This window comes from Pinus tabuliformis, chromosome Q (genome assembly GCF_031772625.1).
Source record: "Pinus tabuliformis cultivar Carrire ecotype Pingquan chromosome Q, CPIR1, whole genome shotgun sequence".
Taxonomy (NCBI): Eukaryota; Viridiplantae; Streptophyta; class Pinopsida; order Pinales; family Pinaceae; genus Pinus; species Pinus tabuliformis.
In genome coordinates this window covers 836,633,027-836,705,115 of record NC_142296.1, presented here as the reverse complement: position 1 = coordinate 836,705,115, position 72,089 = coordinate 836,633,027, and positions in this window count along the sequence as shown.

Below are 72,089 nucleotides of genomic sequence, written 5' to 3'. Positions count from 1 at the left end.
TACCCTATAATGCTTGTGACCAACTGTGATATTAACAATGTGCAGCCTAGCAAATGGACTTCGATGACAAGGATTTTGTGCGGTTGACCCATAACCATGATGTTGGTTGTTGATGAAGTAGCAGGTGCCTACATAGCCTGAAGTGGGAGGGCACGTCTCCAAATAACCCAAGCCGAATGCTGCTATGCTAAAAATAATGAATGTGAAGCAGGTGCTTACTAAAGTGGGGTGGGAGGGCACGTCTCCAACGGGAACCCACTTCGAATGCTGCTCCAGAATTAAAATGGACATAAATCGGTCAATATAACTCAGAATATTTATTATAACCTATTTTTGGAAGCAGAAGGACCATTTTTCATCTTCTCATGTGTTGGAAATCCTTTTTTGGACACTCTAGAATCTCATATTCGCGCTGCAATTTTCCGCAGTCACAAAAGTTCTGAAAAAAATAGTTGATTTTAAATCAACGATATCTCCCACATCCAAACTCCGATTCGACCCATTTTTTTTTTAAATTCGGTGATTTTTCAAGAGGAGCTTAGATCTACAATAATTTTTTTAAATTTTACACAAAATCTTTAAGAAATGATAGGAGAGTCGTCGTCCACCAGTTGTCGTTAGAAAAAAATTCTACAACATAGCTGATTTTAAATTAGCGATATCTCCCTCATCTAGACTCCGATTCGACCAATTTTTTTATTTTAATTTATTTTTTATTTTTATTTTTGGTATTTGTTCACAAGGAATCCAGATCTGGTATTTTTTTTTGTAAATATTGCACCAAATGTTTCAAATCTGATCTGAAAACTCACCGCCCAAAAAAAATTCCTGCAAAAAAATGAAAAAAAGAAAAATTCTTCCTGCTTGGCCCAAGAAAGTGCTTTGTGGAGGTTGCAGCACGTGCCTGAAGTTTGTTGAATATTGTTGCAAAAATTTGAACCTGAAATATGCATGAAACCCTCATTCCCATGGAATCATAACTTGCTCCGATACCACTAATCCAGATCTTAGGGGGAGACCCCCAAGATCTAAAAAAAATTGAAATGGATCTTGGGGGAGAGGCCCCCAAGATCTGAAAAATTGAAATGCCAGAACAAAAAGAGGAGAATTCCCAATAAATCAAACCACAAAGAAATTTTTTATTAAAACAGATAATAACTGTAAGGACTACATTGTGGTGGACAAACTGTCCTTTTACAAAATGTGACTTGTTACTTATAATATTTTTCAGTTACAATACCACGGGTCAATTCCATGGGTGAATGAATACCATGGGTGAATGTCACAATACCACGATTCAATTCCATGGGTGAATGAATACCATGGGTGGATGTCACAATACCACGAGTCAATTCCATGGGTGAATAAATACCATGGGTGGATGTCACAATACCATGGGCAAATACCATGGGTGGATGTCACTTACAATACCATGGGTGGATGCCACTTACAATACCATGGGTAAATTCCATGGGTGGATGAATAACATGAGTGGATGAATACCATGGGTTGATGCCATTTTCCTTTCAGATCACTCTCCTAGCCTATAAATACATCTTCTCCCATTCCCAAATGGTTGGTCTATGTCTATTTGCACCCTTATGCTAAGCTTGTGCCTAGAGGCTATTCATTAGACTTGGAGAAGGAGTGCTTGGAGAGTTCTTGGCTTGGACTTGGACTACCACTCAAGGAGAGCCTTTCATCTAGGCTTTGGTTGTAAACTTCCCCTTATTCCTAATAATATACAACTTCTGGTTCATCTTCCCAAAATATATATGTTCATGTATTATTTGGCTTGACATTTCTTGATAAGTTAAGTAGGTTGTTATTGGATTTTCTATTGGTTTTGGCATGCTTTATTGTCTCTTGATCACTTGTTCCGGTACATAAACGCTGAGAGAAGCAGGAACAAGTTCGTGACACAAGCGGTTCGAGGCCCTCAACAAAGGAAATCATAATAGCATCAGAACGAGGTAGGCCATCTCTTACGTTCTACTTTTCAATTATAACCTAGGAAGATGTCTAGTTGATTGTCACTTCGATTGCTAGACCCACTCGTTGGGCTAGAGGGATCGTCTCTGACTGAAGAGAGGATTAACCTTGTCAACTAAATGGCTACTCCGTTAGGGAGCCTATTATCCTTTCCTTCCCCTTCTCCACCTTGTCTTTTGATGAGTTTGTTCAACCATTCATTCTTAGACTTCATTGCTTGTCTATGATCAGTCTCACTTTCTAGTAGATGATTGGGTGTTGTTGATTTGAGATGTTCTTGAAGATTTTTTGTTTCTTCTTTGCTTTTCTCGCCCATCGCATTTTTAGCCCTGACAGTCGCGATGATATCGCGGGTTTGTTGAATATAGTAGTGATGATCACTTCTTTTCTCTTAACATGTGCAATGATTATAGAAGTTAAATAAATTTAGGGTTTGTCGTCTTGTTTTCAGTTATTTTTGCCTTCTCCCAGTGATTTACCAGTGTGATCTTCATTGAATCTTTTATTGTCTGATTGCAATCGCCTTTTAACTTGATTTGAGTATGCTTGAATTTTGATTAGCCTTTTAGGTTTTCTAGGTCTTCTAGGTCATCCTTCATCCGCTTGTTGGTCTTCTCATTAGAGATCAATTACCTGTGTTAAAGAGTCTTTTGTTTGTTCAAACATCCTTTGTAGATCACTTTTGGTTCTTGTGTCTTAAGTTGTTTCATTAATATAGATATTGTGAAATTTTCTTAAGTTCTATTTGATTGTCTCATTTGAATCGAAAGGGAGTGTTTGCTTTGAGTTTTGTGTTTCGAAAAGTGAAAGTGAAAGTGTTTATCTTTTCATAGTTTTCGAAGCATTTTGGGTTGCATTCAAATCATTAATGTGAAAGAGATTTTCATATTTGTTGGCTTTCTTGCATTCTCTTTTACTTTTGCACTAGATTACGTTGATTGCATTTAAGTGGAAAAGAGAAAAATCATCATTATATCTTAAGGTAGTTTTGCTTTAAGGTTTGATTTGGAATTGCATTTTCTTATCATATGAAAGATTAGATTTCATATTTTGCATTTAGTGTTTGAATATTGTCATGGATGCACTTTTTCATTTGGTTTGATGCATGATTTGAGTGATCTTCTTCCCTACATAGATAGCTTTCATCGAATTGAAGGATTTCATTTCATCATCTAGTTGCATTTTAGGAGCAGGTAACATCGTTAAGGCCTTGAAATCGACACACAATTTCCAAGATCATCCTTAAAATCTATCAATTAATATAAGAAGCATTTGAAACATTAACGTTCATACTTAGTGGTCTAGGCTAGAGACGTGTTCCGGCGTCTATAAAACTTAGCAGATGTCATTTGCTTCGACATTAGACAACACTAGCATGGACTTGTGCTCCCCGTACCATCGCGTATATAAAGGGAGACCCCATAGGTTGCAAACCTTTATCCATAGGAAGCCGAGTTTGCCACCCTATAAACATGATACACCGAACACAACATTTGGGGTGATTGCCTACACGTATGTCAAGTCCATGGTAAATTTATGTGTTGAGGTGTATATTGCAGTTCACGGTTACTTGGTACTCCTTTTACCTAGATTCACCTGAGTAGTCATTTCAATCTTTTCTGACTCTTTAAATTTGAAAATATCATCGAGCAACTTGTCCTTTCAAGCTCGCTAAACCATCGAAAGCGACTAGAGTCACCTTTTTGTCCTTTTCTCGACTCTTAAAAGATGAAAAGGCAAAATTTTTGTTTCTAAAAATAACTTCCCACGATAAACATTTCGACCCAAGCAATTGCTTCTTGGACCAACATTGAGTAATTCCTTGTTAATTTCAAGATTGTTAAAATCCCTAAACGAATCTCCTTTCCTTTTTTTCTTTTGAGAGGAAGTCATCGTGGTTGAACCATTGAGTTCATCTCATAGTTCCCCTTCATTGTCTGATATTGAAGGGTCCTCCCAAGGAGTTCATCCGGAGCTTCCTCAGTCACTTGAAGATCAAGGTTTTGAACTTGGGATTATTCCAAGTATCCAACCTTTGTCTTCTCGTCCACCTCCATCAGATTCGTGGTCACCTCAAGAATCTAATCCGAATACCTTTGATAATCCTATTCAGATCCTTGAGAATCCGCAGAGGCTTGTTTTCTATTCGTCGAATATGTTATTCGATTTTGTTGTGATATCTCCTCAACGTCCTTACAGTCCTTACGATCGACTTGGTATTCCTTTGTAGTTATCTCCTCGTACATCTTGGGTTCCTCGTCTCCAGTTGTTTCCATACATGGAGTCAGAAGGTGAAATCCCACCTCTTCTCCGGGTTATTCAGAAGTTTCCCCTACCCATATTCCCCATGTCGATGATGAGCAAGGATATGAATTTCCTCCAGAAGGATTTCCTTATGCAGGAAGAGTCTCGTCTCTCACCTTTCCTGAAAATAGTGAACCCATGTTTCCACATGGTTATACCACCTTAGCTCAGTTAGTTTTGGGTACTCCTAGTGCCTCGTCATTGTATCAAAATCCCATTTGGTCTTCAAATGCTATGTCTACGTCCCATCAATTCATTCCAAACGTGACCTCTCAAACTTATGTACAAACTGTTGTCACCTCAATTCCTGTTCAACCTACAATTCCATCACAACCTGTTTCATCGTTTCAACCGACCCTTCTGGTAGAACTGACTATTTCAGTTCAGGTTTTGGTTAGTTCTTCTACCCCCCCATCAAGTGGACAAAATGTTCCACCACGTCGAGCGCAATATCTGAATACTCCTCTTGTGTCAGGCGAAACCAATTTGAGTGGATTACAAACTCACATGGTTGGAGTTAATCAACCTTATTATGGTAGTATTCCTAACCCTGTTGGTCCATCCGGATCAGGTAACATCCAATATCAGCAACCTTATATGGCTCAAATTCCACTCCAACAGGCTTATGTCCCATATGGTTCACAAGCCTTGGTTAATCTGTCTTACATTCCTCAAGCAGGAGCTTATGTCCAGCCTGGTCAATCCACTATTCTTGGTGGATATGGTCAGATTCAATTCGGGAATTATCAATACCCTCAGGGTATATCCCAAGGAACTGTCTAACTACCCTTGCAGCAACAAGGACAACCTTTGCAGCAGCAGGGGAAACCTTTGCAGCAGCAAGGGAAACCTTCACAGCAACAAGGGAAATATTTGTAGCAGCAAGGGAAAGCATTGCAGCAGAAAGAGAAATTGTTACAGTAGCATTGGCAACGTTTGCTGCAGTCGCAGGAGCCTTTGCAGCCACAAACTCAATTTGTTCAGTAGTCTGCTCAACCTTTGTCCTCGCAAGGCCAGCCTTTGCAGCAACAAGGTCAGCCTTGGCAGCAGTAAGCTTTATATGTGTATCAACAAGGTCAGCCTTTGCAAGCCCAAGGTCAACCCCTGCAGCAGCAGGGGCAATATCCTTTTGTCCAAGGTCAACGGGTTCAACAACCTTACAACCCATATCTTGTGTACAATGCTTATCAGTGGCCTATGGTAGGTCAGTATCAAACCTACCCTGGACCAAATCCACCTTATGGTCAAGGTAACCCTCAGTGGGGACAAAATTAGGTCTCGTATGGAAAAATTCCTCCACTATGGGGGACAATCCCTTACCAGCAAGGATGGAATCCGCAGTTTGGGTCTCCTCAAAGGCCCTATATGTTGTTTAACATGCAATTGCCTTTCTTTGCTACCTTGGAGCTACTCGATGTCTCGAGGCTGACGAATGATCCCTGTCTTCATTCACCTTACTAGCCTCCAATTCCAACTAAACTTCCAAGCGATTGTCCCAAATTCAAGGGAAAATATAAGGAGGACCCGCAAGCCCATGTGATGACATATCACCTATGGTGCTCCTCCAATTCGTATGTTGACGATTCGATCCATCTTCGCCTCTTTCAGAGAACCCTCATAGGTGCTGCCGCAAAATGGTATATCTAGTTACCTCGAGGTACCTATGTTGACTTCAACTCTCTGGCTAAGGCCTTCCTCACCCACTTCCAATTGTCGGTTCGATATGAAACTGGTACTCATTTGTTCACATCCCTTAAGCAAGACACCATGACCCACATCTCCGATCATATCCATGATTGGAGACGTCGGTGTTGCCTCATTAAATTCGAAATTGCTGTTGAGTTATTGGCTGAATAGTTCACAAAATCATTCGTTAACAGTATTGCTAAGGATATAGCTATGGGTGGATGTGTTACTGAAGAGCAAGCTCTCGCCCATGACCAGTATCTAGACTTAGCCTATTCGTAATCTGGCACGTTATATAAGATGTTTCTTGATGCTTTGATGCCATCTTCAGATCTAACAACATCAAAGTCTCATGATGTACCACCTGTGGATGGTGTGATTGGTTCTGTGTCTCAGACTTCCACGAAAGCTTCTTCAAAGCAGAAATCTGTCTCGAACACGGGTTCCAATAATCCCTTGAATAATTCATCGAGTCCTAGTAAAACCTCTGAGGTGCATGTTGTTCAGTATACCGCAGTAGATAAGGCCTCTAAAGGTAAGAAAAATGGCAAAGGTAAAGCCAAATCCGATGCCCCAAAACAGGACCCTCCTAAATCATCTGCTAATGATGCTTCTAAAAGAAAGCTGAAATATCCTTGCCTCATCTGTGAGGAGGATCATTACACCAAGGATTGTCCCCGACACTCTAAAGTTAATTGCTTGTTGAAAGGGTCTCTAACTGTCTTAAAAGAACCTTTTTCGTCTTAGCAGATGTAGTTGTTAGACCAACCGCAATCCTCTGCTTCCTGAGGTTCCCAAGTTTTCATGATGCAAGGTTCATCACCGATCTCGATTGCTACTCACACAAAACACTATCAAACCACACATAAGAAGATGGTAGAGAAAGAAGTCACTAATATTCCTTCTACTTCTACTCCATCTAGTTCTGGTCCACTCCATCTTGAGCACTCTAATAGTGAGTTCGTAATCCAACCACCTCCCAAAGGTGTTCTCCGGAAATCATCTTTTAATCTAAATTCTAGAGTTGCGCAACATTATAATATTGTTGAGGATTTATCTCAGGCACCTTCGGCGATGTCTGCCTTGGAGGTTCTCCAATCTTGTCCAACGCAGCAGAAGTCACTGTTGTCTACTATAGGTTTCATTGATCCTTCTGATTCGAATATGATTAGCTTCGATATTGAAAACCATGTGCCTCGTCTTCCTTATCAGATTGCTTTTCTGATATAGGCTCTTATCAAAGGAAAGACAATCCATCGGACTGTTATTGATGAAGATGCTTCCACCTGCATCATGTTTATTTCGTGTTGGAAAGCCATTGGCTCTCCTTCTCTTAACCAGTCTTTGAACACCTTGGAAACCTTTGACGTCAGAGGCTCACGTCCATATGGTATTCTCACGAACTTGTCGATTACATTGGAAGGAAAGACTGTTGAATTAGAAGTAGAAGTTGTAGATGCAAATTGCAACTACAACCTTCTTCTCGAGTGAAGATGGACCCAAACTATGTTTTGTGTGGTTTCTTCTTTGTTCCAGGTGCTTCATTTTCCTCATGAACGAAAAATTGTTACTATCGATCAACTATCTTTCTTCTCTTCTGGTTAATCGAACGGAAGTGTCCCTTACGTGGGAAATTTTGAAATTCCTTATGAGACTGTCGGGGCAGGTCCCTTTAAAGACTCTGCTTTAATGGGTACTTTTACCCTCCCACCTTCGCATGTTAATTCAATCAATATGATCTCGGTCTCTACGAATCCTTGGATTATCCCTACCCCATATTAGATTGATTCATTTGGCGATTCCATGCTTTTAAGTCCATTGGAGCAAAATTACCAAGAAATTGTCTTGGCTTCCATTGCCGCTTCAGAAAGTCATATTGTTTTTAGTATGAACCTGGACACTTATGTGCCATATACTTGGCTTGGTTCTTGGGATTCTCTGGATCCTTTGAATGAGACATTCCCCACAAAGGAGAGTATCATTGAGGTCATGTCTCTGGACGAAACTCCATGGAACGGTCTACATCATCGTTCTTCATTTCTTTCCAGCCTCGATGAGATTCCTTCGTATCTTGAAGCGTTTGTTTCTCATTTTCCCATGCCTCCACTTCAAACACCTATCCTGGTGCATGAAGTCTCGTCAGAGGGTAATATAGGGAACATCACTGCAACCCTAACTATTGACACTTCGATTCACCCTGAAATCGTTGAGATTTTTCAACTAGGGGAACCTTTTCCTCTTCACGACATTAAGTTTTTATTGCCTCCTCCCACGATATTTTTTCCTCGAGTCTCTACCATTTTCCCATTACCGCAATGGAGTTTTCATCTTATGACTCATAACCCTCACTTTCCCGAGGGGCATGGGGGCATAGCCTTTTATGAGTTTTACTCTATTATTTAGCCGAGTCGATGCTTACACATCATGTCAACGGTGAAACTCCAATTCTATTAAATGTTGATAAATTACTCGTGTCTGGAAATGGACTCCATCTGAAGAAGTATTATGCGTGAAATTCGTGTAATGACTTATGTACATTAGTGTGTTAATTTATTAGTGTGTGTTTCTGAGTTTTGTGTGTTTGTTTTCTTTGCAGACATGTGTTTTTCTACTTACCCTGTGTTCCACTCGGTTTGCATATGTCGTCGAGCCATTACATTGGTTTTGCTGATGGTGCTTGTTGTAGCACACAGAACCTGTCTTCCACAACATGGGTACTCTATGACCCTAATGGCAAGCTGATTAACCTACAAGATATATGCCTTGGTCGGTCAACCAATAATATTGTCGAATACGATGCAGTTATTAAACTCTTGTCAGAAGCAGTTGCTCTTGGCATTAGGGATTTAGTTGTCAAGTTTGATTCACAGCTCATTGTGTTACAGTTAAGTAATCATTACTCAGTGAGAAATATACAAATATTGCGTCGTGTTAGATTTCTGGAAAGAAATTTTGATTTTATCACGTATCAACATATTCCACATAATTTAAATACATTGATAGATACATTAGAAAATTTTGTTCAAGATAGGCATTTGCATCATTTATAAAACTGATCATATTATGGACACATAAGTAGGAAATAAAACATGCAATATATATATATATATATCGTGTCTGTTAGAGTGTTTACATCAAGATATCAAAAAATAGAGTATTCTGGGACACTTGGCTTTCAAAGCCTACAAAATGTGTAAAAGAGCTAGATAGACTATCAGCCTGCATGGTGCTCATGATAGCACGATATCACTATGATCACTCAGCCTAATAGTCAATGCAGTCTCGCAGAGACTCCCACTATGTGTCTCTCCCAACGCAGTGGAACATCATCAATAAGGCATATTGTGGAACTCCTCAAGCTATCGCCTCCAGATTATGCTCCATCTCCACTAAGGGGTCTACCCCTTATTCATAGTATGTGCCCACTATCTAATGTCTAACTCGCCGTCCTATTGGTGACATGCGCAGTGGTCTCTATAATCCCACATCTGCACATTTATCACAAGTTGAGTTTCAGTTTACACTTTTACAAACAATCATAAAACTTGAAAAATCTAAAAAACAAGTTTTTACCTGCATCGGTCCATTGTTCTCCTGGTGGCAGAGGTAGATCTGGATCGCACCTGAAATCCGTGCCAGCATAAGCATAGTCGTATACCACGAGTAGTTGGCGTACTATCCAAGCGAAAAAATGTGGTGGGTAATGCATATGCTGACCCGTTCCTCCTCGAGGCATGAGTTGACTCCATCGCATGAGTCACAGATCTTGGGGGGTAGGATCTGGTATGTCTGCCCACTGATACCAAAATAAGGGCACTCGTGCTAAAAAGAAGGTCACCAATATCAAATCGAACCTGAATTGCTTCAGGTGTCCATGCTTCCCCTTGGTCAGTTGTCGTTTCATATTTTCCAAAAGGCCTCCACACTAGTTGAATATGGTGGGGGTCAAACATGTGATAGCATACTAGAATTGGGATTTCGAAGCCTCGTGTAAGGCTTGTGTTCCAGATACACGCGTCATAGTGAATAAGATCGTTCTCAAGACGAGGTTGCTGGTGATTGTCGCTATCTTCACCTTCCCTCCATTGGTCATTTCGGCACCGGGACAATGCCTCTGGACTAGAGTCCTTGTACTTTCACCTCCTTGGCGAGATCCAAAGAGTTGGATCGCTTCCCCTTGTCGAAACAATCCCATGATGAGGTAGATATCCATCTCCTCTTCTATTTCCTGGCATTTTATGATGAATATCTCTCGATTTACATACAGACTGATCAAATAAGGTAGCAATTCCATCTGAGCCCTTAACCCTATAGTCCTGAAGAACTTTAGCAGCTCGCAATTCCTCAGAGCGTTTATGCATTTAGGATCCTAATCTGCTTGGTGGTCTTCGGCCTCATGACCTCTTTCTTTCCATTCCAATACCATGATCTCCTGCAAAACATCATTTAACACCAATCAATGCCTTTTTCATGGATTAAATCATAATTTTTTGCTTCAAAAGAGATTCCAAAAAATCCACCACGGTGCCATCGTGCCTATTTTTACAAACAGAGCGATGGAATCACACGAGCCTTTGGGCTCGAGCACGATCATCACGGATCCGATGACCATACCCACAATGGTTGTCGACACCCTAAAAATTAAAAATCCTCCCTTATGGCATAAAAATTACCGTTTAAAATGTATAAAAAAGTGATAAAATGCAAGAGCAGGGATGGCCCTCTTACCTGTTGTAGAAGGTTCGCGAAATCGCACTCTGGATCTTTCGTAACATCCACTTGAAAATCTAGAGAATTAGGGCACAAATGCACTTTCAGAGCTTACTGTGGTAAAATGGTAAAAAATAAATTTACTTTTGGCTATTATAAGTTTTGAAAGTCATTTTTGTCAATATTTTCGTAATGTTCTAATGTTTTTCTCGATATCAGTGATGGGTGTGTTTCTTTGCGCAGTTATAGGTTCCTTCAACTGAACGGTGATCGTTGTTAACTGATTCTTACGAGTTTTAATTTATCTCTTTTTCGGACCATTAAATAAACAAAAAAGGAACCCCCCTTCGAGTCATCTTTGAGCTCTTTTTTAACTCTCAAAAACTGAAAAGATTTTCGAGTACTTGCCGTTTTGAACTCGTTAAAGTAAATGAATCGACGTCACCTCGGTATATGTTTACCCCTTTTTCGGGCTTAGATTGATTATTTACGAAAAGGTACATCTTGATCGACATGGTCAAGAGGTTCCCTCAGATATTGTTTTCTACCTTTTCGGATTCGAGGGACAAAATACGAAAAGGAACATGGTGGAGTTTTCTTTTTCGTCTCTTTTTAAAACTCTCTAAATATGAAAAAGGCACTGAGTTATTCTTACGTCAGACTCGTTAAAACTTTACGACGAAAGACTCGTCACTATGATGGGACTGAGCTTCTCCTTCCTAGGGTCGTAAAACTTACTAGGATGGATTAATTCGAAGAATGAACTTACATGACAATCATATGTTATCCCCTTCAAGCTTGTGATAAAAAAAATTGGGGTACTCGCTAGAAATAAAGGGGAAAATTGAAACTGAAACATCCTTTGTGTAGGCAGCATGTCGCTCTTGAACATGGAACTCTTCTAATCTTGTGTCAGGTTTGGGATATCCTCACTCAGTAACTTGTCCTCTCAGGTTTGGGTGTTCCATTTTTCCTCTCATTTGACTATTCCATTTTTTCATCATGACCTTTAGTCCTATGTCGAGTCAGATGCTGCCACACTTCAGAGTCATGTCGCCAATGTTCAAGAGAAGTCCAATCTACAGTTATTTACCTATACACTGTTTGAGTCATTCTTACAGACTTTAAAAATATTTCCACTTTATTCCTTGTTTCATGTCGATGATGGGGGGATCCATCATTACCCTCCTTTGATGAGTTGCTTCCTGTCGACTTCAGCTCATTATCTAGGAATATGACTTAGAAACTCCCTTTCAGCACCTTAGAGCTGGCATGCCCTAATGGTCGGTTCTTCGCATCTGACGATAGGTCTTCATCATTGGCTTTCGATCGAATGATTCCACGAGTGCTCGACTTCAGCCTCATTATCACATTCACGGATTGTACTATTGAACCTTTAGAGCCATTTTCATTATTGGTGGTTTCTCTCGTACCTGTTAACGGCCCACGTAATTGACCGATAATCAGGTGGTTTTCTTTCATGTTCGACTTCAACACATTTATTCACATGTTAGGATTCGTACGTTGATTGGGTCGGGATGGATTGCAAGGCCTTGAGTCTTGTTTGTTATGACTTAGGATGCGTGGAGTTCTATGTCATTCATGATTTTACACATGTTTCTACTATATGGATGGTTGTGACCATACCGTGGGACTTTATATTTATGATGATCCTTGTTTTCTGGATGGATGCGCCCATACCATGGATATTTTTGTATAGTCTTCATCATCTGGACGGTTGCGTCCACGTCGTGGATTCATGTCTTGATCTTAGATATGTATATGTATATGCGTCCTTGATTTGCGGGTCTCCTGACAGTGCATGTCCTCGTCCTTTCAAGAGCTCGTAAAGCATCTCAATCATCACTCCTCATTCTGCCTTCATGCTTTAGGGGGCATCTGTTACACATTGTTTTTTCACGCCTCCTGTACTTCCCTGTGACATACCCCGAAGTGCCCGAAACATGAGCATTATACAGTATACTCATCTATGTATACAACTCACATCCCTCCTAAAACTTTGTTTGGAAAATGTCTTGAGCTTTCCCTGAAGAAATAACTATGAAAACCCTAAAATGAGGGTCATCGCTCTTATGAGGCTTAAAACAATGATGGTCGCATGTTGCATTGTGTTTGACCAGTGATGGCATCGCTCTGTTCCCTTGCATACTCGCGATGATCCCAAAAAGGTAATTTTCCCAAAGAGGATGAGAAGCTTCGTGATCTAGAAGCTTCCAGAGCGGCGAGCTGGAGGTTGTTTCGAATAGATGAGGTCGAATCCTCTCATCTTGGCCTCTTTTTCTTATCCCTATGAGCTACCTCCTTGATATGAGGGCCTAATCCTATCTTTGGAGAAGTCCTAACTCCCTCTCCCAGCCTATAAATTCATCTTCTCCCATTCCCAAATGGTTGGTCTATGTCTATTTTCACCCTTATGCTAAGCTTGTGCCTAGAGGTTATTCATTAGACTTGGAGGAGTGCTTGGAGAGTTCTTGGCTTGGACTTGGATTACCACTCAAGGAGAGCCTTTCAACATCAAGGCTTTGGTTGTAAGATTCCCTTTATTTCCTAATAATATACAACTGCTGGTTCATCTTCCCAAAATATATATGTTCATGTATTATTTAGCTTGAAATTCCTTGATCAGTTACCTAGGTTGTTATTGGATTTGCTATTGGTTTTGGCATGATTTGTTGTCTCTTGATCACTTGTGTAGGTACATAAATGATGAGAGAAGTAGGAACAAGTCTATGACACAAGCGGTTCAAAGCCCTCAACAAAGGAAATTGGAATAGCATCAAAACGAGGTAGGCCATCTCTTTCGTTCTAATTTTCAATTATAACCTAGGAAGATGTCTAGTTGATTGTCACTTCGGTTGCTAGACTCGCTCATTGGGCTAGAGGGATCGTCTCTATTCACAGAGAGGATTAACCTTGTCAAAAACACCTATGAAGGGAGTTTAAAATTTTGAAACCCAAAATTTGAGCCACATGAAGTTGGACAACAATTGGGGTGTTGTAGAAAAAGACTTGAGATTTATCTTTTTTTATATCCATAACTGAAGCAGTAAAGAACAATTTTAGAATTTTATTGTATTCTCAAGCTAGTTTAACTGTTGGAGATCCCATTCCCATTGTGTCATCCATACATTGTTGGTGGGTGAGTGGGAGACAAGTCCTAAAGAGTTGAAGACCTTTGATCATATTCTTTGATGTCGCTACTTTGAAAGAGCGACCCATTCCCTCAAACCAATATAAAAAGAAATTGAGATAATAGACTATTAGATCCCGCGAGTAGAAAAGGAAGGTGGATTTGGTGATCCATGAACCAAAATAGAGAATCGAGCTGAAGAAATGAGATTATAAATCCATTCTATCTAGTCACTGGAGGATCCAAAATCTTTGAGGACATTACATAGAAAGTGCCAGTTCAATTTGTCATATGCTTTGGAAAGAGCCAATTTTAGCAACATCCTAGCTTCTTGGTGATTTTTAGAAAGTTAACAGCTTCAGGGAAACCATGATACCATCAAGTATTTGTCGACCTTCTACAAATCTTGTTTGGTACAGGGAAATAATATTTGGTAGATAAGGCTTGAGTTTATTGGCTATAATCTTCATTATTATTTTGTCAAAAACATTACAGAAAGAAATAGGTTTGTATCCATAAGGATCTTCCATATTTTTGTTTTTAGGCACCAATGTTAGAAAAGTGGCATCGAAATCTTTACGAATGGTTTGAGACTGTTAGGATTCCTCAACAGCTTGCCAAACTTCACTCCTAATAATTGGAAAACATGTTTGAAAGAATTGAATAGTGAAACTGTTTGGACCAAGAGCTTTATTGCTTGGCATTACTTTAGTTGTGGCTTCTACTTCTTTAAAAGATATAGTTCTGAGTAAGGCTTCATTATGTTAAAAAATAATCATTTTTTGAATATACTTCAGTATATGTTGGATCACCCTTTCTATGTCAAGCGAGGGATCAAAGAAGATATTTTGAAATAAACAAGAGAGCACCTTTGAAATCTCCTTATGGGTCTCCAATTTTTCCCCTTCTGAATTATTTAGAGGAAATATCTTATTGTGGTGTTGATGTTCAAGCATTTAGTTGTGGAAAAAGGTTGTATTTTTTTCTCCCTCTTTGAGCCATTGAATTCAATATTTTGTTTCCAAAGGATCTCTTTCTTTTGTTGTTCCTCTAGCTCATTAAGAGTTGTCACCTCTTCTTTGATTAATTCCTCGGATCTTCCAAATAGGATAGCATCTTGTTGAATTTCTTCCATATTTTGTTCAAGTCTACATTTTTCCTCTAGAATGTTGCCAAATTTATCCTTATTCCAACCTTTGAGCCTCCATTTCACATGCTTGAGCTTATTATGGAGCATAAACATAGTCAATCCTTCCTATCTTCCTCGCTCTCCCTATTGCTGCGAAAGTTCATTTGGAAATATGGGTGGCGTAACCAAAACCTTTCAAAAAAAATGGTTTGTTCCATGGTCTGGATTTCAAATCTATGTTGACACATACGTTAGTGATTGATCCATGATTAGGGAGGATAGGTGCCTAATATCCTAGCAGATGGTATCTTATGAAATTAAAAAGTGATTGGGTTTTGAAGCTACTTGTTGCAAACCTCCACATCTATTGTTCCATGTATAGATTATATTTTTTGTATTTATATCAATGAGCTGCAAGGATTCAATTGTTTCCTATAATACGGCAAGGTTTGCATTCAAATGTTTGATCCCTCCACACTTCTAATCTAGTGTTTTAATGAGATTAAAATCACTACCAATAATTCATGGATAAGGGGAAAGGATTTTGCGTGTGCTAACAATAGAATGGAGGAATGTTATTTTATCTTTAGGGATGGTAGGGTTGTACACATTAGATAGTTAACAAGAGTCCCTAGAGCCAAGGAGCTGGAAATGTATGGTGAGGATATGAAAGGAAACAAACATATTAAGAATTTTAATGTCTCAGTCATTCCAAATGACGAAAAGAGCTCCAGATAAACTTTGCACTTCTATCACAACTATTTGGAAATTTCGCCCCCATTTAATTGTTATTTTTTTTTAGGGCCTCAGTGGATATTTTTGTTTCTCGAATCATCATAGTTGGGGGTTTTTCCTAAAATAACTTTTCTTTGAGGAGCTTCTATTTTCCTTTTCATTTGAGGCCCCACATATTCCATAAGATTATTTTCATGATTGGGGTTTGTTAGGGGCACAAAAACCTTTTGTGATTACCCTGATTCACCCCGAGTTAACCAATGTGCCTACTAATTCATCTAAGAGTTGAAAATTACTCTTTCTTTCTCATTTCTTTTCATCTTAGTGGGGTATAGTTGATTCTTTTAATGAATGAGTTTGGACACCAAGCAACCCATTGTTTGTTTCTCTTGATCTTGATTCATACACTGCATGGTGATACTTAAGATAAGTGTCGCCCAGAAGTTGAACTTGATGTTCAAGGGAAAATGGATCTTCTCCTTTTTAGGCCTTGGATAATTTTGGCAAGTTGAGAGAATCCAAATCCATGTTTATAGCTTGTTATGGGGTTTGATCCAACTCTTCCAACACGACAAAGAGAATGACAGGTGGAAAGGGAAGATGGGTAAGAGACTTGTGAGGAGGCATGGCAGAAGAGGAGGGGTTAACAGGTGGAGGAGACAGGGAAACATTCGAGGAAAGGGGGGCGGGGGGGGTTTAGAGGATGAGGGAGGACCCAAAAGATATTTCATTTTGATTTCAAGGGGTTGCTCGATTGAAGGGGGATCAGAGGGTTCAAGTGAAGCGAGCAACTCATAACTATTAGACTTGACACCTTTATCCTCTGAATATTTTCGATGCATGGGGAGAGTTTTAGGGTTTGTACATTTACTTTCAACTACGGTGAAGCCATCATTATCCTAAGCCAAAGAAGGGGTTGGATTTTCCTTTGAGGCTAACAAAGTATAGTTGTGGTATAAATACTATCTTCATGGCACCTCCAACAAAAAAGGGAATATGCTCGTAATCAGGAGTTTGTTTCCATAATTCATGTTGGTAACATATATCTATAGAATTTGGGAGAGGTTCAGAAATATTCATTTAAATGAAGATACGGGCACAAGATATATACCTTGCTTGCTTAGTCGCTTCATAAGCTTTTACAAAGTGGCCAAGGGCATTCTCGATTCCAGTGATGGTTTCTTCATCCCAAAACTCCCATGGAAAAGAGTACATCCAAATCCAAACTGGTGTTACTGTGAAATCCTCCTTGTTTGGCACAAAATGTTCTGTCCAAAAACACAAATAAAACCCAGTTGAATTAAAAAAAATAACACCCAACTAAATTAAAAGCTCAAGTGCAGTCCTCTAAGATAAATAAACCAATAGTAAACAAACCCTTAGCCCCCAATTTGACTTTAATTTGACCTTTAGGATTCCATATATTTTGCACCCATTGGGATAAGTCTTCTTTTCAAGGCCAACTGCCCAAAAATTTCCCAATGAGCACATTATCCCACATATACTATATATACTCTCCAATACTATCTGAGCAGACCTCATATTTGGGGTGTATTATTACTTTTGGCAAGCAACTCATGGCCTCGGTTTGTTGGACTCAGAAGCATTATGTTGAAAGTTATGTTGTTCTCCATTAGGGTTTGGACCAAATGAGTTGGGAATGGAAGTTAAAGGTTGGTGTAGATTTTTTCCTCCTGAAATAATCCTATTGTAGGATAAAGTGAGGAAATAATCTTATTGTAGGATAGAGTGATGCTCCCTCCATTGGCATTAACCACAACAACTATGGTTTGAAAATGGTTGATGGTTTAAAGATGGAACCAAAAACTTCAGAGCTCAAATTTTAATTTCACATAAATAATTTATTAATTATAAAAATAAAAATATTGATATAATTTGAAATAAAGGAGAAAAATACGTATATTAATTGATAAACAGTGAATGAATATATTAATTAATAAAATTCTAAATTAATTTGAGAATTTCAAATAAGATAAGAATCACAACCTTTTATGTTTCGTAAATAAAAAAATGTTTTTAAAACATAATTTAATCATTGCTAAACAAAATATAGGAAAATAATTATTTGTGGAGGATAAACTAACTAGTTTGTATGGGGTTTAATTTTCACTGATTACTCGTTAAACTCTCATGAAAAAATTTGAGAATAAAAACCACCGTTGAAGAATTAAATTGTCGCAAAAGACCTCTAAGTAACGCTAGTTCATAACTAAACAAATAAAAGTAACTCCCGAACCGAACTAAGTTCATTTAAGTTAACTTGGTAAAAGTTATGAGCACTTCATATAAAATGGTGATCACTATTTGCATATGACGAGGGCAGTATTTAATCACTGGGCAACTTCATTGCATGTGCCGTGAGATGATGAGACACAACGTGGTGGAGCGTGGGAGCACTAAACGCTCACAGATAATGCATGGGCGAAATCTGTTGGTAGCTATTTGTCTGTCTGTAATGCGTGGCAGGGGCCGAAATCTATGGGCATTTATATGCTTTACTTATTAATTCTATAAAAATATTCGTTTGGGATGCTGCTATTTGTCTGGAGAAGCTCGTGTAGTTAATTCCTTAATAATATTTATTATGATGTAACTCATTCTTTAATAATATTTATAAAATAAATTATTATTTTAATATATTATATTAATATTTTTATAAAGGTATATAGTTTTTAATAAATTAGTTTGATTGGTAAGTGATTTATATTAAAACAAGTATTATACAGTAGTTAGTATATATATTGCTTTTAAGTATAGCTTGATTAATATGGGTATTACTAAAATGGCCCACAAACATATGAATTTGAGGGTCTAGTTTAGATCTACTTCATATGTTTTCTTATTTTTACATTAGACATAGGTATAACATCAAGTAAAGCTATGATAAACTTATATCTAATCTAAAAGTAATGTTTAATCTAAATCTAGTAACCTTTTCCATTTTTAAAAATACATTAAAACTTTTTTGTTTATGAATTAACATAATAACTTAATATATATATATAGCTTAGTCTAATTTATAAAAGAAAATGCATTTTTCACGACTATTTTTTTGGTTAGTTTTAATCAAATCCGAGGAGGATTTTTAAAAACTTGAGTTTAAATCATTTAATCTGCATAATTCCAGTGCCACGTTTTTTAGGGTGTTGAATCCATTATGCATTCAAAAGTGTATTTTAAATAACAAAAAATCTAAAAATTGTATTTCCTGTGAAAAAAATTGTTTCGTAAGTTAGACTACTCCTATATAAAATTGTGATTTGTTACATATAATTAATTTATAAATATAATTTGTTATAAAATATATTACAAAATATAATTTTTTAAAATATATTTTTAAAATTTAAATTTTAAAAATATACCTCATTTTAATAAAAAATAATTAATTTTCATAAACTTGGGAAGCTATGAGTTATATTGGACAACTTAAATGTGGTGGAGATTTCACTAAAATTTATTAAATTTAATATGAATTTTAAAATTTTAATAAAAAATTACTAATTTTCATTCAACTTCTGAAGCTATGAGTTATATTGGACAAGAGCAAGGTAAACTTAAACGTGGTGGAGACTTTATAATAAAATATGTATCTTAGATGTGGATGTTGGTGTACTCTTTCCACCCAACGCACTGTTATGCTACTATAGTCCACTGCATTTGAAGGGTGTGTATGGTTTATTGGCCTTTAATAAGCTCCATTGTTGTGTTGTACATCATCGGAATGAGCAATGGAAAATCTCACATAATTTGATACGAGAAAATTATTAAAATAACCCTTTATATGTACATTGTACTGAGCTCTTTGGTTTGTACATTGTAGAGGAAATGTGATAGGATAGGAGGAACATACTTCATAAATATTTTGAAATATAGTTACTTTTAATTTATTTGAAGGTAAAAAAAAAATATTATGAAAATATTTTTTACCAATTTAAAAAATAAAATTTTAGCATCAAATAAAATATTATGAAAATACTCTGCTTGGAGTAGCTCCATTGGCAATGATCGTGGAAATGAAGTCTCACCAAACCGTAAATCTTGGGTTCAAATCTTGTGTTATCCCTATTCAAATCTTGTGTTATCCCCTCGATCGGGGTGAGAAGTTGGACATGATAAAGATGTAGTCCTAACAAGCTTACAAAAAAAAATATTATGAAAATAATGTAAAATAAACCTATAGTGGGAAAAAATCTAATAATGCGGAAATGTGATAGGACACAAGCACAGAGAGGAACACACTTCATAAATAAATGAGTGAATAAGATTGTCACATGGCATGTGTGGCTAGAGAATATGAAGAAATACCAGGAATTGGGAGAAAAAGGACGGCTTGGATGGGTTGTTGGTTTGTTTTGCAGGTTTTATTGTCAATCAGTAATCTTACGTCAAAGTATTGTTTTATGTCCTTTCATTAGACATTAGAGAATTGTGTTAATTTATTTATTTAATGATGGAGTACATTGAAATCCTCTTCTCATTATTATAAAATAAGGTGTGCAAGATTTTAACCAATAGAATTCCAGATAGATAAATTTAAATATTATTTAACAATATTAAATTTCAATTGATAATGTTAAATTTTGGATAAGTTTTAAAAAAATTTGGTCCAAAGGAAACTAATAGCTAGTAAATGCAAAACCGAACTGCATACCACAAGTATAATAAAGAAAATATATTTTTTGAATTTTTAATTAGTAAATCATTAAAATTAAGATTTAATATATATATATATATATAATCATTTTTTTAAATGTTAAATGTCAACTCCATATTAAACATTGAAATTTCCAACATACTTTAACTTAGAAATAACTTATTAATGGAATAACAAGTCTTTAGTTGTCTTTCTCCCTTTGATGTTATTTTTTTTTCAAAGAAACGTGTATCAGAGTTTATTAAAAAGAAAACAAGGATTTGGCCCATAACCATTACATTTCTTCAAAATTACCAATACTCCTTGCAGGTTTAAGTTTGAGCACAGAGGCTTAATCCAATCCCTCAAGTGATTACCCCATGATACAAAAATTTTAGTCTCGTTTATTGGAAATGTAACTAGGTTCAATCTTCATACTTATCATTGTACTTAATTATCAATATGTATTTCATGGAAAAACAAAAAAAACAAAAATAAATTATTATTATTATTATTTTATTTTCTAGTCAAAGCATGTTCTTCATGCTTCTAGGATTTATTGAGTCAAGAAATTTGTCATGAGTCAAAGTCCCATTTGGACTTGTTATATGAAAAAATATATATATTTATTTTTGAGTCAAAAGAGTCAAAAGTGTCACCACAAGACCAAGTCAACCCACCTTGGTAACAAGTCATCCTGGGCTGTGTTGTAGCGACTGCAACAGCCTCCAAAATTTTAGCTTGCACTCAATTTTCGGAGCCTTCCTTGGTTTTTCTTTGATGGTTGCAAACACTCGACCTCATCCCATGAGCTCCTACAGAGTCTTTTTCACCCTTTTGCTTGTTTGTCCAACTGTCGTCTTTTGGCATGTTGATTAGTTTACCATGCTTATGGTCTTTTTCTGGTGATTTTGAAGGTTTGTCTTTGTGTGTCTGAGTTTCCATAGCTATGTAAACAATAGTCACACTCATACACAAAGTTGTAATCATTGTCGCGCAAGTGTCGTCACGGTTGTCTAAAGGTCTATCCCAAGTGTTGCACTTGTCGCTTTTAGCTCTAGACAATCTCAGAGAGGACAATGCGTTGTCTTGTTGTCCCGGTGGCCAATGTTTTCATGTTTTCGAAGTATGCTAAGTGTGTGATCACGATATTGATTCCTCACAGGTACACTTGCTTCCCACACTTAGCCATTTTCCATAAAATTATTCCAACCGGACAACCCCCATCTCACCAGACCCCAGTTGGGTTGCATTGCGCAGTCTCAGCCCTAAGTGATGTTGCTCTAATGTCTGGAACTATGCAGTGCTTGAGGTTGTCCTCCAGAACAATTGCATTGTGCAATCCCAGAAGTGAGCAGCATGCCTTCTTTCCCAAAATTGCGCAAAAACTGCCTCAGAGCCCGACCTGAACTACGCACTTTGCGAGATCAATCATCAAGCCTCCTCCTTGCCAACTGGAACTCCGCAATGCGCAGATATATGATCCTTCTTTGCCTCCCAGAACTTCGCAAAGATGTCTTCCCTAAGTCGGGACTCGCTGCTCCCAGAAACTGTGCAAAACTGTCCCCTTTAGTCCTTTTGTTGTTGTGTCTTGTCTTCCCTCAGAAAAATACACAGAGGTGCCTCGCAGGTTCCACCTTGCAACTGCCACTGATGAACTCAACTGTGCAATCCTGCCTCCTAGTGGCCACTGCGCATTTTTTCCTGACAGTGAAGATTGTGTCCTAGAGTTCCTCATCCAAGCTTGAGTTGCGCTCTGCGCAGTATCAGTGACCAGTCTCCCTCCCTATCACCTAGAACTACGCAATGTGCATTTACTAGGCCCTCTTCCCAACCTATCATCTGTCCCGGGCCCGGACCATGGAAAAAATTCATCATCTTAGACTAGGAGGTTTTTGATTTGATGTCATCCCATCACGAGTGAATTGCAAGAACAGGGACACTAATATATCATGGCGAGACGAAGAATGGGATGAAGAAGGAGCGCACATGATAGAATACTCACTTTCATCTGAATGGATGAAAGAAGCTCATAAAATAGAAAGCGAAAGGAACACATTCATGTAACCATCTTACAAGACCAATACCATTGAAGACCCCGCAGCATCAAGCCATGTGGACGAGAAGAAAAAGCACATCCAAGAACACATCCATCACTCAGTAGCTTGACATTGCCACCACAGCCATCAAGTCCACATCATTAGTGTCATGTCAAGTTGTGTCATGAGTTGTCAAGGCCACCTCACTACTATGGGCCATATATGTTGTAACTGAATGTAATGTAAAGTGAAATTCCAACAGATACACACATGAAGATGAAGAGTCATGTCAGTTGAAAAGTCATAGGAAGTTGAATGGTCATGAGGGTAGTCCAAGAGTCACAAGGATCAAGCATCACCCTTGGCTATATATACCCCTCCCATTGTATGAGCAAGGACTTTTCACCTTGGCTCCTCCCACAAGAATTGAGATTTTTCATTCAATTCTTTGAGGAGCGAGGAGTGGCTCCAATGTCCCACTACTAGGGCTAGTGATGTATGGTGTACATATGTGTCTTGGAACTTTTGCTTAATACACAAGCCTGTTAAGGCCAACGCATTTTCATGCATGTTTTTTAGATGTTTGTAAGATTATTCTTTCAGAATTTGTAATTCATGTTTATTTCACATGTACTGAGATAGTTGAACTATTTCGATTGTTTTAGTAATTATCTTGTTGGGAATGTGTTGTATTCGTTATCACTATTGTGTCATCCTTGCGGACTACTCTGCGGGATACTAGACAGACCTTCCTTGTTTAACGGTTATAACAATTGTCACATCCGATGTGGACTATTCCGCTGGATGTTGGACCAAACTTTCTGGTTCGCGTGTGTCTCTTCTTAGGTGGTACCATTACCTCTCACTTAGATGCTCACTTTATTCTCCCCTTTTGTAGTAAGAGAACCTAGACACAGTTATATTACGCACTCACCAGACAAACTCACCTCGCTTTTTGAAGACACCAGTGTAACACTCTCATATCCTAAACAACGAGAGCTAAGGAAAATATCTAAGTAAATGGCAATTGGGCCATCATACTGGATGGGACTCCTACACCAAACGATGTGAGGTCTAATTGGGACTTCATACCGTGGACATCCACCGAATGTTGGCGGGTCCATCACCATCAACAGACTCCAAATACCACATATTCGACCTCCTGAATGTGTATATATAGAGGGAAACTCGACCAATTTGGAGATTATTCATTCACTCATCATATACATCGATTTTTGTGCCAATACAAGAAGGAAAAACCAACAAAGTCAAAGGAGAGAGAAGGATGACAAAGGAGAGAGAATATGGAGAATTTTTTTTGAGGTATTACAGGCCCAAACTTTCAGGGGATGAGATTTCAAGAACCAAAAAAGTAGGAGTCGAAATTTCAAGAGATGACCAAATTTGATATTTTTGACCAACATTGACTTTGTTGAATTTGACTTGATGAAGAATAATTGAAAGAGGGTTGATTTGGCTCTATTTTACAGTTTTTGTCTTGGTCTTGGGTGATCCACGGGATCAAAAATATGCTCAAAATTAAAGTGCTCAAATTTCTCCAGAAATCGGCACGAAAACGTAGATCTCGTCATTTTGATTCCAACAATTCTCGAATTATCTCAATCTGACACGGTATGAGGAATTTATCATGTTCTAAATTTCTTGGCAAACAACTAAAAAGTCTTAACTTGCAAGGTTCACTGGACAGTGTATATTTTCCACATGGAATTTTGTACGATGATATCATCAATTGACTAGGTGTACGGACCAGACAAGTGACCCCTTAACGAGTCGACGCATGGCATCCAATGATTGGATAGTGCTAAGCCAATATGGTTTTGACAATTGGGCTAATGGTTGGGTGACATGTGGCTTGGGCCACGTGTCACCCCAAATTGGATAAAAATTGGTTGGGGCCGACCGACTAGTGTCTGTGAGAATCGAACACAGGACCTTCGACAAACAAACTCGCCGCTCCACCGTTGAACCACAGGCATGACTTGATTAAAATAGGCGATGGAATTTATTGAAAGTTTACAATTAGAGCAATTGGGCGGAGGGTCGGGCCGGCAGGTGCGCCCGATCGACCCAGCCTGAGGACATATTGTATATGTTGTGATTGTCACGGAGGAACCAGGGCTATCGTGAAGTGATAGAGGGATAAGGGATTGGCGTTGGAGTTTACCATGTGACTGACGGGGTAGGGACCGAGGGCTAGGGCGTGTGTCATACCGCCCACACCCACAGCCATGTAGCACCGAGGAGCCAGGGGCGAGGAGCTCGAAGGGGGGATCGACCTACAATAGAATATTATTTAAATTTTAAATGGTAAAACCAAAACTTGTGCCACCAAACACGAATTGAACCTGCGACCTCGTTCATTGTCCAATTTTGTAGAGTAGTTTTACAAGCATAATGGTGAAGGAGACCTAACTTGGCCATTTTCAAACTTTTTGAGCCCAAGGAAAGCCTCCACAGGGGTTTTTGGGTATTATGGATGCAACGGCAATGTCATTTTCGCAATTTGAGCATTAAATGTTGATGTAATTTCACATTTGAGCATATAATATAGAGGGCCACCGTCAGAAGTTGGACCCAGAGATGTAACCCAGGAGGGGTAAACTCCGTCATCAAATTGTTGTGTTGTGATGCTTCTTATTGTCCATTTTTAAATGTTAAAATATGAAAATATTAACTTAGTTTGTGTGCTTTTTCAATCAAGATCCATTGCCCACAAGACATAAACTAGCTTGCAAAAATTTATATGAAATCTTCAATTTTAATTCCATATCAGTTTGGTATCAGAGTTATGGTTTTTGTGAAAGTTTGACAGATTTTGCAATTGTTTTTCTTGAATGATTACAAGGTCTAAATTGAAAAGAGTAGAAGGAGTTCATGAAGAACCAAACCCTCAAATTGGTTCAAGGAGGCCACAAAATCCACAAGTCATGGCACATGAAGAAGGACAAGAACTTATGTCTAAGGATGAGAGAATTTTTAGAAAGGCTTTATATGATATGTCTGAGATGGTGAAAGTTTTGTGCAATGACAGGACAAGAAGGTTGCAAGGAGAAAGTTCTAATCAACCAAAAGGTAATTGTGGTGACGGGAGCAAGCCTTCAACTCCACCTCCTCCTTCCCCTCCATCTACACCTCCATCCTCACCTCCTTCGTCTCATAAACCTACTCCTCCTCCATCTCCAAAAGGACATGCTAAGTCTCCTTTGATTAAGCTTGATGTCAAGTTTGAATTACCTATGTACAATGGGGAAGTAAATGCTAGAAAGTTGGATACTTGTGTTCTCCAATGTGATATTCCCACTTAGCAACGTTGTTAAGTGAAATATCAATTTTGACCATTTTTGTCAATTTTTGGGTTGCAACTTAGGAAAAGTGGGTTGTGGGGTCCCACTTGCAATTTTGAGGTGGAAGAAGGCTCTAACATAAGGGGAAAAGGAAAATTTAATTGCTAGTGGATGGTGGGGGCCACCCCAAAGAGAAATACGCTCCCTTGGCTAATACGCTCTCATGGAGCGAAGAGAGATGGGAAAATCGATGGATGGGACCCACATGGAGAATTGGAGGCCCAAGACTAAAATAGGAGATGCATTCATCATTTGGGATCTTTAATCATTTGGCATTCACACTTGACTAGCACGCTTGAGCTGAGAGCCAAGTTTGCATGTGTTGTTGAGAACATGATATTTTCATGCGAGAATATCACCCTACCTTCAGTGGACTTCGAGTGCTAACCCATGGAGGTGATTTGCACTACATTTGATTTGATCTAGGAGCTTGTCTAGAAAATTCGTGGAGCTGGTTCAACAAGATGGGTGTAGAAAGGGGAATACGCAGCATTTGGAGGAGTTGGTTATGGAGTCGGGAATTTGTTGGGCTTTAAGGGGAAGCCTAGGGCCATCATTTGTAGGAGATTTGGAGTGTTTTCTGGGCTACATTTTATGTGACACTAGTGTGCCAATTAGCCACCATCAGAGACTACGTGGGCCTGTGCAATGGTGCCTTCGTACCACACATGGGAGCTCAGGAGAAGGTGTAATTGGGGCTGATACTTGTGGGGTAATTTCGGAGGGAAATTTTTCTGAATTGCAGCCAATTTTGGGGCCATCAATAGTGTTATTTTCTGGAGGGTCGATATACCCAGCAATTGGAGGAGAGCATGGAAATTAGGTCAAATTTTGGAGGTCAGCATTTGGCCAAACCCTTTCTGGGTTTTGGTGGGCTATTTGTGGGGAGACGAGGGTTAATTTCCCAAAATTTTCTGAGCACCAGAGGAGGACCTAGCAGCCATTTCTTGCAGCTAGCAGTGTAGTTTCTAGGGCCAGTGCAAAGAATTTGTGGGGGAATTTTCCTTATGGTTAAGCAACTGATTTCATCACCTAGCCTTGTTAGCTTGCCTTGGGAAAGCCCAGGTGCATACATTCTGATCTCATATTGTACCTCCTATTTATCATAGTAAAATGGCTCAATTTTGCACAGATTTTGGTGTCTTTCTGGGTGTTTAATATTGTGTGCAAATTTTGTGTGTGTTTTGTTATGCATAATTTTTTATCATTGTTAATTTTCCTTAGGGATATTACAGTGGTATCAGAGATCATAGAATTGGCTCAGCCTGTGGGAGCATCTGTCAAGATATGACACCAGAGGACAGAAAGAACATCACGTATAGGAGGCAAAGGTATAGAAGTAGAGAGAGGCAACTATAGATTACTCATGATATAGATACCATTGCATCGGAGGTTGAGGGACCAACTACGGGGGAAAACCCAAATGATAGAGTGAGTAAATAAGAGGAGTTTGCCCAACATCTCTTAAAGGATATCCATGACTTATCTAGGGGTATTAATGAGTTGAGGCGGCTGAACAAAAGTAACAACAAGCAAAAGGGTGTTCAGGGATATGTACACTTGGGTGAGGGCTCGGGTACCTCGCACCACCAGGAAGAAAAGCCACCCAATGCACCTCATGTTTCTAACACACCACCTAGGTCAACCATTCCTACATTTCTAGCATCAGGTGTCGAAGGGCCGCAAGGGCAGGAGGACATGCCCATTAGAGACTATTTTGTGGAATACCAATCCTATGGGTTTGATTTAAGAGTTGTTGTCACCTTCAAAGACTTATGCCAACTGAAAGGAAACAATAGGAGCAAGGGGCGGAATGGAGGAGGTTATACACAAGTTTATTCCTTCCGACCTTTGATGGCTCACCTAAGATCTCAGTCAAGGCATGGGTTGAGAAGTTGGATGTATATTTCCAACTTAACCGGATGGTGAAGGTGGAGGCAATCAAGATTTCCACGTTACACTTAGAGGTAGAAGCCCATGATTGGTGGTTCCATGGATTGACCATGATGGGCCATGCAGGGGTCACATCCTATGAGGATTTAACACAGAGGGTTCTTGAGCGCTTTGAGAGGAGAGACCCAGAGGAGCTCTTCGGGGAATTGACGTGGCTCGTCAAGCAGACCGAGTAGTGTAGAGGAATACATCTCTAAGTTTCTGAGAGTATTAGTGATGGTACCAGATCTATTAGAGACCAGGAGGGTGTTCCTATTTTTGGAAGGGCTAGCGGATACAATTAGAGGCTTGGTGAGTTCCACAGGCCTACCACTTTGCAGGACGCAGTCGGTAGAGCATGGGACTTACAAGATGCTCTGGCCAGGGCTAGAGCGCAAATACCCACTAGGTTTGTATTTCAGCAGAGGGGAAGAGTGTTATAAAATATATATTACAAAGCAATGGAACACATAGAATATTGCATAAATATAAACACAGAAAACACATAATAACAAGAGAGACACATATATACGTGGTTCACCCAATTTGGGCTACGTCCGCAGAGAAACAACTAGTTCTTCCTTTTGTATTATCCAGCAAAATGAAGAGATACAACCTACAACAAATCCGATGTAATTATCTCTTTGATCTCACACAATCTCCTCTCTCTTTCTTGCTCAGAATACAGATCTACACAGTCACAAATCAATTCCCTCATATATAGCGAGGGGTTGCCTTTTAGGGCAAAAAACTTTAAATTAAATATAACTTCTATCGTCAGATTTCTGCCTAATGAACGATCCAGATTGACTACGAAATTACAACATTTTACAAGGAAATTTTACATCTATTTTTAGCTTCAGGGGCGCTGCCCCCGATCCCCCGCCAAGGGGGCGCTCCAAATAATCATCGTCGCCCCCCCCTGGCGACGCACATTTATGGGCGGAATTGCTGCCACATTATGAACTGGGCTCCAATGTGGTGATACCTCTGAATAAAGAATATAATCATGCTCCACACCAAATAAAGAGACACCAGACCCCCACCACAGTGAGACATTCAAGGGCCTGGGCAGTTCGATGATGAGGCTAGGAGGGACCTCCGACAAAGGAAGTTGTGCTTTACTTGCCAGGAGCCATCGGCACCGGGACATCAATGTACCAAGGGCAAGGCCCACTTCATAGAGGTGTTTTATGATAGTGATCCAGAGATAGGTGTTTGAGATGGTGTTCCACCTATGGTTGGACGAGGAGGTGGAGGCCCACCACCTCCAACACGGGGAGTTCCTTTCTTACCAGCATCAGGGGTCATCGCTTCACTTCGGGGAGTGCCAAAGTACCTCACTTTGAGGATAAGGGGCATGGTGCAGGGGCAACATGTTTTAGTGCTAGCAGATAGTGGGGCCACCCACAATTTCATAGATTCCTAGATGGTGAAGAGGAGGGGCATACGCACAGAGTCTTTTGAGTGGTTCTCGGTCCTGGTAACTGTAACACCCTCCTCCCACATCTACCCACGAAACCATCCAGCCAAGGTAAACATGCAATCAGAGGCCACTATGATATGATTTGACCTCCTAATAATCATTAAGGAAGTGTAATCGATGGAAAAACACCATACAAACATCCAACATCATCAACAGAACTCTCAGAAGACAAGTCAGCCACTCAGACAGCCTATCCCTAGGTCCCACTATTGTTTTAGGTCTCTTGGGCCATATTCACTCTCATGCTATGGGCAAGGGAGCAACAAACAACCTAAAGTTTCTCTCACAGGCCTCCCTACGAGTGATTGTGGACCAAAATTGTCAGTGTTGGGGCAACGACCTTGGGATTTAAGCCAATTTTTTAGGCTCAAAACCCAGGACATTACCCAGAACTGATCCATCTCTTCAAATCAGTAAAGTAACATGGCAATGAAATTTCTAAAGCAAATACTTGTTTAATACCTCGACTCGATCCTTACTATCCATGACAGGCATTTCGTCAAACATATCATCGACATGTAATCTACAGGAGTAAATAATAGAGTTAAGTGTAGGGATCCCATACTTATCTGAGAATCACTATGAACCATTGTTCCCTCATGTAATTTGTTTCATTATCATCTATTAGGTCATATGCACACTATCCATTCACACACAAGTAAAAGCATGTTGAGAGCCATACATAGATGTTGTCATAAAATGTGTATATAACCAGCATAACAGGAACAAAAATACAATAAACATATCAGCCATGAAATCCATAAATACCTCAGTACCTTTACACATGGAAATCAAGGGAAAGGATTTCTCATTAATGAATGCAATGAACCAATTGGAGATGGGACTACCACGTTCCACCCAACCGTAGAATGGTGGAGCCAAATCTCTCTTCATCCATTCACCCCCGTGCCATATTCCAAACATGAATGCGGGATCTCATAGAATACATCAATCAAAACTCATCCAAGGCTTCCAGAGGCCATCCACTTCAACCCATCAAACAGTGATTCCACCTTATGGACGGACATCACCAAAGCCATCATCAGATTTTCTCCATCTAAGCCTTCCAGGGCTTCCAGAGCATTTGTCCAACCAAAGCTTCCAGAACTAGTAACTCAACCCACAACTTATACAGCGCTTCCAAAGTATTTTTCTAACCAAGGCTTCCTAGATTATTAACTCAACCCACCAAGGGCTTCCAAAGCATTTGTCCAACCAAGGCTTCCAAGACTAGTAACTCAACCCAAGTTGTTACAGAGCTTCCAAAGCATTCGTTCAACCAGGGCTTCCAGGACTAATAACTCAACCCAAGCTAAGAAAACATAAGAACCATCCAAAAACAACCAATGAAAGTAAAACCACAATCACCATTTCTATCCAGGAAATGGCAAGACTAGGCAATCCACTATAGATCCGGGTAATCTTGCATGGCAATGAAAATCACAACCAAGAAACCACATGCATATGCCATGGATCCCAAAACTAGTGAAGAAATCATACATGCAACTCAGTACCTGCAAGAAAATCTGATGTAGTTGTTGATGCCGATGCCTTCTTGCGCTTCCATGTTCTTCCTTTGCCTTCTTGCTCCAACAATCCAAGTATGCCACACCCTCCAAGAGTGCTCCAATAAAACTTTAAGTATCCAAGAGTATGAGAGAGAGAGAAAAAAAAATGAGAGAGCTCCAATACGGAACTGACAAAAGGTTACCAACTGATCCTCATAAGCCTTTTTATGGATGAGGCCTCTATTTTCCTCATTTTCCATTATTTTCCTTCATTTTCCTCCTCACATACAACTTGTGACCTTTCACCTCCTTTTTCTCCTAATTTCCATTATTTTCATAAATAAATGTGCCAAAATGCCTTTTAATGCATTAGCCATTGCCTTTGCCAATTTCCTTAGCCATAAACAACCAAATTAACGCCCCCTAGGGTGTCTTGCCCAGCATTTAGCTTGGAATAAGTGTCTCATGGGACACGGTCCTCGATGTTCAATCACACATATACCTAAGAAGCCTACTAAAAGAAGACATACTACTCATGGATATTTATAACACAACTCGATGCAGTATTTACAATGAAATATTTGCTCAAGACAAAACATCATGACAACATGACAGCATACTGCATAGTGGAGCTTTATAACACATCTCATTGCGATATTTACAATGATCATCATGTTGAGTGCCAACTCATATAACATCATAACATCATGATAATATAACCACATGATATCATAATAACATGACATCCATATCGCATAGTTGAGCTTTATAACACAGCTTGTTACGGTATTACATCCATAAACATGTGTACATATAACCACATCATCAAAATATATATACCAAAACATATGCCAAATCATATATCAAAACATATACTAACATCATATCTAAGCATCAAAACATCATAAAGCATATATCGGTCACCAGAAAGCATATACTAAACCAACATAAGCAAATATTAAACCACCATGAAGCATATACCAAGCCATCATAAGAAAATACTAAACCACCATAAGCAAATACCAACCACCATAAGAAAATACCAAACCACCATGTCTAGTTGATTTGCCTCAATCGAAAAACAAGGAAGGATACATAGCTCGCATTTGATCTGTCATCTCCCATGTAGCTTCATCGAGTTCAAAGTGATTCCATTGCACTTTAACTTGCTCGATTGCTTGGTTCCGGAGCATGAACACCTGTTTCTGCAATATACATTGAGGCTTCAACTGGAATTCTCCATGTGGTTCCACCTGCAATACAGACCAATCAATCACAACATCAGCATCTTTAACATACTTCTTAAGCAATGAGACATGGAAAACATCATGGAATTTCACTATCAGAGGAAGTGCAAGTCGATAGGCTACTTGCTCAATCCTCTCAGTGATACTGAAGGTTCCACAAAACTGTGGTGCTAGCTTCGCACATGAGCCAATCCATAAGGAGCTCTTCTTCGGTTTGATGTGCAAGTACAACTATTCCCCAACCTGGAACTCCTTGAACAACATATTTGGTCCAATCAATACTATGCTAACTGGATCACTCCAACTAATGGGAGTATTACAACTCTACCCATACAATGCCTCAAAGGGACTCATCCTTGATGACTCCTAATAACCGCTGTTATATGAAAACTCGACCAAAGGGATATACTCTTCCCACTTCTGCTACTGATGCACCACATACATCCTCAACGTGTCCTCTAATATCATGTTGACCTTGTCTATATGTCCATATATCTATGGATGATAAGTTGTGATAAAGGCAAACTCTATGCCCAAAACTGCAAATAATTCCTTCCAAAACTTGGAAGTGAACTTTGTATCCCTGTCTAACACAATATTCTTCTTGACACCATGTAGTCTCACCACATCTCTGATGAATACATGTGCCACATCACTAGCTGAGAATGTAGACTTCATCGGAATGAAGTGTGCAACCTTTATTAACCTGTCCACAATGACCATGATGGAAGCATGCTTCTTCACTGCCTTCGACAACCATGTGATGAATTCCATGTAAATGACCTCCCATTTCCACTCCGGAATCACGATCGATTGTAGCAGTCCACCTGGATGTTTTCACTTTGCCTTCTCTCCCTGATAATCGAAACATCTAGCCACAAACTCTGCTACAACCCTCTTCAATTTTTGCCAATAGTGAGATCTCTTCACTGCAGTCAGTGTCTTCTGGTAACTTGGGTGACCTGAATACGGTTTCACATGAAACTCCCTCAAGGTCCCCTTCTTGAGATCACTACCATCCAACACATATATCCTGTCTCAGAACCTGACCAATCCATCTATCATAAGATAATAATCCAAGCCCTGTGCACCTACACCTGTACTTGTACTGTACTTGTTCCATCACATGTACCTGTACCTATACTCTGCTGCAACCTGTGCACAATCTCCATATATTTGACATCCTATTGTCCCGCCCGCAAGATCCTGTCGTGTAAATCTGTCCCATAAGAGCTCATAGCTTCCAAGTGATGTACATGTATTCGTCTACTGAGCCTGCCACCCTGTTTTCTTTACCTTTGATGTAGCTGATCTCGAAGTCAAACTCGTTGATCATGGCCAACCATATAGCCTGCCTCGCATTCAGATTCATCTAGTTAAACAAATGCCTCAACCCAATGTGATCACTCATAAGCACAAACCTCCTACCAAGAAAATAGTGCCTCCGTCTCCTTGGTGCATGTATAATCGCTGCCAACTCGAGATCATGCATTGGGTAGTTCTGCTCATGATCGTTTAGTTTTTGGGACTCATAACATACCACCTGTCCATCCTGCATAAGGACTCCACCAAGTCCTCTCCTACAAGCATATGTACATACTACGAACTCTTTGTATGGATCTACAATATGTCTTAGAAATTGTTTAAGCTACTCAAAGCTAGCCTCACACTCTTTAGCCCATTTGAACTTCTTACCTTTCCTCTGCAATGATGTGATGGGGTAAGAAATTTGCGAGAAGTTCATGATGAACCTCCTATAGTATCATGTTGATTAGTCTTAGCATTACAACAAGAATGTTGTAACTCTCAAGGCTACCGACTTTAATTATCAACCTGGGGTTCGTACAAACTTAAGAGGTATCGGTACTATATGTGCAACATACAATGTCTCCTTCCTTTCTTGTCATGATGTAATGGAGTGCATGTATTGAAATCAAATCTTAAACTAATTGCAGAAAATAAAATGCTCGAAATGGAAACCTTAACCTATTGCAAGAAATAAAGTACAAGGAAAGAAACCTATTCTAATTGCATAAAGATCACGAACTAAATGTAAAAGAAACCTAGCTAAACCCTATTTATCACATGTGATTATTTAAACTAACTGAGCATGGAGTCTGATCTAAAGAGTATTAACTATTATGTGCATGTGTGAATATAAAAGAACTATTTTTTAAATCTTTTTTGTTTTATAAATGCAAATGCTAATATTTCCTTGTTCTTTGGTAGGGGAGACAGGTATGGAGGAAGAGGGTTACAATGGTCTTGATGGCATGGAGGTCAAGTAGGGGCCTAATCCTAGCTTCAGTGATGATTTTTCTCAATTCGGGCTCAAAATAGGCTGCTACATGATTTCCTACAGGATGTACTAGTTCTCCTACAGGATCCCCTGTTTTACTATAGGAACAGGTTGAAAGCTTAGGAAGTGGTCTAGAAGGTGGAATGAATCTTTGGAAAGGTGGATAATGGAAGAATAAGGCATGGAGGTGGTGGACACTACCCAGAACTCAAGCAAGGGCTTCAAGATGGTTGGATTTGCTCAATGGAAATGACAATTTTTGCTTATAAAACAAGAATTTAGATTGAGATTTTAGTGGATTTTGGCGACATGAGTGGATGAGGCTTGGATGAGACGAACTAGATGAGGTCTCCTTGAAATGTAGAATCTCATGCACAAACACAAATTATTGTCTGTATCTATACACAAATTCATCTATGCATAGGGAAGATTTATTAAATGGAAGAAAACAGAACTGATACCAGTGTTAGATTCTCATTTGCAGAAGTTGATACCAGTTGTGGTTACATGCTTAGGTTCATGATTGCTTAGTTTTCATAGCTACTTCACATGATTTCATTGCAAATAAACTGTTGTCATTTTCTTTGCTGTTATTTAGGACAGATTAGGTTAAAGTAGCTAGGTCCTTGATTTTCCGAGTCTTTGTTTTTTCAGTTTGAGAAATAACTTGCAGAGCACCTGTGATACCTCCTCATCTATCCTTACCCCCTGCTTCGTCCTCTAACTCGGATTCTTGCCTTACATTTGCCACATTCTCTTGCTTTGCCCTAATTTCTACATTTTTGTGCATTATTGCTCCCTCCATCCTCGAACGAATCCAATCGCTCCTTAGCCTCATTAACCAGGTCCTAGACCCCTTAACTTCCTTCTCCAACCTCAATTTCCACTTCCCCGCCATTTTTCCTCCATCAACCCTCCAAAATCCTCTTTTCGGAACATCCTGTAGAAATTACAGAACATCCTGTAGAACCCCTGCATACTTCCTGTAGAAGCTCACGAAAGCGGTTTCTTGAGATCTGATCACTGTGAAACTCTCTGGAACGGTGCTAGGGACCCCTTATACCCTCTTCTAACCTTCCCAACCTCCTGCAAGCATTTCCTTTCGCCAATGCACCTCTGCACAGTAAAAAACAGTTAAAGCACATGCACAATAATTCTGCCAACTTACTCAAAAATACAAAAAGATGTTTCTTTTCAGATTTCACTTCAGAAGTAGCTTAGTCACATGCATTTTACCTTTCTAAGAGTAAATGGCATTCCTTTCTGTAGCTTTCGTCATTTTTCTTGCACCAGTAGGGTTAGTCGGTAAAACTAGGGTTTGCATTTCCTTTCCGCTTTCAGTTTCTTTTTGCAAGTAGATTAGCCTCCTTTGAGTTAGCTTTCATCCATCAGTTAAAAAGCTTCTTCTAAGAGCTCATAGAAGTTGGCTTAAGCTCCTAGCGGACTTGTACCAGCTGCTCAAGTGACAGCCGCAGCAAGAGCTAGTACTTGTGCATATAGCATCGTCGCTTCCAAGTTTGTTACGAACTACTGGGTTGATAAAATTAAAGAAGGGAGTTCCAGGAGTCGCAGCATTATTGCTGCAATACTGGGGCCCACCATCTTTTTGGCGCCGTTGCTGGGGAAGCATCAGAGTATTGGTGATTGTTGCTTTTCTTATATTTTCCACTACAACCTTCTGCGAAGTAGTTTATTTCATTTCATTTCCGCAATTTCAATTCTGCAAGCGTAGATTAGCATTTCGTTCCTGCAATTTCATTTGAGAAAAATAGATTAGTCCTGTCCTGCTTTCATTTCAATTCCGCATTTTCATTTCAGCAAGATAGTTTGTTGTAGTTCAATCTATTTTAGATTTGTAGGTACAAGCAGAAAAAGCAAAAATCAACCAAAAAGATTTCCTTTCATGCCTTGTAAGTTGTAGGAGTAGAGATAATTCAGAAAAATGATTGCACAACACCCCCACTGCTTCACACAGCCAACCTTCTCTCTTCTTCGATGGTTGTGATTAAAGAACCCTTAGGTGGACAACAACACATATTTGAAGAACCTCAAGGGAAGAAGAAGAAGAAAACATTCCTCTGGAGCAAATGGCTACAAGCAGAAATGTTGGGAGCAGTACCTTATCCAAAAACAAATTTTCAAATCAGATGGAAGATTTCAAGAGCGAGATGAGGCAGTTTCTTGCCATGCAACTGGATACCTCGCAGATCCAAAGGAAGCAAGAGGAAGCGAAGAGGGCTTTGGACATCTTTTGTCCTAGGTGCACTAGAAAGCATCCTAGGAACGAATGTCTAATGCACTCCCTAGAAGTGTGTTTCGTCTGTGAAGAATACCATCCTACGAATTAGTGCCCTTCCTTGCCTGGACTTAAAGCTGCATATCAGAGAGCCAAAGGAGCCACTAAATCACTCTATTATATGAACCAAAGGAGGCTACATGGACCCATACCCTACCAATAGGGAATGCAAGGGACATCCCAGACCTATTACGACCCCTATCAAGCCACTTCCATGCATTCTTGGGGTCCCCCTACTCATCCTTCCTGGTCCACACCCCCTCCTTGGTCGTATCCTCCTCAATACCATGCTTCTCCAGTTGCCCATTCGTTTCACTCTTATGCTCAGCCACAGCCTCTGTGGAATGCACCTCATCAGGGGTGGAGGCCCCAGTACAACTCTCCTCCCACTCCTTTGCCTCTACCACCTGCCCAACCACAACCCATCCACATCCATCTCAAATATACACCCCCACTCAACTACCCATACCGCCATTTACAAACCCGCACATTGGAATAGCTCAACCCAATTGCAAAGCTGAGGCACAACATTTCCAAATGACTCCTCTTGAGCTCAAAGATCTTCACCATAGCTCAGGAAGAGTATTGCAAAAAAGAAATTATTTTGAAAGCATTGAAGGACCACATCCAGCAAAAGAAGATTCAAAAGAGGAGATCAAAGAACCATGGGCTGCACTTGATGAAGAGAAGACATCAGAATCAGAGATCGAGAGAGTTCCCTCATGGTTACCATCAAATCCTCCATGTAGTCAAGAGAAAAATCAGCAAAAAGAGGAAGATGTGAAGGTCATGATAGAAGAAGATATGGAGAATGATCCAGATCAGCAAAAGGACCAAGGATATCAGAGCTATATTGAGATATGGTTCCAGACGGTCACTAAGTTGCAGCAGTACTCTCTTCCTCAACTATGTTTGATCCTTTCAAAGCCAGATCATTTGGTCTCTGAAATCCGAACAGTTGTCAAAGCATGCATTTCAAGCCTCCACATCATCTTGTCTCTAATCTGGATGTGCACATGGCTCCATTGGAAGTATTCTTATACTTAAAAATGATTTTGTTTTTCAAGTAAGGTAGGGTAGAGAAAAAAAAAATGAAAATAAGAGAAAAATAAAAATCTAAGGTGAAAACCTTCTCTGAGGCGCCTCAGATTGGCTCTTTGATTGAAAACCTCCATGAGGCGGTCAATGGGTTGGAAAAAAAGAGAAAAGAAAAAAGAATAAGACTCTTGGGTGAAAACCTCCCTTGGAGGCGCCTAGGGCAAGCAATTAGAGTGAAAACCTCCATGAGGCGCCCTAGTTGTTTCCAAAAAAAAAAAGAGAAAAAGGAAGAAGAAAAAGTAAACCTAATTTCCATGTAATAATTGCAGGTTGCAGCAAGGACATTCCAGGTAAGGAGGATCGCTTAAAAAAAAGACAAGGAAGTTTTGTGCCTTCTAAAGGAAGTTCTGTGTCTTTTACAGGAAGCCTACAAACAAGCCAAAATTGATCTCCGAAGAGGACCAGAAGGCTAGGAATATGTCCATGAGGCCTGCAAGCATCCATGTTTCCATCCCTCACCCTTCTCAATCATTTTTTCCATCTCATTGTGCTTCTTTCCTAAAAACTGCGTGTTCTACAGGAAGTTCCTGTATAAATTATATGATTTCTACAGGAAGTTAGAAATGGATTTCAAAAAGGCAGTTTGGCGAACATGATAGCTTCCTCGCAGGTTCATCAGTCCTTCTACAATCCTTAAACCTCTCTCCCATCAATTCCATGCCTGCTTCACAGCCCAAGCTCATTTTTTTCTTACCATGCAAAAAACTGCAGAATGCTTGGAAGCGAAAATACATAGTGCTGAAATTTGGTTTTTCCCTCACGTGAAAACCGTGCATCCATTCACAAAACTGTTTTACGAGGAGTTTTATAGGGATGATGGCAACATGCCCGAGCAATTTCAGCCAATTCCGGTGCACGGTTCCCAAGAAATCAGCCCCTATCACCTTCAGCCATTTTTGCATTTTCCCAATATCCGTGCATCCGTTTCAAAACCTGTTTCATGTGGAGATGCATATGGGTGATAGTAACCTACCCAAGCAGTTTCAGCCGATTCCGATGCACGGTTTCCGAGAAATTGACCTCTGTAATCTTCAGCCATTTTCAGTTTTTCTCGAAATCTGTGCATCCATTGACCGCAATTTTGCTATGGGAGGTGCATAATGATGATAGGAACATGCTCAGAAAGTTTCAGATCGATCCAGTCTATCGTTTGGGAGCTATGGAGAAAACAAGTTGTTGTCCTGTGAAAATTCAGCGTCAACAGCATGAGGGTGCAAATCTGAACGTTGAAGCCAGCTCCTACAGCGTGGATCCGGCCAGAGGATACCTGCACAAGAAAAATAACCACACATCAGACAACAAAAAGCTTATAGCATAAAGGATCCAGGCATGCAGCAAGGGAATGTGAGCATGCAGCAGCAAAAAAGGACCCAGCAGCACGTCGACTTACAGGTATGTGTCTAAACCAGTTCCTCTATTTGCATCAATATGATTTGAAAGTGCATAAATGAATGAAATGGTGGGATTAAGCCGACAGTGCCTTGTCCAGTTCTCTAGCGCTCAACCAGAAATCATGCAGCATACGTGTATAGACAACTCACGTGAAATTAAAAAAACAGGTAGTGTTGGCCGTTTGAACTCCAGTGCAACTGATGTCAAGTGATTAACAAGAAGAGAACATAAAGTTCATAATAGCACTGCAGTCTGCATGTGGCCACGTACACCTGGCCATCTCACTCCCTCACCATGAATCACGCAGCAATTAAAAAATGCTCCGCTGAAACTCACACCATCTGTTGTTCATTTGCACTTGCAACATCCTCAACTGAAGTATGCGTCCTCTGCTTCCAAAAAATGATTAACTAGTCATCCTCCACCGGTTTTTCTATCTGTCTTCAAGATTTTGTTGCGCATCGGGCTCGCTCAGAGGCGCAGTAGCATTCTACAAGAACCGGGGGGGGTCTTCTACAGGAAGTACAGCACAGCTTTTTGAAGCAAGGAAGCCTGGACTTTTCCACGTCAAATTTGGAATTCCGAGAGAGGTAGGCTCAAAAACACTCTTCCATGCATGGTATGTTTCAAAAGGTTGGTGAAATTGAACTTTCTTGAATTGAAGGGTCAGAGATAAGTCTGCCTGTGAATCGAAAATAGCAGTTTGCCTGTGCGTTGCACAGAATTTCTCAGTCAATTCTACGTCAAAATTATCCCCCACGGTTCCTGTTAAAAAAAAAAATTCCCTGTAGAGAAGATAAAGCACCGTGAGGGCTAACCTGTGTATGGAGAATGTGAATTTTACATGGTTGTATGTATGCTGGGGATGAAAATTGAGCTCTGCACTCTGTCTGTGGAAACCTAATTCTTCCTTTTATACACGGATAGCTGAGTTTTGGGCAGCAAAAGCATTAGAACCAGGGAATTGATGCAAAGTTAAAATATAAACACCTGAGAGATCCTGTCTTGAAGTTCAAAGTAGGGCACAACCAAGGCAACCACACAGAAATTAAAAGGAAAGACACATCCAGCCAAGTAGACCGAAACAATTGGAACAGTTTCTACAGGAAGCATGAAAACAATCGACACATGACTTTCTACAGGAAGCATGGAAACATAACAGCAAAAGGAGAAATCACCTGAGATTTTGGCCAGGGAGGCAGCATCTGTGCTAGCTGCTTTAAGCACATCTCCAAAGCAAAAAGGGAAGCGAAAAAGGGAGCCTTCCATGTATTTTAAGGAAAGAAGGAGCATGCGGATAAAAATTGGCAGACTCCAGCCACAGTCAAAAGAGCCAATTACGATTGTGGACACCCAAGCTAAACAAAAGGAAAGGTCTCATTCAAAGATAACCATCACCTATGAATGAGGAAGCCAAAAACCTTCACTTGGAGAGAGAGAATTCAGATGATGGACTCAAAGACAACTCTACAGGAAGCTGAGACAGTGCTACAGGAAGCTGAGAATTCTCTACAGGAAACTCAGGCTAAGCTAAGAGAGACCGAGAAATTGGAGGAAAATGCGGCCAAACAATCACAGGAAGAAGGAAATACAAGGAAACATCTGATGAACAACAAAGAGAGGACAAGTTGCAAGCTTAGGTTGAGGTGCTAATAAAACTGCTACAAGAAAAGGAGCACAGGCAGTGGGAAGAAGTAGAGAAAAAAGCATGGTTTCCTGACCGAGAAGAAGACATCACTTCAGAAGCTTGGCATGACAGGGAGGCCACCAGGGCCATCAAAGATGAAGAGATAGATTATTTGCTCAGAGGATGAGCAACACTTTCAGTAGGGGGGTGATGATGAGCCCCAAAAATGGATAATTATATGGGCTCATTCAGCCTCCTAATTCGACTTAATCCACCATTCTCATTAGTTTATTGCATGTTTTTTATTATATTTATGCTAATAGAGTGAATTGGGTTAGTCATTATGCCAACAAGTCTAATGGGTGCTTTGTGCAGTTTTTTGGTCAATTTTGAGACAAAATCAAAGGTTTTAATGAGCACTTGGCAGCCAAATTCCGGAAGAACAAGGGAGAGGATTTTTAGGAAGGTGTCCCCTTCATTTATGGGCCCTTACCTTGAATTATCCACCATCAACTCGGAGTTCAAGGGCCACCAAATTGATTATCACAAGGGCAGCCAAGCAAGGGCTAGTAAAGTTGTTGTTAACTACAAGTTTTGGCAGCCGAGCTCCTAAAGTTTAGGAGGGCTATTGGGGCCCCCAATTTGTATAAATAAGAGGGCTTAGGGCCTCATTTGGGTTGGCAGAAGTTAGCTAGTTGGCAGTTTGATTTTAATTAGTCATTTTTTAAGCAGTAGGTTAGCTCTGCATTTCAGCACATTTTCGAGCTTTTCATTGTGGACAATTTTTGGAATGTAATTATTCTTTTGATCAATAAAGATGAATCCAGTTTTGCACCAACTCTAATCTCTTAGGAGGCTGTAGCTCTTGGGTTTGGGCCCAACCCAAGTGCCCAGTACTTCCTTTGTTTACTTTTATGTGTTTTTGCTGCATTCTTAGAATAAAATCTGCGATTTAGATTTAAATCTTGTTTTGTTGTTTAGGTTGCTTTTGATGATTAAAAATGATTTTAATGTTCAAATTGATTTGATAGGTTAATAACAGAGAAGATCTTCAGAAAAAGGCTATCAAGCACCTCTGATCTCACCTCTCCCTCGGTGGGACCATGAGCTGGGACCAAGGTGTCCTTGCTGCCACCGAAAACACTGTTTTTGCTTCATCATGCAATTATTAGTGTTAGATTCTCATTTGCAGAAGTTGATACCAGTTGTGATTACATGCTCACGTTCATTATTTCTTAGTTTTCATAGCTACTTCACATGATTTCATTGCAAATAAACTGATGTCATTTTCTTTGCTGTTATTTAGGACAGATTAGGTTAAAGTAGTTAGGCCCTTGATTTTCCGAGTCTTTGTTTGTTCAATTTGAGAAATAAATTGCAGAGCACCTGTGATACCTCCTCATCTATCCTTACCCCCATCCATGCAACCTGCTTCGTCCTCTAACTCGGATTCTTGCCTTACATTTGCCACATTCTCTCGCTTTGCCCTAATTTCTACATTCATGTGCATCATTGCTCCCTCCATCCTAGAACGAATCCAATCACTCCTTAGCCTCATTCACCAGGTCCTAGACCCCTTAACATCCTTCTCCAACCTCCATTTCCACTTTCCCACCGTTTTTCCTCCATCAACCCTCCAAAATCCTCTTTTCGGAACATCCTATAGAAATTACAGAACATCCTGTAGAACCCCTGTAGACTTCCTGTAGAAGCTCACAAAAGTGGTTTCTTGAGATCCGATCACTGTGAAACTCTCTAGAATGGTGCTAGGGACCCCTTAGGCCCTCTTCTAACCTTCCCAACCTCCTGCAATCATTTCCTTTCGCCAATGCACCTCTGCACAGTAAAAAACAGTTAAAGCACATGCACAATAATTCTACCAACTTACTCAAAAATACAAAAAGATGTTTCTTTTCAGATTTCACTTCAGAAGTAGCTTAGTCACATGCATTTTACCTTTCTAAGAGTCAATGGCATTCCTTTCTGTAGCTTTCGTCATTTTTCTTGCACCAGTAGGGTTAGTCGGTAAAACTAGGGTTTGCATTTCCTTTCCGCTTTCAGTTTCTTTATGCAAGTAGATTAGCCGTCTTTGAGTAAGCTTTCATCCATCAGTTAAAAAGCTTCTTCTAAGAGCTCATAGATGTTGTCTTAAGCTCCTAGCGGACTTGTTCCAGCTGATCAAGTGACAGCCGCGGAAAGAGCTAGTGCTTGTGCATATAGCACCGTCGCTTCCAAGTTTGTTACGAACTACCGGGTTGATAAAATTAAAGAAGGGAGTTCCAGGAGTTGTAGAATTATTGTTGCAATACTGGGGCCCACTAATCATCAAACTTTAAAGTGCTAGATCCAGACACAGAGTTACTAATGGCCATTACCAAACCATTCCAACTTTCTGGTAATGAGCACAAGGTTCAAAGTTTACCCCTATAGAACATAACTAACTTGTAACAATATTAAAATCATTTAAATGATCTGCAACAGATCCACCTTCCGACATCTTCATATTAAATAATCGTTTCATAAGAAATACCTTGTTTGAGGCCGAGGGTTTTTCATATAGTTTCTCCAATGCCTTAATCAAACCCTCTGTTGTTGTTTCCTTCGAAATGTTGAAGGCGACCGACGCTGCGAGGCACAACCGTATTGTTCTGAGTGCCTTTCTATCGAGAAGGTTCCATTCTTCATCTGTCATAGCCGTCGAATTCCTTGTTTTTCCGCTCAATGGTAGGTACAGATATTTCTGATATAGATAATCTTCCATTTGCATCTTCCATAGCGAGAAGTTTTGGCCGTTAAATTTATCGACCCTAAACTTACCATCTTCTTCCATTGCTCCCACTCAAACGAGGAACCCTTCTTCCGTGCAAGTTTATCAGCCAAATAGACCTTCAGCTCTTATACTAGTTGTTAGAAAATTATATATTACGGAGCAAAGGAACACATAAAATATTGCAGAAATATAAACACAGAAAACGCACAAAACAAGAGAGACACAGATATACGTGGTTCACCCAGTTTGGGCTACGTCCACCCCAAACAGCCAGTCCTTCCTTTCTATTATCCAGCAAAATGAAGAGACAACCTACCGCAGATCCGTTGTAATATCCTCTGTTTTCTCTCACAGTCTCACCTCTATGTTTCTCGCTCAGAGAATACACATCTATTACACAGCCTCAAATAGAATGTGGTGGGCTCCAGTATTGTAGCAATAATGCTACAACTCCTGGGGCTTCCTATCTCTAATTTTATCAACCCGGTAGTTCGTACAAACTTGGAAGTGACGGTGCTGTATGCACAAGTACTAGCTCTTGTCACAGCTGGCACTTGGTCAGCTGGCACAAGTCCGCTAGGGCTCAAACCAACTTCTATATGTTCTCAGAAGAAGCTTTCTAAATGATGGACGAAGGCTATCTCAAGGAAATTAATCTATTTTGCAAAAATGAACTGAAAGCCAACCAAAACATGGAAACCCTAGTAAACCCTAATCTGACTAGTTTAACCTCTATGATGCAATAGTGAGAGTGCAAATGTCTAAAAAAGATGCCATTACTTCTAATGATGTGAAATGCATGAACTCAAACTACTTCCATTAAAAAGAACATAGTTTTTGTATTTTTGCTTAAGTGGATGGAGTGATTATGATTTTGTCTCTTATTAGGGTTTGGCTGTGCAGAGGTGGTGCGAAGGGAGAGAAAGCTTGGGAAAGGTCAGGAGGGCTAGGAGAGGTCCCAGAGGGTCCCTAGCATCAGTCCACAGAAGTCTACAACGTTCAGGTGCTCGGCAACCAAGTCTGCAGACTTCTACAGGATGTCTGCAGGGGATCCTACAGGAAACTCAGGGATTCTACAGGAAATCTGCTAACTTCTACAGGATGTTCTACCGTGGGAGTTTTGGGTGATGGTGAAGTGATGGAGTGGTATGGGTGGATAGGTAAGGTGGAGATGGAGCTTGTGATGGCTCAGGGACAGAGGAATAAGAGGAAGAGAGAGTGCACGGAGTTGGTTGGTGAATAGAAGGATGGCAGCAACGAAAGGTCAAAAAGATGAAGCTACGTGGCAATGGAAGAGTTGGAAGGTAAACAAGCTGAACAGAGGTCAAGTAGGTGGCTTGAGGCGAGGTTAATAATAAGAAGAAGAAAGTGGAATGATACTGAGCAGTGTAAATAAAACAAATTGCTTATGTCTTGCACCAAAAACGAGAATCCATTAACCTGTGCTACCTGTGCTATTAAACCAATGAACAACAATGTAAATCATGAAGAAAAGTCGTGCATGGAGGTAGAATGAAGAAGTATGGCTCTAGAGCAAAATGCATGGAAGGATCCACGATTAAAACGACTGTGTTGCAGCTTGCATAAAAGTGGAAAAAGACTGCGTTTTTTTGGTGGTTGGTTTAGACTGCACCCCAATCCCTAAACAGAGATGGCAGTGAAGGCACTAACAACCTTTTCTTGGAGCTCCAGTGAATTACAAACCTCCTATTCTAATCTAAGCAACTGAAAGTGATTTAACCATAAGCTAATCCTACTCAATCTCATTAAAGAAATCAAATCAGCAGACTGTGTTCTTGAAATGCATATCAAACAAGGAAACAAAGTGCTGGAAAGAAAGGCAAATAACACTACAAGAAGAGGAGATCTATTGCTCTCAGGTTGGGCCCTAACCTGAGAGCTATAGCTCCCTTAAAAGCTCAGAATTAGATCCAAATCTGCTTGCCTTTATTCATAATCAAAAGTCTAATGTCATGCCAAAACTGGCTTACAAAAACAAACACCGAACTGTGCTCAGAAATTACAATATCAGTCCAAAAGTTCAAAAAAAACTTCTAGCAAAGGCTACGGCCTCCATATTTATACACAATGAAGATCAAGCTGCTTCCTCCATTCGTGGAGCTTGGCTGTCCAACTGGAAGTCAAACTGCTGTAAACTACTGATCCTGTAGAACATGTTGGCTGCCTTTAAGCTCGGTGGGGAGAGCTGTTGGAGCTCGGAGTTAAGGTGAAAATCACGAGGAAGGTCATCAAGACTGTGGACAACCTCCCTATGAACCCGCAATGTCACCTTTGTTGTCTCCTTGTCTCCATTTACGTGGTCTTTTGCTCTCTTTAATGCCAAAAACCTGAAATCATCATGTATTAGCCACATAGATATAATGCCTGCCCTTCTTCCTACAAACAACACGAATATACTAAGAAATGAATGCATAAGTGATAAAAGATGAATGGTTGAGCAAGGTAAGTAGGCCAATATGAGCCCAAATTGTACCAAAAATTGGGGCTCATCATCACCCCCCAGCTAAAATATTTGCTCATCCTTGAGCAACCTTGCTCCAGCTCCTTGTCCTTGGCCGAGAACTAGGGCCCGGAGCATGCTCTTCCTTTCCTGTTCTTGGTGGCCCTGCCTCTTCTGCCCCTGGCGGTGACGAGGGTGGCGCTTCCTCCCCCTTTCCTGTTTCCTTGAGCCGGGCTTCGGAAGCCGATTGGCCTATCCTTCGTGTCCAGGAAGTTATTTTTGGGCTTCCCCTCTCGGGGGTGGCCGATGTTTTAGAGGGGGATCTTTCACTGGGTGAAGTAGGGACACCCCCTAAAATGGTTTGGCTGCTGGGTGGAGGCTGCGGCTTGCCCGTGTTTATTCTCTTACTTCTCCTGGCTTCAAAAGGTAGAGGGATCTCCCTCTCTCTCTTCTCCTTTGGCTTTGGAGGTGTACTGAGGGCGGCCAGCGCAGCTGCTGCCTCCTTTTCGAGAATGCCAGCCTTCTCTTTCTTGCGTTTTGCTTTCTCAGGGCTCCCTGTAGAGGGCCCCTTCTTTTCTGATTTCGGGCTTCCTGTAGAAGACCCTGCTTTACCCACTTCCGGGCCTTCTGTAGAAGACCCTTTCTTTACCAATTTTGGGCTTCCTGTAGAAGACCCTGTTTTAGCCACTCTCAGGCTTCCTGTAGAAGCCCTGTTTTGGTAATTTTCGGGCTTCCTATAGAAGCCTCTTTTTCAATGATTTGCGGGCTTCTGTAGAAGCCCCTTTTGCCAATTTCGGGCTTCCTGTAGAAGCCCCTGTCTCTGTTTTCGGGCTTCCTGTAGAAGCCTGTTTCTGCTTTCCTGTAGACACGGGTGTCACCACCTTTGCTTGTTTTGCTGCATGGGTTTTGCTTTTTGGTTTGGTTGCAGGTGCTGATGAGGTACTTGGGCTGATGTGGACCCTCTCAGCTTTGTCCATTCTGCTCTTCAACCTCTTTTCTCTTGCTGACAAGATGGGTGTGTCACCTTTTTCTTTGTCATCCTTTTCCTCATGCTTCTTCTTTTGTTCTTTCTTCTGCACTGTGGTCGGGGTCTTCTGGCCCTTTTCTTTCTTTCCCTCGGCCACTGCTTCTTTTTCCTCACTGCTGGAGGAACCCGTTTCTTCAATCAACATTTTTATGTCTCCATCTCTTGTCAAATTCCTGAATGATTCCCATGAGAGGGGAACCTTATATGAATGAAGCGCATCCTCCACAAGAAGTTTGATCAACCCATGGTGGGCTACCTGATCTGGTATGCCTTCTTTTAACTTTGTGGCACACTCAATTAGGGACTGAAGCAGGAAATAAGGAATGCTCAGTTTCTCTTCTACAGGAAGATCAATCCGGTGCCTCAATTCAGTGAGCAACCGAAAGTGATACGCGTACACGATGCTAAAACGGCCTTCACAGGTTATATACTTCATGATTTGCAGGCTGACTTCATTCCATGGTGGCAGCAAGCTGGTTCTTCGCACCCCATTTTTGTCCTCCGAGAATTCCTCCTCAGGTGGAAAGAATTCTTTCTTGGCCTGCTGGCTCAACTTCCTTTCTTCCTTATCCCATGGCAAACCCATCGGAAGTCCAGTAATTCGACTGATATATTGCGGGGTGAGCTTGAGGCTTAGACCCCTGAAGTTCACTGTGGCCAGTGTCTTGGATTTCGGCCTCAGAGGCTGCAAAAATTCTTTTGCCACTTCATCATCGTAACCCTGCAATTTTTCACAAAAAGATATCCATTGAACCCGCGTGAAGAGCTCCACCACTTCCTGGTTTTCCCTTAACTTGGTTGAATCAGTGGGTTCTCGTCTAATAAGCCCACCCGCGTGATAAAACAGTTTCCTTAACCAGAGGTGGTGATTGTGGAAGAAATTTGGTTTACTGAGACAGAGCGTAGAATGTCATGCACATAATCCACAAAACTTATCCATGAGGAACTTAACACAGTTTAATTACTCGACATCCTGTAGAATGACAGTATAGGCACATCAGACAACAATTTCACCGTTTTTCTATGACCAGACTGTGGACGACAATTCTGCCACCTTTAATAACCAGTGCATGAATAGTTCAGGGTTACCTTTTTAATTTGCCACCTTTTTACGTGAGGCACCCGCTTTCCTGTAGAAACTGCGTTCCTGTAGGATGACAGTGTTCCTGTAGAATGACAGCGTTCCTGTAGAATGACAGTGTTCCTGTAGAATGCAGCGCGCGATTTTCGGGAAGACTGCAGTCGGTCTGCGCCTTGGGTGTGCTTCACAATCGTTCTGATAACCAAAGGCTCGGCGTATCGAACTGCAGAAAGATCAGGATAGCCGTTCGAGTTCAAAACGGTGGTTGATAAATGCATGAGTGCAATCTAGCCGATTAGATTTTGAATTCGGCGGAATCTGTGGCGCGGGGGTGAGCTGTCCCCGCCGGACCGTTGGGTGACGTCATCCCATCATTCAACTGCGCGTTCACTTGCTGCCGCATCAATTCCCGTAGATCTGCCGCCGCCTCTTCTGTTAAACTCGTTTTTTTTTCCGACGGGATTGCTCTCACGTGCGTGCTGCTATTCTTTTTGTCATGGCCGCCACCCACACATCCACTAGACCATTAACTGGCCGACGTGGCCGGCCAAATGGCCATACAGCCGCTCAACCCATTCACCTTTACACTTTGCAATCAATCAAAGTAACATTCATGCAATCTGATGGAAGGAAGGGTCGAGACACTTACCTGCGCGGCTGCACACGATGTTTCGGTTCTTTGGACGCTAATGAGTGGATTTACCTGCTGCTGGCGAACTTACACAGGCTCGGAGGTCCATGTTCACAAGCTGCCGACGATGGATGGGATGCTTTAGTTGCATGCGCCCACGTTTCATTGCATGTGGCCTGCGCTGTGAATGGTATCCACTCTAGCAGGCTCAACTGTTACAGGACTCCCGCGGGATGTCTTGTAACAGTTCTTCCTCCTTGGGTGCATGCTGCACGACGATGGATGGCCTCACGATCACGCTCCCGGAGCTTCTGGATGACTGGGATGCACATGGCGTGAGATCTCTAGCGTTTTTTTCATTTACAATTTGCTTTTTCTCGAGACTCATCGATCTGCTTTGCTGGTGCAGGTAACTTTGTTGCATGTCGACAAGGATGGTGGAACAAGATAACAACAATGTGCAAGGGTGGCAACAATGGCTTGCATGCGTCCAAACCGATCCTTAGCCGTTAGATCTCCTCATGAAATGAATTCTAACCTGTTCTGAGCTTCTACAGGAAGTTTCCTGTAGAAATACAGAGCTTCCTGTAGAAAGGTTGCGTTCCTGTAGAGAGTCTGCACCTTCCTGTAGAAAATCTGCATCTTCCTGTAGAAATTCTGCATCTTCCTGTAGAAAATCTACATCTTCCTGTACAAGACTCAAGTTGTAATAAAATTGCACATACCTTGGAGAAAATGAGTATTCCTGGGGGAGGTTCTGGTGAGGTGTCCTGACTGCATGATGAGGACCCTTGGCTTTGAGTTGAGAGGCTTCCTCTCCTCCATAGAACACCTGCATGCAATTTTACATAATGAATCTGCTGACCTTGTTTTTTTCTTTTGTTTGTTTTTTCTCTTTTTTTCCCTTTTTTTTGAAACATAACAGGGGCGCCTCATTGAGGTTTTCACCCTTGCCATCTGCCTTAAGCGCCTCAAAGAGGTTTTCACTCAAGGATCTTTTTCCAATCTCTTTTTTCTTTTTTTTTTGAAAGACAATAGGGGCGCCTCAATGAGGCTTTCACCCCTACCACCTGCCTTGGGCGCCTCAGAAAGGTTTTCACCCAAGGATATTTATTATTTATTTTTTATTTTATTTTATTTTTTTATTTTTTTTTAGATTCTTCAGGGTATGCCCAAAGCAGAGGCAGAACCCTTCTCTATGACCAACACTGCCTTCTTCATAGTTTTGATGAACTCTTGTCTTGAGGGAGGCTTCCTGTAGATCTTCAATCGATGCCCATTGACAAGCATGGGGATGGCTTCTTCATCAATGGTCCGAATAAGAACAGATCCATTGTCATGACATTTTTCCACTGAATATGGCCCTAGCCATCTGGTTCTCAACTTCCCCTTGAAATCTTTGTATCTGGAGTCATACAACAAGGCCCAATCTCCCGGCTGAAATTGCTTGTCATGGAGATGTTGGTCATGCCACACCTTTCTCTGAAGTTGAACCACTTCTGAGTGAAGGAGGGCCTGCATTCGGTGCTCATCCAGGCCATTCAGCTGCAATAACCTTTCTTGTTGTGCATGGCTGAGATCTAGGTTCAGCTGAGCTGCCATCCTCAAAGTGTTGTATTCAAACTCAATGGACAACAAAGCTTTCTTCCCATAGACCAGCTCATAAGGTGTGAAGTCGGTGGTGGTCTTTCAAGTGGTGTTGTAAGCCCATGTGGCTTCAACCAGGCAATCTGCCCAGTCCTTTCTTCTGCTGCTCACCACCTTAGTCAAGATCCCTTCTAATGCTCTATTGGTGACTTCCACCTGCCCATTTGCTTGAGGGTGATAGGGGGTGGAAGTCCTATGCTTGATCTTGTGATGAGCTAGTAGATCTTCAACCAGGTTGGAGGTGAACTGGCTCCCTTGATCGGTGACCAGCTCTCTCGGATAGCCAAACTTATAGAAGATGTTTTCTCTTAGGAACTCGGCCACCTTTTCTTATGTTGTTGCTTTGATTGCTTTGGTCTCTGCCCACTTTGTCAGCTAGTCATTGCACACAATGATGTAAGACCTTTGCCTCAAAGGAGGGTTGATTGGGCCCACAAAGTCCATACCCCACTTCTCAAATGGCTCAAGAGTCACCTGAGGTTGGAGAGGCATCTCATCCCTTTGGGTCAGTTTCCCCATTCTTTGGCATTGGTCACATTGGCTGACATATCTTCTGACATCTTGATGAAGTGTGGGCCAATAGTAGCCTACCTGCAGGATTTTGAAGGCAGTTCTCTTTGCTGCAAAATGTCCTCCACAAGGCCCATCATGACAAGTGAGGAGGATATCAAAGACTTCCTCCTCCCTTACACAACGCCTTAAGATCTGATCGGGGCCAAGCTTGAACAGATTGCCCCCGATCCAAGTAAATGAGGCACTTTTTCTGATGATTCTGCTCTTCTCTCTTGAAGATAGGTGCGGAGGGAACTGTGCTGAAACAAGGTAGTTTGCTATATCAGCAAACCATGGAGAGAGTACTGAAATAGCAAACAAATGTTCATCGGGCATCTGGTCATCCACTGTTCCATCCTCATCTGCAGACAAATCCAATCTAGATAAAAAGTCAGCAAAAACATTTTCTCTCCCTGGTTTGTCAACAATGGTCAAATCAAACTGCTGCAATAAAAGTAACCATCTAATAATACGAGCATTCACATCTGGTTTATTCATTAAATATCTAATTGCAGCATGGTCTGTATGTACAAAGGTTTGATAGCCAGTGATATAATGTCGGAACTTGTTCAGTGCATGGACCACAGCCAAGAATTCCTTCTCGGTTACAGTGTAATTCAGCTCAGCTTTGGACAAGTTTTTGCTAACAAAGTAAATGGCATATGGAAGTTTTTGCTCAACTTGTCCTAAAGCTGCACCTATGGCTTTGTTCGAGGCATCAGTGTGGATGTGGAAAGGTAGGGCCCAGTTTGGACCTCTCAGGATTGGGGCTGACACCAACTTGTCCTTCAATTCATTTAAAGCCCTCTGACAATCGTCAGTCCATTTAAACTCCACATCTTTTGCCAACAGGCCAAACAATGGCGAGGCTAGCTTGCTGAAGTCTTTAATGAATCTCCGGTAATATCTTGCTAATCCCAAGAAACTTCGGACATCCCTTACCTTTTGAGGAGGTGGAACCTTCTTGATGAGAGCAATTTTGTTAGGATCCACCTGTAACCCTTGGCAAGAAATGGTATGGCCTAGCACAGTCCCTTCAGTCATTAGGAATTCACATTTTTCAGGACTAAGGCACAAGTTCATCTCAATGCATTTGGTGAGGACTTTTCCCAGATTGGACAATGCTTCCTGGAAGTTGGCCCCATAAGGGGTAAAGTCATCCATATAGATTTCTACTGCATCATGGACCAGCTCCGAGAAGATGCTTAAGACAGCTCTCTGGAAAGTAGCAGGAGCATTGCATAGCCCGAAGGGAAGGACTCGGTAGGCAAAGGTGCCCCAAGGACAAGTGAAGGTGGTCTTATCTTGGTCTTCCGGGCTGATTTGGATTTGGTTGTACCCGCTAAACCCATCCATGAAAGAGAAGAACTTCTTTCCTGCCAGTCCATCCAACACTTGATCTATGAAAGGTAGAGGGAAATGGTCTTTCTTGGTAGCTTTGTTCAGTTCTCGGTAGTCCACACAGATTCTCCATTTCCCATTTTTCTTGGGAACCAACACCAGAGGGGACACCCATTCACTATCTGAGATGGGGTAGATGAATCCGGCATCCAACAGTTTTTGCAATTCTTCCTTGACAATGTCCTTAAGAGCTGGATTCATTCTCCTCTGGGGTTGCCTAACCAGCTTACAATCCTCTTTGATGTATATGTGATGGGTACAGACCGAAGGATGGACTCCTTTCATCTCCTTATAGCTCCAAGCAAAAGCATCTAGGTGACTGGCCAATAGGCTACACAACTCCTTTTCCTGGGCAGGAGATAGGGAGGAGCTGATCTTCAACGTTCTCTCAGGGCCGAACTCCACATTCTTGACTCTGGGAGTGACAGGGTTGGTTGTAGAAAGATCCACTAAGGTGCTAGCTTGGGCATCCTCCACCAATTTCTCTAAGGATAGTGCACTGAAAGGTGGATTCTGGATCAGGGTCTCGATCAAGTCATCCTCGGTTGGGGGGTCTCTTCTAGTGGCATCTAGGGTGCACAGAGGTGCTGATTACACCTTGTCTTCCTCTCCTTCCTCTAACCAGAGTGGTAAGTCATGTTCTAAGGAGGGTTGGGCAGGAGGGTATAGGACTAGCTGTTTGGACATACGACCATTTTTGATGGTCATATTTCCTGCACGGCAACTTATGTAAGCATCTGCAGTGGCTAACTAAGGCCTTCCCAAAATGAGAGGATATCCAGTAAGCTTTGCCTTGGGTTGCAGAACCAAGAAATCTGCAGGGTATTCCCAAGAGTCGATAGAGACCAAGACATCCTCCACAATCCTTTCGGGAGTCACAGTGGAGCGATCTGCTAATTGCAGTACTGTCGAGGTCTTCCTCAAGGAACCCTGGAGATTGAGTTTGAGCATGGTATCCCTGGTCATCACATTAATGGCAGCCCCCAGATCAATCAAGGTGTGAGGTATGATGGTGCCATTGATGTGGACATATACTACAGGACTTCCAGGATCTAGGTACTTTGGGCAGATGACTTGTCATAACATAAGGTCAGACAGTTGTCCTATGACATTGATGGTTGAAGCATCTTTCTTCCGCCTGCCTGGGTGTTTGAAACACTTTTCCTTAACCAGTTTGTTGTATATTGGCACATCCTTGATGGCTTGGAGAAGTGGTATTTTTACACACAACTGCTTGAGCTCACCCAGAAGCTCATCCTCCTCTGGGATGGGTTGTGTGGTGGCTGTCAGTCTCTCAGGAAAGGGTGGAATAGCCTTTGGTTCACTTTCCTGTTTATCTTCCTCATCCTCTGGGGGAGGAGGTTGGCGATCTGGTAGAGTCTTTCCAGATCGAAGATTGATCTCCTGGATCTCCACAGCATAGGTAGGGCATGAGGTTTCCCCAGTGTATACCTGCTGGGCCTGTCTATTGTTGGGGTTTGGGTTCGGTTGAGCAGGCATTTGAGGTTGCCTTGGAGGAGCAGGAGGTAATGGCTGAGGTTGAACTGGTGGTGGAGGCAAAATGGCGGGAGGAGTATTGTACTGGGGCCTCCACCCCGACTGAGGTGCATTCCACTGAGGCTGTGGCTGAGCATAAGAGTGAAATGAATGAGCAACTGGTTGGGCATAATATGGATCTGGGAAGGAACAAGGAGGAGGTGTGAACCAGGAAGGATGAGCAGGGGGACCCCAAGAAGGAATGAAAGTGGCTTGATAAGGGTCATAATAGGTCTCGGATATCCCTTGCAGTTCCTGCTGGTAAGATCTAGGTCCATACGGCCAACTTTGGTTCATATAATAGAGTGATTCAGTGGCTCCTTTGGCTCTCTGATATGCAGCTTTGAATCTGGGTAAGGAAGGGCACTGATCTGTAGGATGGTATTCTTCACAGACAAAACACACTTCTATGGAGTACAATGGACATTCGTTCCTAGGATGCTTTCTAGTGCACCTAGGACAAAAAATGACCAAAGCCCTCTTGGCTTCCTCTTGCTTCTGTTGGATCCGCAAGGTATCCAGTTGCATGGCAAGAAACTGCCTCATATCACTCTTGAAATCTTTGATCTGATTTTCAAATTCATCTTTGGACAAGATGTTGCTCCCAACATTTCTGCTTGTAGCCATTTGCTCCAGAGGAATGTTTTCTTCTTCTTCTCCCCTAGAGGTTCTTTAAATATGCCTTGATGTCCACCCAGGGGTTCTTCAATCACAGCCATCGAAGAAGAGAGAATCTTGGCTGTGTGAAGCAGTGGGGGTGTTGTGCAATCATTTTTCTAACTTATCTCTACTCCTACAAGGCATGAAATGAAATCTTTTTGGTTGATTTTTGCTTTTTTCTACTTCTACTTGCAAAACTGAAATAGATTGAACTGCAACTAACTATCTTGCTAAAATGAAAATGCGGAATTGAAATGAAAGCACGAAAGGACTAATCTATTTTGCTCAAATGAAATTGTAGGAATGAAATGCTAGTCTACGCTTGCGGAATTGAAATGCTAATCTACGCTTGCAAAAATGAAATTGCGGAATTGAAACGCTAATATATGAAAGCGGGAAATGCTAATCTACTTTTGCATAAACGAAATTGCATAATGGAAATGAAATAAACTACTTAGTAGAAGATTGTAGTGAAAAATAGAAGAAAAGCGACAATCACCAATACTCTGACGCTTCCCCGGCAACGGCGCCAAAAATATGGTGGGCTCCAGTATTGTAGCAATAATGCTACAACTCCTGGGGCTTCCTATCTCTAATTTTATCAACCCGGTAGTTCGTACAAACTTGGAAGCGACGGTGATGTATGCACAAGTACTAGCTCTTGTCGCAGCTGTCACTTGGTCAGCTGGCACAAGTCCGCTAGGGCTCAAGCCAACTTCTATATGTTCTCAGAAGAAGCTTTCTAAATGATGGACGAAGGCTATCTCAAGGAAATTAATCTATTTTGCAAAAATGAACTGAAAGCCAACCAAAACATGGAAACCCTAGTAAACCCTAATCTGACTAGTTTAACCTCTATGATGCAATAGTGAGAGTGCAAATGTCTAAAAATGATGTCATTACTTCTAGTGATGTGAAATGCATGAACTCAAACTACTTCCATTAAAAAGAACATTGTTTTTGTATTTTTGCTTAAGTGGATGGAGTGATTATGATTTTGTCTCTTATTAGGGTTTGGCTGTGCAGAGGTGGTGCGAAGGGAGAGAAAGCTTGGGAAAGGTCAGGAGGGCTAGGAGAGGTCCCAGAGGGTCCCTAGCATCAGTCCACAGAAGTCTACAATGTTCAGGTGCTCGGTAACCAAGTTTGCAGACTTCTACAGGATGTCTGCAGGGGATCCTACAGGAAACTCAGGGATTCTACAGGAAATCTGCTAACTTCTACAGGATGTTCTACCGTGGGAGTTTTGGGTGATGGTGAAGTGATGGAGCGGTATGGGTGGATAGGTAAGGTGGAGATGGAGCTTGTGATGGCTCAGGGACAGAGGAATAAGAGGAAGAGAGAGTGCACGGAGTTGGTTGGTGAATAGAAGGATGGCAGCAACGAAAGGTCAAAAAGATGAAGCTACGTGGCAATGGAAGAGTTGGAAGGTAAACGAGCTGAACAAAGGTCGAGTAGGTGGCTTGAGGCGAGGTTAAGAAGAAGAAGAAGAAAGTGGAATGATACTAAGCAGTGTAAATAAAACAAATTGCTTATGTCTTGCACCAAAAACGAGAATCCATTAACCTGTGCTACCTGTGCTATTAAACCAATGAACAACAATGTAAATCATGAAGAAAAGTCGTGCATGGAGATAGAATGAAGAAGTATGGCTCTAGAGCAAAATGCATGGAAGGATCCACGATTAAAACGACTGTGTTGCAGCTTGCATAAAAGTGGAAAAAGACTACGTTTTTTTGGTGGTTGGTTTAGACTGCACCCCAATCCCTAAACAGAGATGGCAGTGAAGGCACTAACAACCTTTTCTTGGAGCTCCAGTGAATTACAAACCTCCTATTCTAATCTAAGCAACTGAAAGTGATTTAACCATAAGCTAATCCTACTCAATCTCATTAAAGAAATCAAATCAGCAGACTGTGTTCTTGAAATGCATATCAAACAAGGAAACAAAGTGCTGGAAAGAAAGGCAAATAACACTACAAGAAGATGAGATCTATTGCTCTCAGGTTGGGCCCTAACCTGAGAGCTATAGCTCCCTTAAAAGCTCAGAATTAGATCCAAATATGCTTGCCTTTATTCATAATCAAAAGTCTAATGTCATGCCAAAACTGGCTTACAAAAACAAACACCGAACTGTGCTCAGAAATTACAATATCAGTCCAAAAGTTCAAAAAAAACTTCTAACAAAGGCTACGGCCTCCATATTTATACACAATGAAGATCAAGCTGGCTTCCTCCATTCGTGGAGCTTGGCTGTCCAACTGGAATTCAAACTGCTGTAAACTGTTGATCCTGTAGAACATGTTGGCTGCCTTTAAGCTCGGTGGGGAGAGCTGTTGGAGCTCGGAGTTAAGGTGAAAATCATGAGGAAGGTCATCACGATTGTGGACAACCTCCCTATGAACCCGCAATGTCACCTTTGTTGTCTCCTTGTCTCCATTTACGTGGTCTTTTGCTCTCTTTAATGCCAAAAACCTGAAATCATCATGTATTAGCCACATAGATATAATGCATGCCCTTCTTCCTACAAACAACACGAATATACTAAGAAATGAATGCATAAGTGATAAAAGATGAATGGTTGAGCAAGGTAAGTAGGCCAATATGAGCCCAAATTGTACCAAAAATTGGGGCTCATCAGAATGCCCTCATACAAAGAGAGGGGTTGCCTTCTAGGGCAAAAAACCCTAAACTAAACATAAGTTCTACCGTCAGATCATCCGCCTAATGAACGGCCCAGATTGACTAGAAATTACTATACTTTTACAAGGAAATTTTACAGTTGTTTTTAGCTTCGGGGGCGCTGCCCCCGAAACCCCCCGCCAGGGGGGCTCCCAAAGGTCACAGCTGCCCCCCCCCCGGACCCCCCCAGCAGCGAATATTTTACGGGCGACGTTTCCGCCCCCATTTCGAACTGGGGTCCAATGTGGCGATACCTTTGAATATAGAATATAATCAGGCTCCACAACCAACACTATTGTCCACGATGCATAGATACGAGGAATACTCTGGCCAAGATCTCCAACAGTCTGTGCCTCCTATGCACTGTATAACTAGGGTCTACCACCCAGATTTTGCGGACAATCTCTCCTGTGATGATCTTTGCCACAATTCTGACACTCTATAGGCTTCCAGCCTCCATCCTTGTTCTTCTCTTCAGCTCTATGTCCCTGTCCTCTATATGATGCAATGAACCTCTTAGGTGTTGCACCAATCTCCTTGTTATCTATACCCTATAGCCTTGCTCACTTTTTATCCCATTTTCCTTTGTTCTTTTAATTACCTCTCTAGTCTGGCTTCATCTGAGTTATGTGCTTCTATTGCTCATAGAAATTCTTTATCTTTCGAATGGCCTCCTACAATGATCTAGGCTCACCGAATTCAATCTTGTCTTTGAATGCAACCGGTAATCCACTAATGAATCTCTGAATCTTAGCCTTCTCCTTCTTGAGGTAAGGCACATACCTCAACAATTCCAAGAACTTATCGATGTACTCATCATCTGTCATGGATCCCATTTTTAGTTCATAGAATTATTTTTCCCTGTCATCGAAGTATCTCTCTAGAAAATACTTCTTGAATATTCGCTCAAATTCACTCCAAGTCAAATCTTCCTCATTTATATCTCTGACATTCTTCGCATCTTCCCACTAGATGTTTTCTTTGCCTTTAAGACTGAAAGTAGCCACTCTAGCTTTCATGTTCTCTGACTAGTAACTCAACCCACCAAGGGCTTCCAGATCATTTGTCCAACCAGGGCATTCGGGACTAGTAACTCAACCCAAGTTGTTACAGGGCTTCCAGAGCGTTTGTTCAACCAGTGCTTCCAGGACTAATAACTCAACCCAAGCTAAGGAAACATGAGAACCAACCAAAAAAAACCAATGACAGTAAACCCAAAACCACGTGCATATGCCATGCATGCCAAAACTAGTGAAAAAATCATACATGCAACTCGGTACCTGCAAGAAAATATGATGTAGTTATTGATGCTTATGTCTTCGTGTACTTTCCTTCTCTTCATTTGCCTTCTTTATCCAAGAATACAAGTATGCCACACCCTCCAAGAGTGTTCTAAGAAAACTCTAAGCATCCAAGAGCATGAGAGAGAGAGAGAGAAATGAGAGAGCTCATACACTGAACTGACAAGAGATTACAAACTGATATTTAGAATCCTTTTTATGGATGAATCCTCTATTTTCTTCATTTTCCTCCTCACATACAACATGTGACCTTTCACCTCCTTAGCCATAAACAACCAAATGAACACCCCCTAGGATGTCTTGCCCCACATTCAGCTTGGAATAAGTGTCCCATTCATCCGTGGTTGTTGTTTTTAACATTTATTACATGGAATTTTCACTAGGGTTGTTATAGTACTGGGAGACCATACCATGCAGTGCACTAGATACGTTCCCGGGATGAAAGTATTGATGGGGAAATACTCTATAATAGACCACTTCTTTGTGGTTGATGTTCCTGACACCAACGTGGTACTTAGTGTGCAGTGGTTTTACTCACTTTGGTGTGTTACTACTGACTAGCAGAAGTTGGAGATGGAGTTCATAGGACCTGACTGGAAGATGGTTTTATTGAGAGGCATGCACTCATACCCCCCCACAGACAATGTCAACGCACAGGATGGAGGTCGATTTGAGACATGGCGATATAGAGTGGGTTGTGGAGCTGAGGATATTTGATGCAAGGGGTAAACCCCAACCACCACACCCAAATGTACAACGTATTTTAGACAGGTACCTGGCAGTGTTTTGTGAAATCCTGCAAGGACGACCACCTGACAAGGGATCTGAGCACACTATTGAGCTCGAACCAATAGTGCAGGTTGTGATTATGACTCCATACCGACATCCCAAAGCTTATCAGGATGAGATCGAGTGGGTTATTCATGATTTTTTGGCATTGGGGCACATCATGCCCAACTCTAGTCCCTTTGCTTCATCAGTTTTCCTGGTGAAGAAGAAGGACAACACACCGAGGATGTGCATCGATTACAAAGCCCTCAACAAGAAGACGTTGAAGAACCGATACCCCATTCCCTGCATAGATGAGATTATGGACAAGCTTAGAGGAGCCAAGTACTTCTCTAAGATAGATTTGTGTTCGGGGTACCATCAAATTCGAGTGAGGGATTAGAATATCCCCAAGACAACATTTTGATGTCACTATGGCCACTTTGAGTTTTTGGTTATGCCCTTTTGACTGACCAACGCCCCAGCCACCTTTCAGTCTTACATGAAACACGTGTTCCTCAAGAAACTACGCAGATTTGTGTTGGTATTATTTGACAACATATTGATCTATAGCAGAATGTGGGAAGAGCACTTGCAACATCTTGAGGCGGTGCTTCGCATTCTGAAGGGGCAGCAATTCTACGCGAAGTTGTCCAAATATGAGTTTGGGCTTATTGAGATGCTCTACTTAAGGCATATGATTGGAGAGGATGGAGTGTGGGTGCGTGAGGAGAAGATCAGCGCCGTCTGGGATTTTCCAATCCCCCAGAATGTGACCGAGCTGAGATGATTTGTCGTCATATGCACCTACTGCAGGAATTTTGTAAAGGTCTTCACACAACTAGCATCACCCCTCACATACTTGACCAAGACGAGGGAATTCACATGGACTAACAGGGTACATGACGAATTTGAGCACCTTAAGGAGGTGATGAGATGTTGTCGAGTATTGGCTCTACCCAATATCACTCATTCGTTCACCTTGGAGTATGACGCATCGGGTGAAGGCATTGGCATAGTTTTGTCACAAGGGGGCCACCCTATATCTTTTAAGATTCAAAAGCTCCTTACTCATGAGAGGTTGTACTCGATCTATGACAATGAGATGTTGGTCATCATGCATGCTTTGGCCAAGTTATGACAATATTTGGTTGGTAACAGATTTAGAGTGAAGAATGATCATAACAGTCTTCGCCACTTCTTGGGGAATAAGGGACTCAATGACAGGCAACAGAAGTGGGTCAACAGGATTTAGGCCTACGATTTTGACATAGAGTATGTCAAGGGAAAGCATAACGTGGTGAAATATTCCCTATCTAGGAGGATCGCGACACTTTCCCTCATGAGCATCTGCCATGACTGGAAAGCACAGTTGTTGGTGGAGTATTCCAAGTATCGACAGACGTGTGAGATATTCGAGGGTACTTATTGGGATGAGCACTACCGTGTGATGGTGGACGCTATTTACTATGAGGGGTGCATCCATTTGGTTCCAGGTTCATAGTTGAGGGAGAGAATCCTCTGCACAACCCATGATTCACCATTGTTTGGACAACAAGGGTTCCTAAAGAATTACAGGACAGTCAAAGAGCAATTCACATGGAAGGGCCCTAAGGGGGATGTCTTGAGGCATGTACAGGAGTGTGAGGCTTGCCAGAGGAACAAGGGGGAGTTGACTCATCCAAAAGGGTTATTACAGCCACTCCCTATTCCGTAGGGGAAGTGGGAGAGCATCTCGATGGACTTCATCACAGGACTTCCCATGGCACAAGGTTGTGATTGTACCTATGTGGTGGTGGATAGGTTGACGAAGTATGCATATTTCTTCGTTATTCCCACGAGGTACTCTACTTCTCGGGTTGGAGAGTTGTTTGTCAGAGAGGTTTTCCAGATGCATGGTCTTCCCAAGACCATAGTGAGTGATAGGGATAACCGCTTCATGGAGGATTTCTGGCAGGAGATATTCAAGTTGGTGGGCACACAGCTTACACCCAGCACTAGCTACCACCCCAATACAGATGGGCAGACCAAGATTGCTAATGAAGGGTTGGAGGGTTATTTGCGAAATTATGTGACGAGGCATAAGTGAGCATGGGCGAGATGGCTACACTTGGGGGAGTACTGCTACAATACTACTTATCACATTTCCATTGCTATGTCATCTTTTCGTGCTTTATATGGATTTGATGCCTTATCTTTTGCTGACATTGTTTTTGAAGACAGTGGGGCCCCAAGGGCCAAAAATTTGGATACAGAAGAGCCAAAACATCCTTAAGGATCTCAAATATAATTTGCAGACGACCCAAAACCAGCAAAATATGTATGTATACAGGCACAGGTTTGAGAGGAACTTTGAGGTGGTGGATCTAGTCTTCTTGTGCCTTCAGCCTTACAGACAGTCTACATTGAAATAAAAGAGGAGCCAAAAGCTATAACCACGATTTTATGGCCCATATCAGGTGACCAGGAGAGTTGGTGAAGTGGCATACGAGTTACAGCTACCGACTGGGAGCAAGCTGCATAATGTCTTCCATGTTTCGTTCCTCAAGAAGGTACTAGGACAGAATGTGACAACCACCATTGAGTTACCCCCACTGGATGATGGTGGACATGTAGTTTTGGATCCTGAGTCTATCTTGGAGAGAAGGGGGAGAATATTGAGGAGTACATTCATCAAGGAGTTCCTGATCATATGGAAGAACTTGCTAGATGAGGATGCTACTTGGGACGGTGAGAACATATTACAACATCTGGCATTGCAATTGATTGAGGACAAGCAACATCTTGAAAAGGAGGATTGTGATATTCCCACTTAGTAAGGTTCCTAAGTGAATATCAATTTTGACCAATTTTGCTAATGTTTGAGTTGCAACTTAGGAAAAGTGGGTTGTGGGGTCCCACTTGCAATTTTGGGGTGGAAGAAGGCTCTAACATAAGGGAAAAAGGAAAATTGAATTGCTAATGGATGGTGGGGGGACACACCAAAGAGAAATACGCTCCCCTAATGGAGGGAAGAGAGATGGGGAAATAGATGGATGGGACCCACATGGAGAATTGGAGGCCCAGACTAAAATAGGAGATGTATTCATCATTTAGGGATCCTTGATCATTTGACATTAACAATTGATTAGCATGCTTGAGCTGAGAACCAAGTATGCATGTGTTGTTGAGCACACGAGATTTTCATGCGAGAATCTCACCCTACCTTTGGTGGACTTCGAGTGCCAAACCAAGGAGGTGATCTACAATACGTTTTATTTGATCCAGGAGCTTGTCTAGTAAATTCTTGGAGTTGGTTCAGCAAGTTGGGCGGAGAAAGGGGAATACGCAGCATTTTGAGGATCTGGTTATGGAGCCAGGAATTTTTTGGGATTTTAGGGTAAGCCCATGGCCATCACTTTCCAGAGATTTGGAGCGTTGTCTCGACTCCATTTTGTGTGAGACTATGGTGCCAATCAACCACCATTAGGTACTGCATGGGCCTGCGCAGTGGTGCCTTCATATCACACATGGGAGCTCAGGAGAAGGTGGAATTGGGGTTGATACTTGTGGGGTAATTCCAAAGAGGAATCTGACGAGAATTACAGCCAATTTTGGGGCCATCAGTAGTGTTATTTTCTTGAGAGTCGATATACCCAACAGCTGGAGTAGAGCGTGGAAATTAGGCTGAATTTCGGAGGTCATCATTTGGCCAAATCCTTTATGGGTTTTGGTGGGTTATTTGTGGGGAGACCAAGGTTAATTTCCTAGAATTTTTTAAGCACCGGAGGAGGACCTAACAGTCATTTCTTGTAGCCAACAGTGTAGTTTCTAGGGCCAGCGTAGAGCATTTGTGGGGACAATTTCCTTGTGGCTAAGCAGCTGATTTTCCTTGAAACTACACCTCATGTTAAACCTTATCCTTTGGTTTGGGTATATGATGATGCCATATTACAAGTGACAAGAAAATGTAAATTTAAATTTGCCATCACTGCTAATTTTATAGATGAGGTAGAGCTTGATGTTGTACCACTTGATATCTTCAGGATTGTTTTAGGGAGTCCATATTTATATGACCAAATATCCATATTCTATCATCATGAGAATAAACATCATATTTTTAAATATGGATTTGAGTATATTCTTATAGCACATCACAAGAAGATGAACTTAACTCTTGTTACTGCTAGTCAGATGAAAAGACTTGTAAATGCTAGTAAGATTTTTGTGTTGTTGATGATTAAAGATAAAGATATTGTTGAATATGAAGCTTTCACAGGGTGTGATTCTAAACTCAAGCATGAATTGGTTGAATTTGTTAACACTTATGACAATATGTTTCAAGAACCCGAAGGGTTACCTCCAAAAAGAGGAATCCGACATGAGATTCACATGCAGCGGGATGCACCACTTCCAAATATTGGCATGTATAGAATGTCAGTTTTGGAGAATGCAGAGACAAAGAATCAAATTCAAGAGATACTTGACAAAGGGGTCATCATGCCTAGCACATCTCCTTGTGGGGATCCTACTGTCTTAGTTCCAAATAAATATGGTACATGGTGCATGTGTGTGGATTTATGAGCTTTGAACAAGATCACGATAAATAATCACTATCATCTTCCTTGCATCGATGATTTGCTAGATCAGTTAAAGGAATTAGTTTACTTTACTAATTTAGATTTGAGAAGCAATTATCATCAGATAAGGATTGTTGAATATGATATTTGGAAAACTTCTTTAAAGGCAAAACAAGGTTTGTTTGAATGGCTAGTTATGTCATTTGGGCTTTTGCAATGCAACTGCCACATTCATGAGAGTTATGAATGATGTATTGCGGCCATTCCTTGATGATTTTTCTTAGTCTACTTAGATGATATTCATTTTTTTAGTAAGACTCGTGAAGATCATGTCAAGCATGTGAAAAAAGTTCTAGATGTCTTAAAAAAGGAAAAGTTGTATTTGAAGATGTCTAAATGTGAATTTGGGAAAAACTCTTTGGTTTATTTGGGTCATACTGTAGGAGGGGGTGAATTAAATATCAGTCCATCAAAATTTGATGTTATTGTGAATTGGCCTAAACCCAAGAATGTAAAAGAGTTTAGGATATTTTTCGGAGCAACCCAATATTAGAGAAAATTTATCGCTAACTTTTTATTCATCGCAACACCATTACATGCTTTAACAAGTGTGAAGCAGGACTTTCAGTGGGGAGTCAAGTAGTAGAAAGCCTTCAACACTTTGAAAGAGAAAAATAGTATAGCACCAATTATAGCACTTCTAGATCTTAATCATCCATTTGAATTCAAGCCGATGCAAGAGAATATGTTATGGGAGAAGTTTTAATGCAGCATGGTAAGCCAAAATGTTATCATTCTCAAACCTTTACCAATGCAGTAACTAACTATCCAACTTATGATAAAGAGTCATATTCTTTGGTACAAAGCATGAAGACATGGAAGCATTATTTGATGGGTAAATAAACGATTATTCATATTGACCATCAACCTTTGCAAAATTTACAATCGCAAACCAAGCTACAACAAGCTAGACATTTCAAGTGGTTGGGATTCCTACAACAATTTCATTTGGTAATCAGGTATATACAACAAAGTTGTAGATATGTTATTAAGGCCTATTGTTAATGCATCTATTATTCTTAAGCATAACTCAATCATGCATGAAATTTATATTGACAATATTCTCAAGATGAATATTTTAAGATGTTTATGCAATTTTGAGTCAAGGAAATCATGTTGAAGAGTTGGATTTTCATGTTCATAACAAGTTCTTGTATCATTTGGGAAAGTTACGTGTTCCATAGGGTGAAAGAGTCAATGTCATAAGGCAAGGCCACATTTCTCTTATTGTTGGCCACTTTGGTGTAGGAAAAATATTTTCTCAAATTCAGAGGTATTGTTATTGGCCTCGTATGAATGAAACTATCTCAAGATATGTGAAAGGATGTTATATGTGTGCTACTAGCAAGCCAAGCAGTAGGAAATTGGATTTGTACACTCCACTTCATATCCTTTCTCGTCCTTGGGAAAGTATTTCTATGGATTTTGTTGGGGGGCTACCAATCTCTAGGAAAGGCCGTGATTATCTATATGTTGTAGTGGATCGTTTCAACAAAATGTGTGTGTTGATGCCATGTAAGAAAAATGTTACAGTTGAACAATCTGCAAAGATGTTCTCCCAAAATGTATGGGTTCTTTTTGGGTTACCCACTTATATTATTTCTGATTGATATTCTCGATTTATTGAGAAGTTTTGATCAAGTTTATGGGAACTCGTGAACACAAATTTGAAGAATAGCACCGCATTTCATCCACAACAGATGGCCAGATAGAAGTAGTGAATAGAATAGTAATGCATCTCCTTCGAGGATATTTTGGTAAGCACCCTAAACTAAAGGATGACCATTTTCATTACATCTATCATTCTTACAATCGTGCCAAACATTCATCTACACAAGTATCTCCATTTGAGCTTGTTTGGGTTATTTGAAAAAGTCTCCTTTGGATTTCATCTTTAGTAAAGATATTGAAATAGATGGACATAGTGATGGGGATAAATCCAAGCATTTCATTGAATAAATTCAGCTAGTGCATCAAAGGGGACAATACCAGCTGGAGAAAAGCAAAGCCAAGTACAAAGCAAGATATGATAAGCATCGGGTTGATCATGATTTCCAAGTGGGAGATCAAGCTTGGTTGTACATCAATAAGGAAATACTACAAGGTGAAAGTAAAAAGTTCAAGCCAATCAGATATGTTCCTTTTAAAATCTTAGAGAAGATTGGTAACAACGCTTTCCGATTAGATTTTCCATCTTACATGAAGATTTATTTTGTTGTGAATGTGGAAAACTTGAGATTGTATGAGCCTCCTATAATTGATGATCAAGAAGAGAATATTTAGATTCCATCTATAGAATATTTTTCTCCTGAATATTTAAATGAGTTGCAGGAAGACTCAATTCTTGATAGGAGGATAAGGACTTCACACAGAGTCAATGTGGAGTATCTTCAAGTGAGGCTCAAAGGTACCAATCCAAGTAAGGCAAGGTGGATAGAGATCAGGAAAGTGAGGGAGTTGCACCCTCACTTACTTGCTGAGTAAAAAACAGACTTTTGGTGGTGCAAAATATTTCAATGTGGAGGAATGATCTAGGGATCAAAAATATGCTCAAAACTTAAAGTGCTAAAATTCTCTCGAAATCAGCGCCAAATCGTAGATATCGTTGTTCTGATTCCAATGATGCTTGAAGCATCTCAATCTGATACTATATGAGGAAGTTATCATGTTCTGAAGTTTTTGGCAAACAGCGAAAATGTCAACTTGCAGGGTTGATTGGACAATGTACGGTTGCCACGTGGAATTTCATATGATGACATCATCATGATGTCATCAAGTGACTAGGTGTACGGACCAAACAAGGGGCCCCTTGATGAGTCAACACACGACATCCAATGATTGGATAGTGATAAGCCAATATGGTTTTGAAAATTGGGCCAATGGTTGGGTGACATGTAGCCCAATCACGTGGCACCACAGATTGGACCAAAATTGGTTGGGGTTGACCAACCAGCCTCTGTGAGAATCGGACATAGGACCTCTAACAAAAAAACTCATCGCTCCACTGTTGAACCACAAGCATGACTTGATTAACATAGAGGATGGGATACATTTAAAGTTTATCGTTGGAGCCAATGGGCAGAGATTCGGTCCAGTGGGTGCACCCAACTGGCCCAGCCCTAGGATATATTGTATACATTGTGACCACCGCAGAGGATTCGAGGCTACAGCGGAGTGAGCAGAAGGATAAGGGCTCAACACTAAAGCTTATCACGTGATCGGTGGGGTAGGGACAAGGGGCTAGGGCGCATGGCATACCAACCACATCCATGTGGGGCTGAGGAACCAGGCGTGCGGAGCTCGAAGGGGGGCTCGACCCACAATAAAAAAAATTATTTAATTTTTAAATGGTAAAACCACAACCTCCGCCACAAAAAGTGGATTGAACCCGCAACCTGTGGTAGGCTGACGGAGCGGCTTACCAACGCATCCAAGGAGCATTTTATTGCTCTCTTTACCAGAGCAGTCAATTTTGTAGAGCAGTTTTGCAAGCAGAATAGAGACGGAGGCCTAACTTGGTGATTTTTCAACCTTTTAGAGCCCAAGAAGAGCATACACAAGGGTTTTTGGGTATTCTAGATGCAAAGACAGTGTTATTTTTTCAATTTGAGCATTGCATGTTGATGTAATTTCACATTTGATCATATAATATAAAGGGATACCATTGGAAGTTGGACATGGAGACGTAGCCTAGGAGGGGTGAACTCCATCATCAAATTGTTGTGTTTCGATGTTGCTTATTGTCCATTTTTAATTGTTAACATCTGAAAAAAATTAACTTAGTTTGTGTGCTTTTGCAATCAATATCCGTTGCCCATAAGACATAAACTATCTTGCAAAACTTTATATGAAACCTTCAATTTTAATTCTAGATCATTGGGTCCTGGATATATCACTTTCATCTGATTCTATAAGAAGAGGATTTTCTTGGATTTTCCCCCTTCTAGGGTTTTTTCCCTGGCTTGGAGCTTATATCTTTGTGTTCTTATCTCTTGTGATCTTCATGTTTTTGTACTTTTGGTAATTGCTTAATGAAAAAAGAGAACATAAAAATTTAATAAAGAAACCAACAAATTCACAAGTAATTATCGAGTAAGAGAAATCAACCCTAATCTACGAGCCTATTGATTTCTCAACATTTTTCTAGCTAAAAAATTCAAATACTCTTAAGATCCAAATACATTTACATCCCATTTTTCACTACTCTTTAATTTAATTTTCACCAGATTTTGGTTTTACTTGGAAAAATAATTTTTCCCTTCTTCCCCACTTGAATCCAACCTGCTTTTTGTGTTATGTCCAATGGATCACCCTTCAATGAGTGGGCGTTGTTGTCTTCAGTTTCTTCCTTATCTGCCTCATCTGCCCATGAAGGTTTTTTTTTTGGCTTTTTCCCTTGAAAAAATAAAGAGAGGGATCCAATTTTCACTAGAGTATGTTGCACTTCCATTGTCACTAAATCCAGAGGGTCCTCATACAATTCTTCTTGATCGGTTTTTATTCCTTTTGATGAATCATATTTGGTAATAAATTCTTCTTATTTTTCCTTTTATTCTTTGTTGCCTTGAGTCTTTTCTTCTTTGTATAACATATAGTGTTCAATCTAAGCTCTTTCCCACAATTTTCTCCTCGGGCTATTTTCTAGACTTTGTTATTCTGCAAATACTTTGGGCAATTTTTTATTACTTTCCCTATTTCATAACACGCTTGAGATCGAAGTGAAACATTTTCATAATTGATCTTCTAAACCCACACATAGTTTTGAGCTTTCATATTAATCTAATCAGGAAAACCCTTGTTGAAATCCATATCAACACATATTCAAGTATAAGTGCTTTTATAAAAGTTTTCATATTCTGGGTCGTGGCAATAAAACTTCCCTATTGCATTACTAATGGAAGATAACGTTCAAAGGTTCCAAAGATGTAGGGGAAGGTTCGGGACCCTTACCCAAACAGGAGTCATGGATATTGACGCCATAATAAAATTGAAGATGGGGGACAAGGGTTACAATGAAAAGGCCAACATTGCCCAAAAACTAGGGCCCAAATTCACAAATATTCTTCTTAGCCTCAATATTATCAAAAACCACAACTAAAAAACCCCTCTCTAAGGGGTAAATATTTAGATCATCAGTCAAAAGGGGTTTCCACATATCATAAATCCATTTGTGGAGATTGGTTAATCACTGCCAAAACTCATTAAATCTTCAAACCATACCCTAATCTGAAAGCAATTTTCATAGATGAAGGAATCCTCTTTCAAAGGAACATTAAGGGTCAAAGCCTCTCGAACAGTCGGAAGAACAGATCTGGATTTCAACATGGCACTAAGGAAATTGAGGCTTGAGTTTCCATTCCTTCAGTAGAAACATATATGTCTTCTCTAAATATCCAGAATTCACCATTGATAAGTGAGTTGTATAAACTGTAGTTGTCACTCATTTTCAAAATGTCTTTAACATATAATTTTGTTTTTTTTTTAAGATGTGAAAATGAGTTTTGATTCACTTTGATGTTAAAATATTTTACTCATCACGCATATTGAAATATTTGGTTTATGTTCCACATTAAGAATTTTTTGTTATTAATATCTTTTAAAATATTATATATCAATTTCATATTAAGAATGAAATAAATTACACATCTCATTCGCAATGGAAAGTGAAACTGTAAAAATAATTAATTTGAATTACTTTAATATAATTTTTACGTGTCATTTTTCAACTCCATATTAAGTAGTGAGTGAAGTACATATTTTTCTCATACTAAAAAGTAACATTTTTACTTTCAACTACTTTATTTCTCTATATAGAGTTGATGTAAAATTAAGGTGAAAAGAGAAGTACTTTATTTATGGTCCATGTTGATTTTTTTGTTAGTGTTGTTTTTTTATTTGTTTATGCAAGTATTATTATCCCGATAGGCATGTCTATTTTCGAATAGGCCTTACATATTTAACTTCCATGGAATATGTTGTAATTTTCATAGTAGTATACACATATTAAGGTTAAGATTATCTCCAAGGTTGTTATGCTCTTGATTAATTTATCTGAAATTAATTAAAGAAAATGTGATATCAACATTTGTCATATTGGGTATGTGGTATTGCTAAGCCATGGTATTCGCTTTGTTATTGTAAAAAAAACTATTTACAAGTCAAGAATTTCAATGGTAAGTGGGGTTGAATCTCCAAGGTTAAGAATATTGCTTAACTCATATATTATTTTTTTAATTAATAATAATGAAAATAATAATAATAATTTAAAGTAAAGTTTTAATTTAGTTGTTGTTATTATTATTATTAATTTCTTTCTTTTTTAAATCTAGGAAATGTAAAATGGTTCTTGGACTCGAGAGTGAGTGTTTTAATGTTTATCATGGATTGATATGTCATTTACTAGCCTGTTGTCTAGGTAAATCCTCTCTGCGAACAAAGACAATCCCTCTAGCCCAATGAGTGGGACTAGCAACCTACTTGACAATATACAAGACACTTTCCTAAATTACAATCGAAATGAGAAAAGGGAAGATGGCCTACTTCTTCTTGATGCTATAATGTCCTCCTTTGTTGAAGACATTGAATCACTTACGCCTCGGGCTCAGTCCCACTTCTCACAATGTTTGAATGTTTGCACAAGAGATAAAAGACACAACAAAGCATACCAATACAAATAGCATAATTGAAAGTAATCCACTTAATAGATCAGGGAGCATTAAGATAAATGATGCATTAACACACACATTTATGGAAAGTGAACCAGCAGTTGTATATATTAATAGAATAAAAGAGGAAGCATACAACCAAGTCTTGATGTCAATAAGATCTCCTTGAGTTAATGTACAGGTCCAAGCTCAAGCTCTCCAAGCACTCCTTCTCCATGCCAAATGAGTAGCATGTAGGCACTATCTCAGCATAAGGGTGCAAATAACCAAAGACCAACCATTTGGGAATGGGAAAAGATGAATATATAGGCAAGGAAAGGGAGTTAGGATCTCTTCAAATATAGGAGAAGGCCCTCATCTCAAGGAGGTAGCTCATAGGGATAAGACCAAAGGACCAAGTCGAGAGAACTCAACCTCATCCATGCCGAACAACCTCCATCTTGTCGTTCTGGAAGCCTCTAGATCACGAAGCTTCTTCTCCTCTTTGGGAAAAATTTCCTTTTAGGGATCATTGCAAGTATCCAAGCCAAAAGCGAGTTGGCAGTGAGAGGCTAGTGAAGTGAAGTTAGCAACCAGCATTGGTTGCCAATGTCAGGGGAGCGATGATCCTCAAATTAAGGTTTTAGAGCTCTTTTCTTCAAGGGAAGCTCAAGGCATTTTTCCATGTTAAAATTGGCAACTAGGGCCAAACTTCATGTGGGTCATCTTATTCATGGCTGATAATATTTTTATTAAATTCCTCTCGTCGAGAGGTGTAGGATTGATATAAATATCATCTGATTCTGATAAGTATTCATGGAGATATGAATTTATTTTGATTATGGAATTATTATCAAGCCGACCTACAACTCATGTAGGCTCAAAAGCCCAACAGTCACATCTATTCAAACACCAACGTTGTGTATAAATATAGGAGGACTTCTCCTCATTTGGACTCACTCATCTCATCACATCTCTCTCTCTCTACCGCGCAGAAAAGAGTCTTCTCTACTACGCAGAAAAGGGTCTCTCCCTCACACATGTGAAGCCGGATACTGCTGAAACTGAAGCTGCAACTGCAGAAGTAAAGTTTGACCTGCGTGGACCAGAAGATCTCCTCATCTGAACTACGCTTTAGGTTCATATGAACCTCCTCTGAAAGCAGCAACTTTGGGTGGTGGAATCAAGTCAATCCGACGGACGGTTTGCAAGATATCAACTGCCCTAGTTTGAAGGAAGCTGTTGAAACTAAAGCTGCAGCTCCAGAAGTGAAGTTTGACCTGCGTCGACCAGAAGATCTCCTCATCTGAACTGTGTTGTAGGTTCATATGAACCTCCTCTGGAAGCCGCAACTTTTGGTGGTCGAATCAATCCAATCCGACGATTGGTTTGTGAGATATCGTCTACCCTAGTTTCATGATGAAGTCGCTAGTGCTGATGCTGCTGATCTAGGGTTTGCTACTGCTGATATAAATCAGATTTATTGTACTATTTCTCACTGCTGAATTATTGAAGATAAAAGAAGATTTGATCAAAGGGTTTCCCCACACATTGTGGGGTTTGTCCCTGGCTAGCCGCCACATCTTGTGTCTCTTGTCTTGGCTTGTTTTCTGTCGATCATTTAATGTTCTATCTGCACTTTACTTTATGTACATGTGATTG